Below are 61,765 nucleotides of genomic sequence, written 5' to 3' on the forward strand. Positions count from 1 at the left end.
GTGTGTCAACCAGTTACCAAATCGTTGGTGCCCCTTTCATAATCTTCACTCATTTATATAAATTCTCATATCATCTATTCAAAATATACTTGTATACTTATCAATTATCAATTATTAATCATTTGTAGCTAGTCTATAAAATCATTTATTACAAGAAATCTTAGCTTTCATTATAAGATTAGTAATACATTTTTATCCATCGATTATATATGTATATATATATAGTAATTAATATCAAATTTCTATTATAAAATTTCCTAATCCATTACATTACTATATTTTCTCATCCAACCATTAATAAAACAAATCCCGTGTCATATAAAATTGCTTATCTTCTTACTCTAATTTCAAATATCAATTTAACTCATCTCTGCACATTCCATAATTTTCAATAACTTCCTCCTGCATAGGTACTTTTTCATTCTTCCAATTCTTAAAAGTTACAGTTCTAACCACTATCAAAACATACTTAATTCTTCACTACATGTTTCAACAAAAATATCTCTAGTTTAAAATCTATATGTTACTATGTCCAACCATGTATGAATTTTAGTCTAATATCTTAAAACATTTACAATCAAGTACAATTCTTTACTGTATATCTCAGTTTTATACCTTATTCAAACGCTTGCATAGTTTTAAGTTCACCCTTTTCATTCAATATCCCAAAATATCTAACTGTTTATTCCTTTTTCTATATTATTGGATAAGAGAAAGCAATAATAAATGTCCTTTCAAACATTCTGCTTTTTGAAGCTTCTGTCAGTTCCATCATTGTTGTATTACCCTCGTTTTTCTTTAGGCATCTGGAGTAGTTTCTTTCAATATTGTTTTACTTCTTCTTTTTAAATATTCTCTTAGTACGATTTTCCATTATAATCTTGTATAATCTTTTTCTCACCCTCAGTACCAAGAACAAGTCTGTCCCTCTTCATTTATCAATTGATTAACCCTTTTTGGTTCTCAGTTTATAAGCCTCAAAATAGTTCTGTTTAGTGTTTCTGATTTCTTGTGCTATTTCTTCCTTTTCCATTGATCCCGTTTTATGTTTAATTAAGTCCATTTTAGCTTTGATATCTTTTTTTTTTTTCTTGCGGGAATTTCTGCAGCTCTTCTTCCAGATTTTTATAGTCATCCTCGATAGTTTAAAAATCTTTTTCTGCATTGTGTTTCTCGTATAGTCTATTATCAAACCCCTTGTATAGACCTTCATTAAGTCAAAGGATTCTTTATCTCTGTTCTTGCCAAGAGAAAGAAAAAAAAAAGAGCAAAAGAAAAAAAAAAAGAAGAGGAGGGGAAAGGCTAGGTCTCTTTAAAAGTCCAACTGGAGGGGGGATAGAGAGCAAAGCAAAGCTTCTACCAGAAAGAAGAGCTACTGCCACTAAACAAGGCTCTTGTGACTAACTCAAACTTTCCATCTTGAATATTTTCAAAATCACTTTCAACTCCGCTTTCTTATTTATAGTTATTTGATGGCACCTGTATAAACATGCACATCCCACTATCTTTTTAGAAAGCCCAAGGTCCTTGAGCATACGTCACAATGAAAAAAAAAAAACACTATATCAAGCCTCTAGATGGCAGTGCAACTTTCTTTCATTTACTTTCTCTTAACTCCACTTTCCCCATTTCCAAATCAAAAAGTATAAGTTTCTTATAACAATAAAAAAATCTTAATCAAAAAAGAAGCTTGAGATAAAAGATTATTGAGTATTGAAAAGAAAAAGCCAATCCAGTTAAAAATATATTTTTTAAAAGAAAAACATCTTGCCAATTCCACTAAAAAGGGAAAATTAAAAAACAAAGATTTTTTCCCCCTTTTTTTTTATAAGGCTCAATCTCGCCGCTTAATCCACTTTTCTTCACTTTTAAAAATCTCTTTAAGTTACTTAAGGTGTTCTCTAAGAATAGTTGAGTAGTAAAGGTCCATCTCACCCGGTTGACACCCCTCTCTTTCTTCTTCCTTTGGAGCTGTCCCGGCTTTCGCAGTCATTAAATGGCTGCCTCTCCTCCGCCGGCTTCAAGAGCTTCTCCTGGGATCAATCTGGGACTTGCGGTGTCCCTGAGATCCGCAGGACGCGCCCTTTGCAATCACCGTCTCTACAGGACGGCTTAGGTCCATCGGGACCATCCAGGGGGGGGAGATATCAGCTGCGATCCTGGGAGCCCAGGATCGCCCGCCGTATCGCCGCGACGCCAGCTCCGCCCTCCCTATTGACTCTGCTCTTGAATGCACCTATCAAGTGCTGTATCACATTCCTATCAGCAGTCATGGAAAGGGTTGGCCAAGAAGTTGGATAAGCACTCAACAGAATTGGTGTAGACATGACTAGTTTGACAGATGTTGTGTGAGAGTGCCACCTAGATACAGTATCAGCATGTGTCCTGCCCTATTCCTTTGTTTCTCCTGACTCCTAGCTCCAGAGAGTTTTCATATATTTTATCCCCAGGTCCATAGTGGCTGTTCATAGGTCCCTGGGTTCTGGTGGTAAAACATAACATCAATCTAAAGCTTCAAATATAATCACCTTTGTCTTAAACTACACTATGTGTAGATCTATGTATGAGTGGTTCCATTCTGTCCAACAAAATTATCAACATCTTCAGGCATACAGAAAGAATCCTCATTCTGGAAGTCAATTCTGCCAGGTTCTTGTCAGTTCCATGTTCTCCACTGGATACATGGATATCAAGGAGAGCTCAGTATGTTTTATGTCACCCCATTTCCCCCAGACCATCTTCCTAGACCTCCATCAAAATGGAGTCCCATCTCACCCTTTTCCACTGAAGTTTGATCTGTCATGGGTTGTCTTACCTATCTCTGTGAACTGCTGATCCACAAGCCCAGTTACTGGGGGAGGGGAGCCTCATGTAATATCCCTGATACTCATATCTCTGTGAATTGTTCACCCCCTTTCATTTCTGGAAAGATTAACACACTAAAAATAGATAAGAACAAAAGAAAAACAAAACCATGACAGAAACTAAAAGAAAAGCTAAATTATTTTTTTTTTAATCTATCCTGCCCGTTTATGTAACATAACCTCTGACCAACAGAAATAATAGGAAAATATATATATATGCCCCAGATGTCAAAACGTCCACTCCTGATTTACACTGTTACAAATCTCCCTGAATTTTAACATTAGATATGAAATCCGCCTCCTGTTCACATGAAAAAAATTATCTATGAAACTTTCTTGGTTGTGGCTTCTACCCTATGGAGTTATCTCCCAAGAGATCCATAACAGACTTCATCCATGGCTGCTTTTAAGAAAATTAGAAACAAACTCCTTCTGTCTGCTTTCATTTAAAAGGGTTTTGTGGTATTTGCTGTTGTTAGATATGTGAAATTTGTTTTAATATAACTGGCTTATTCTTTAAATTTAAAGTGACTTATAATTTGCTTCTCACCTATATGGTCTTGATACTGAAAACTAGTTTGAGTAGCTAAGAATATCTAAAATTACCAAATCTTGTTCACAATGGTTGGCAATGATTAATTAGAATGATTCTGAGAAGGTTGGACAAAACAAAGTAATATACTTATGTGCTCATTCATCCCCTTTGCCTTATACTGAAAGGAAATAGTAGAATTTGAGGGGAGGGGAGCTCAGATACAACGCTGGGTATTGCATAAACCTGGAGGTTAATCACTAGATATTTGCAACACGCTCTGCCCCAACTAGATTTCCTAATAAATTATGTACTAAATGTACACATTAGGATGGGGAAAATGTTTCTAGAATATAACCATAGGAATCTAGACTGAATTGTAGTGTAATCCCTTAAAGAAATCACCTTTTCCTGAATTGGTTTACCCACAGCATGATTTCTGTTCTGTGGCTACACTGCTAATTAAAGAATCAGTGGTAGAGAGAAAGGAGTACAGCCTGCCAATTCTTCAAGCCATACCCAAACTATCCTGGCTGCTAATACTTGTAGTTGTAGCCATGGGAAAAGTGATTAACATAATTAGTGCAGCATAAAAGGTAGAATTCAGTAAAATGGAATGCTGTGTTATTCAGAGTGCAGAACTAAGCTGAAGTCAAATTTGGGGTAAATGGGAAGGAATACTGACTTTCTGTAGTCCGTCACAATCTTCTGCAATGGTGTACAAAAACTGTGTGTTGCTGTAGGTGTCTGTCATGAGCCACGATTCAGGGTCTGACTCTGAATCTGATTCTGACAATGTTGCTCCAACTGAGCCTGTGGAATGTCAGCCTCAGGAATCATTAAGCCATGCTGCATCTGAGGCTGATCAGCCACAGCCATCTCCTAATCAGTTGGAGGAGTCAGATGACAAGGCATGACTCCCAAGCCCCCAGACCCAGATGCACACAGAGGCAAGCAGAGCAGCGCCAATAAAGGAGACTCCTCACAAGGCAAAGGGTGAGGCCTGCCAGCAGAGAGATTTACATAGCTTGCTTTGCCTTCACTCTCTGTTGGAAAGCAACCATTTGAAAACCTAGCTCGTCTCTTGTGTGCATCCTGTTCTTGAATTCCTGCCTTCTGGAGTGACTGACTACCCAGTTTGGCGTTGTGACTTTTGGCAATGTAACTAGGCTACTCTTTCGCTTCTCAGACTGCAAACAGTAATTTACTTGCTAAATCTTTGTTTGCAACTTGTCTGCTGTTATCTGCTTCTGCATCTTAGCAACTACCTTCAAGCTATCTTGAAATAGAACAGTGGCAGAGCTTTCTTACTGCAAAGCCAACATGATTTTGAAATATGTGTGGCGGGTATTTAAACTTATCTTTATCTCTGACTATGTGGAAACTTAAATCTATGGAGGTGTCTGAGTTATGGAAGAGCTACTATTACTGGAAACTCTGAAGACCTAAAAAATTAAGGTTTTCTGAGGCTAAGAAGGATTTTTCATTATTGTTGATTTAACTACTAAGAGTATCAGACAATCATTCTGAGACTAGTCATTGCTCTGCAAATTAACCTCTACTGGTTCTCTTTCCTGTGACTTCTAAAATTCTTAAGCAGTAGTTCTCTTCCCACTTCCAAGTTTTAAAAGAGAGAGAGAAATGTCTATCATTCAAACATATCATTAGTATTGTACAATGAATATTGTACAATGAGAAGGTAGCCCCCGCTCTTTGGAACATTCTGCCTCCGGAGGTGCGATTGGCCCCCTCACTCCTGGCCTTCCGAGGGGCCTTGAAGACCTGGTTCTGCCACTTGGCCTGGGGTGGGGAGGGAATACTCCAAACAGGAGGATGGCTAGCCCATAGTGCCCAGCTCTCCGCAGCCTGATTTCCCATCTTCTTGGATCTTCCTTTTTTTAGTATGGTTTTAAATTTTGGATGTTTTATGTGTTTTAGATATAGTTTTAATGTGTTTTGTAAGTCGCCCAGAGTGCCCTATTGTGGGGGAGATGGGCGGGGGAGAAATCCAATAAATAAATAAATAAATAACCGTTCTGTGATGAAATTCTGTGACATGGAAATAAAAATGGACATTTCTAAAATATTGTGAAACATGAACACATGAATATTTCATCCTATCAAATAAACAATCTTTCCCATTAAACAAAGACTATCAGAAAGAAGAGAAAACAATGTTTACTCATAACTCAGGGCCAAGGTGTGCATGTTCCTTTTCCAACATTTTGTAACCTGTGCTGGTGTAGGCTTTCATGGCCAGTATCTGTTGGGCAGACCAGAGACAACGGAGCAGGGACTGACTGCGCTGGATTGACAGGAGCAGACCATCTCTGAAAATACCAGCCACAGTTGCCAGAGAAATGGCAGGAAATCTGTTGGTGACTAAACCCTGAAGCCAACAGATTGGCTGTAACCTAACTCCTTGCCCATTGCAATAAGCTGTGTAGTCTGAATTTGGGAACATACTGCTTTATTTGTTATAAGTTGCTATAGGAGCTTGACACCATCTGGAGCTCTACATTTTCTGGTTGGTCTGTGCAGGGTACGTTTTCATTCCTGGCTAGTATTAATTGAATCTTTTTGCTGTTTTGCCTCTGTAGCTCGGTGGTTGCTTTCTGATGTTCCACTGGCCTGCATGATACTTTGTGAAGCTGCTTATTAGCAGTCTCCTTTTCTTCTCTGTTCCCTTGTTGGGGCAGAAGGGAAAAAATGGCAAATGGCACTGGGCATGCCTGGAAAATGAAATGAATCACCAGCTCATATGAGTAGGGAGAATTATTTCTCATATCACTTGGCCAATGTGGCCTAAGTAGTACTCTTTAAAATGAGATGTGAATGTGAAGTATCAAAAGTAGTAAAGCCTTGGAACTTTGTCATAACCCAAGTTTTGAGACTGCTTATTCAACCACTTATGTCAGGAGATTATAGGACTATGAATATCACCAAACTGTACATCCCAGGTAAGGAAGTTTGGAGTTCTCTGTGAAATGTTTTTTCTATATTTGCTGTAGAGTTTAGTTTGCTTCTGTTGCTTAATTCCATACAGAAAGGTTGCAATCCTGATACTGTTTTATCTGGAAATAAAGATCACTGAGGTCAGTTGGACTCATATCCGAATAGACATGTACAGCACAGGACCGAAATGTGCCGTATAACTCCATCTGCTGAAACAGACCTTTTCTCTATAAAATGTCTAATAATTTATCATTCTATAGGGAAACAAGTTTTTTATGGATAGTTTTGTGTTGGACAGGAAAAAAGAAGAGGGAGGGAGGTTTGAAGAATCTGCTGCTGTGTTATTTGTATACTGAATTTATTGTATAATTCTTTCCAGTAACAGTGCAATTTTAGACAATATTTTTGGCACTGAATCTAGTGAGACTCATTTCTAAGTAGGCTTGGAGAGAAAAGGATATGAAATCGGTGTTCTTGCTTCATTTTGCACCATCATCTTGCATTACATCTTTCTTCATTTCGAAGGGGTATTTAAGGGAAAGGTTCCTAGATGATCAGATTGAATGGAACAGAAACTATGGTTTGCAATCCCCATAATGGATGTGAAAAATTTATCCTTGCTTCACATCATAAGATACACCAAGGTGGTGAGGGTTGTAGTTAAACATGTTATAATTATATATTTATTATCTATCAAGCCCAACTCAATGGCTGAGTAATTAACTTTCAGGAGGGAGGGAAGCAAACAAGCCAAACAAGAAAAACTGGTTGCAGCTGGAGAAGATTGTTTGCCCTGAATTCTCCCAAGTACATCTTAGGCTAATGCACTCTTTGATTAAAAGAATTAAGAGGATTGCTGCATGCTATATATTTTTATATAATGCATGGTTTAACGTAAATGTGATTGTATTAATGATGTAGAAAACAGTGAAAGTAGAAATTATTCTTAATCTGTGCTACAACATAAATCAAGGACATACTTTTTTAAAAGGCATCTTAAAGTCTATAATAAAGAACAAACAAGAATTTTAACATACATCCTGTTTTATGTAAACATCCATGTATCTTTAGGTTCCAAATTGTTCCATCTATGGATCCTGGAGTATATCACTTTTCCCCTCTCTTTCCCCATTCCACCAACCCAACAGGCTAAAATGACAGTGGAAGCTTTATGGGACATGACAGAAAATTCTATGAAGCAAAGATCTGGAGCAACACTTTGTTCAAGCTATATTATCTTTGTGATGTATCTCAATCATCTATAGATATCTACAATTATCTTTATTAAGCAATTCTTATACTTTGTTTTAAATGCGCAATTTTCTTTTACATTTCCAGCATAGTCTCAGGAAGAGTTCTAGTTTATTCTCCCTCCAATAATAATTTCCCAATTTTGCAAAGTGTTTTATGACTTATTGTTAGCATTTTAATGTATACCCATATCTTGTTCCATAACTTTATTTCCATTGTTAAACCTAAAATGCTTGGGTCTGGCATGTTGTGTGAGTTCACTGAGTTGTCGTTTATGCAGCCAATCATGATTAAACACAATACTGTATCAATTATAAAAATATCCTAGCTTTCAAAATTTCCAGGTTCTTCCTGAGATTTAGATGAGTAAATAGAAGTCTGTGTCCTTTGATCTTATTCAAAGTTAATTCAAAGATGCATCATTGTTTATATTCCTATATATCATCAGACAGAATTGTTAATCATAATTTGTTGGCCAGGACAGAGTTGAATGATTCATGTACAATACCGAGCCCTAGTGGATGGGTATGGATATTACAGTTTCTGAAAACAGACAAACCATATTACACTTTCGTAGTGTCTGTGAATGGGAGCCCTCTGCATGACATGGAAATCAGAAATGTCTGTGTTGCAATATATCCTGATCTAGCAATGAGCAAAAGGGAAAGAAAAGTGCATGGCAGATAATACTTTAGTCATGAGATGGCTGTGTACAAGCTCTATTCAGCAAATTTAAGCCTGTCGATTCAAGCTGCTAATATAACTCATTCTAAGTCATAATGTGATTTGTTTGGTTTGAACTTTTTTTTGGTTATGTGAAGCAATCAAAATTAATTCAATAAACCATAGATAAGCACAATACCTGGCTAAAAAGAACTTAGTGCTTGGATTACTGCGATTACTGCATGGATGGATGGATGGAAAACTACAAGGAAATCCTATAGCTGTGGATTACAGAGAAGTCATTTTTTCTGAAAAAAGCCAGCAGCAAGTCACTCATTATTTCCAACATCCCATACATAGTCACCAGGAATTGAACAGGACTCAAGGGAGGATTTACCTTAACCAAATCACGGTTAGTGCAATGTGGACCCAGTCAAAACCACTTGTCCCAATATGATTTCAAACAGCATCTATTTTGTTCTCAGATAAAATAAATTACAGCATAATTTTCCTGTAGTATAAAGCTCTGCCACTTTGTTGAACAGTAAGCTGAGGGCATGAGGTGATATGGGAACTCACTTTTCTTACAGAAACGTAAGTAATTTTAACTATATACTTTGGAAGCTGTGAGGTTACTGAAGTACATGGTCTTACTCTTGGTTCTGGACACTTGCTCTTTTTTGCACAAAAGCATTGATTAATGAAGCCTACATTACACTGAGGCAAACTTACTAGCTTCACTAGAATAAAAGAACCCTAACTCCTGATGAAGTTTACTGAATCACTGATCCTGTCTATGAAAAGTGTTGTACAATTATTGAAACACTGGTCAGAGGATATAATTAGGATGCTGGGAAGTCTGGAAACTGAAATCCTACGTGGAATGGTTGTAAATATTTGATATATTTGCCTGTAACATAGAAAAAGGGGGCTTTCAAATATCTGAAAGATTATACAGAAGATGGAGCAGACTTTTTTTTTTCATTGTTTCAGAGCAGGGATAGGAATGTTTTAGAATTTTGAAAGTAAGTTGTCATTTGAAAATACGTTTTGCATTTTTGTGCAAAATAGACAAGGCCGGTCACAAAAACAATGATCATAACCCAAACTATTTCCCAACACCTCATATACTCCTCCATGATGTTTTGTGCCATCCCAATTTTATCTGTATTTACTGGGCAGATGGGCACATTTCCAAAGAGAGCACTGGGGTCTGAATGCTTATGGGGCTTGTGTGGGTCTCAGAACCATTCTTGTAAATTCAAGTGAGGAAACAAACTGGTGCTTTGCAGCAATGCCAACTTCCTGTTAATTAATTTTATTGAAAACAATCTAAAAACAAAAGTCATAGAGGGAAGGAAAGGGAAGCTACCGGATGCCCAGGGTACATTAATGTTCACAGACTCAACTTTGCCTATACCTGCTTCAGAAAGTACTAGAAAAGTAATGAATGGAAATAGCAGCGAAGCAGATTTCAGCTAAATATTAGCAATATTGTTTAATGTTACAAGAGACTGTTTAAAAAATGATAATATCAAAGGAGGTGTTTAAACAGCTGAAGAGCCATCCTTCAGGGTTGAACGTTCCAGTATTAAAGTGTGGTTCTAGGACCTTGGAGCCCCCCAAGGCCCTTGCAGGGTTTGCAAAATCAAAATTATTTGCCAGCCTATGTTGAAAAATAATACAATATTAAAATCCCATCAAATAATCGTGAGAAATGGTAGTAGCAAATGTATCGTTTTAATTTTTAATATGGTGCATATCAATAAATATAACCAATACAAACAAAAGCTCTTTTGGGGTCCTCCATCACTTTTAAAAGTGGGAAGGGGTCCTGAGAGAAAAAACTTTAAAAACACTGCTCTAAATGAATCTTGCATTGATTAGATGATCTTTTAACTTACTTTCAACTGTTACAATCCATCAAGTTAGAATAGCCTTATTCAGTTTGGTGTCCTCCAAATATGTTGGCCAGCAGTGACAGATGGACATGCTGACTAGAATTCATAGGATTTGAAATGCAGCGTATCCAGTGAGAAGCAGAGTGAGGAAGGCTGAGTTAAAACGTTGTCTAGAATCACTTAAGTGTGAAATTACAGTCTTCCTATGTCTACTAGATAGAGACCAAGCTTTTATGACTATATTTGTGAAAGGGTGTAGCAGCATATTTAAGACTTGGGGCATTTGACAGAATTTAGCAAGAACATGACTGGATATGTGAGTTATACTAATAGTTGAATTACTTTACTTCATCATGCATTCTATCATACATACATACAGCTTATAGGCTGACCTATAACCAGAATTGTCAGAATGATTTACAAGGACTCAAACCAACTAAATCACTATAAAAAACACAAAACACATTCCATACAAACCATTAAAATTTCAAAAAACATTTGTAGATAGAAAAAAATGGAAAATATTGCTGATACAAATTAATTTAAAGCTGAGAGAAAGGAATAAAATAGGCAGAGATAAAGCAATATAAAACAAGAAATGCAGTTTAAAATGCATGAGAAAATATAAAGGTTACAGGACAACATTTATTAAATGATGCAAATGCATCAAAAAGGTTGGTCATCACTGAAAGAGTTTACCTGAAGAAGTCCAAATCATCAAACCCACATCCCGTTTCTATATGCTAAATAAACACAAGTAGATCTACAAATCTAACCTTGCAAACAAGCATATATAATAATATTATATTATTATATATAATATATTAAAATTTAATCACTGAAGTGAACCATTTTTTCTAAAAAAGAAAAAAGAAAAATCACTAGCATAGTACATTTTGGGGGGAGGGGGAGGATATCTACATTTTCACAAGTAGTATACCATTATTTCTCAGGGTGTTTCTCAAACCGTTCCAGTAATGCTCTTTGTATGCTACCTGGTATTTCTTGGTGTTTATCTCTGAGATCTTTTATTGCACTTTTAGTCTGTAAAAGAGCAAAGAACAGAAAAGAATATTTTTACGTTATCTTATTTTCTTCCTCTAGAAAATATCTGAACTACATTCATATTATACTTTTTAAACACCACTGTTTAGTTATAACATGAGTTGAAGTGAACCATTATCATATTTGTAATTGTTCATTTGCAATTTTTTAAAAATCACCTTTAAATTATATTCTCCTTTCTTTTTTAGAAGGCATAATTTTACAAGCAATGAATATAAGCCAAGGTAAGGATTTTACTAAACATTAAGTATGTGTTGTATACTATGATATTGTTTGAACAGAAAGGTTAACAAAGATTAATTGTGATGGAATGTATCTACGAGGAGGAGAGTGATGTGGGAGATCAAGGCTATCAGGAGGGAGGGGGTGCCTTCCAGCAGGGGAAAGGAGACAGACAACACAGTCCACGGGGGAGTGTGGGAAGAGAAAGAGGTTCAGGATAGCCACTCCCTAGAATCTCCCAGGGTATATCCACTAGTTGCTGTAGTGTAGATTTAGTTTGACAAGATTCTGTCTATAAGGTGTAAGCCAATAAAGGAATTATACTCGACTGGACTATTTCATCATTGTTCTTGGGCTGGGCCTCACAGTAATCTTTTCAGAAGTTTGGATGCCTGCAATCATGAACTTTCTCTCTCCTGGACACAAAAAGACTCTCAAATAATAACAACTATTATAATAGATGTTTCTGCAGTTCACTTAAATTACCTTTTCAGCTAATTCTTCAGCTGATATATTTGGATCATAAGGAATGGGATCTCCTACATATGTGCAAAATTTCACAGGGAATCCACCATAAACAGGAACAATTGGCCATCGGGTACGTTCATACAGCCATTTGAATGGCCCTGTGTGTACAAATAAAAATATGCTCATGTTCTAACAACAATAACATGGTGTGGGCTGAACAACATCTGAAGTGCCCCAATAGGAAATTAACAAAGCATGTAGCATGTAGTTATTACATAATTGTATATAAATGCATGCCTCAATTGTCATGCAGAACAAATACAAGGTCCTAGTCCTGTGCATAATTATTCATTTTGTCTCATTAATTTCAATCAGTATAGATACACGAAAATGAACACTAGATTGTAGCTAAAGTAAAGCTGCATCAATTGGACAAGGACTGCACACTTGAATAAATTTAAAGATAACAAAAAGGAAGAATCACACATTAAAAAGAGAACCAAAAACATAGGAAAAAATACTAGGATAAGACAATGTGATAGAAGCTCAAGGCCAAGAAAGAGAAAGAGAGTAGATGGATATATGAAAACAAAAACTTTAGAACATTTTTTTAATTCAAGGTCAGCACTCTAAACACATTTAAATAGAAACCCAGTTGAAATCAGCATGATTTTCTTCCATATAATATGATCTAGCAGAATGAGTAAATGCAAGTTGAATCCATCTTACATATTTTCCCAAGTGTTCTGTATCCTTCCCGTAGATTTTTTGTAAACATAGGAATGACAGGCTAAGAAAGGCGAGAGAAAAGTAGCCAGAATTAGGGCAGCATTTCAGCCTTTACAATTTAAAGATCATGCATTAGCATCAAAGATTGAATAATTAATATCATAAATATTATATCCATACACATTATACCTTCCTTAATGCTAGATACCTCACTTTTCAAACCAGATTCTAGTAAAACACACAATATCCAATTCATGAAAAAAAAACTGAAATTGAGGGATTGATTGCATTCAAGTACAACAATATTCTGTGTATATGAATGAGCTTCAATCCCTTTCATTCCATCTTCTTTCCTGGAGATTCCTAATGGGGTAACTGGAAGCTTTCACTTGAACTGTCTATAGTTTAGCATTTAATCCAGAGTTTCTCAAGCTTAGCAACTTTTAAGATGTCTGGACTTCAACTCGCAGAATTCCTTAACCAGCCATGCTGGCTGGGGAATTATGGGAGTTGAAGTCCAGACATATTAAAATAGCTAAGTTTGAGAAACTCTGATTTAATCTAAATTTGAACGGGAAATTCCTAAATACAGTTTGTTGAAATGAGCCAACTTCATAATTCAAGATTTGATGCTGACTTGTTTCAATAAACCAAAATTACAGTTTAACACTGTTCAAAGATAAGGGTATGCTACAGTTTGTTAAACTGGAACTGAAAACTGCTAATCTTACCACGCTAAAGGAAAAAAGGACATGTAAGGGTTTGAGGATCATTCATGCAAGAATAAACTGTACTTTTTCAAAATTTAAATTTAAACACTTTTTTTGCTTAAAAAAAATATTTTTGCTTAGGCTGTGTCATAGATATGAAAATTGCAAACGTTTTTAAAGTAATATAGTAGCTATTTGATATGGACTTTTCATGCAAGATAAAGGCTCAATTCATATGGTGATAAATGTATGGAACAGAATCACCATGCACTTCTCTACAATTCTGGAAAAAGAGGATATTTCAGTTATTATGAAACATGAAACTTCCTAGTGACAAACTTTTGTAAATCTCACTGATTTTCAGTGGGAAAGAATTACTATTCCATAAAAATCAATAAGAGATAAAAGTTCCTTCCTTTCACTAAATTTTGACTAGTGAACACTAGTGTGTATGAAATGCAGAATGAGTCAAAGTGTTTTCTGTCTAACAAGTTTATTTATCAGAAAAGATGTCTTTTGGAGGCTTCCAGGGAAGAAATGGCTGATTGAACACGGCCCCATTCTTTGTGGAGCCGATGCCCACGGCAGTTAGAAGAGCTGACCTCAGTCTAGCTCTTCAGAATCATCTCCAGATAAAGGAGATTGACAGGATCACCTACAGGCACTCCCTACAGAGATTCCCTAGTGGGTGGAGTGCTCTGGGAGTCGAGGGAAATACCAAGCCCAAGCCGTGGTGCGAAGCCTTCAAAAGGACACTACATTTGCTTTACTTCCTCTTTTAACTAACATCATAAGCTACCTATTTGTGATTTATTTGGTAATTAAAAACCTCCTGAAATACAAGTTGCTGTATGCCAGGAGAATTTCCTACTATCCTGGGAGAAAGAAGATTAAAGTAAGTTTAAAGATCAAAAAGAAATATTTTAACGTTTGGAAACAGTGAAAATGAATTAAGAATGTTGACTGGGGACAGTTAAGAGGCTACATGGATTTGAAACAGCTTTTTTAAGGTTTGTTTTAAATGTTTAAGAAAATACAGTAAGTGAATTTGGATTTAATTGCAAGAAAATCTGCCCTTGGGAAGTTTTGCTTCTGAAAATAAATACAAAACTGAGCTTTCAAGGTCAGAGGGAACAGAGACTAGAGGAATATCTCTCTTTTAACATAATGGAGGAGTATCCTTCTTTCAAAGAAGAATTTTAGTTGTTTGGAATCAGTGTGTCAAGGAACTATTTTTAAAATTGGAACTAACAGAAGTTGTAGAAGAAAAGATTTTACTGGATAAAATAGCAGTGGAGAACGACTTGAATGAGGATTCTAATGCCAAATTATAAGAGAGACATGGAAGATATGGAAAGAGATGTTGTGGACCTAAAAATGGACTCAAAATTGCTTGATTATGAGAATGATATGGAGAAAGAAGCTGTAATGGACTGGAAGACTGACTGAGAATTATCCTATTTTGGATATACAGATGGGAAATACCAAATCTCTGAAACCTTTTCTGAAAATAGATAGGAAGAGAATGATAAGAGATTGTTATTTGGGGTTTTATTTGGAGAAGAGACTGAAGATTGAGCTTTTCAAAAACAGAAAGGAATTCAAAGTGGATTTATCAGATTAAGGTTAACTTGTCCATGTTTTGATTTTGGATTGTTAATATTGAACTTTCTTTTTTTGACCAGGACTGTAAGTCAATCATTTATACCTGTAAAAGTGATTTATTTGGTTTAGTTTAAAACACATATGTGATTATTATTGGTCTTTTGTATGCTTAAGGGGAGAGATTTTTTAGGTTTCATTTCTTAGAAAAAATTTAGAAGTTAAAATGCAAAACAGACCTATTTAAGCTTAAAATATATAGTTTATTATTACTGGCACTTTTAATGCTTTTGCTGATTAGATTGATTGTTGAATATTTTTTATAATTTGGTTATTGTTTAGGGATGAGAGAGGGGATGAAGAGGGCTTTTTTTTAGCAATATTAGAGAAGGTGTTAAATTACTGTTAATAAATATAATTGGAGGGAGGATGAAGTCATCTTTTATATTTCTTTCTCTTTTCTCTTTTTCTTTTTCTTTGTAGGTTTTATAGTTTTGTATTAGTTTTTCTACATTTAAATTTTAATAAAAATATATTTTTTTAAAAAAGGTATCTTTTGGTGTCCATTTATGTGACTATTTTTCCATTTTTTGTCCCCCCACTTTTTTACCATTTGTCCTTTTCCCTTGAAAGCAAAGGCATTCAGTAGATCTGCCCTGATGACTAGACTATCATCCTATTCATAGACTGCTCTTTAATTACTTATTTTTGCCCTTACCACTTCACAGTTGGACTATGGTAACATACTCTATGTGGGGTGCCTTGAAGATCATCCACAGGCTACAACTGGTCCAGAATGTAGCAGAAAGGGCAGTGATGGGCTGCCCACAAGCTGCACTGGTTGCTGATGGGTGGGCTTTCAGGTGCAATTCAAACTGCTTGTTATCACCTATGAAGCCCTTCTGGCACGGAGCCTGGTTATCTGTGGGACTATCTTCCATCATTTCTGCCCATCTAGTAAAATTGGCAGAGTGGGCTGGGCACACACAGGCCCCTTCAATTAAGCAATGTTATCTAGCAGGACCTAGAAATCATACCTTCTCTGTTGCAGCACCTTCCCTCTGGAATAGTATCTCTCCAGAGATCCAAATGGCTCCCACCATAATGATGTTCCATATGTCTTTGAAAACCTGGCTATTCTCCTAGACTTTGGAACAGGGTGCCTGCTGAGTCCTGATAGGTTGCTTTTGTTGTTTGGTTTGGTTTCTATTCTCTTCTGGAGATCTATTATCTGTTTATCCATTTTTAATTTTGTTTTTAAAGTATACACCACCCAGAGTCATGACTATCCAGAAGGTAAGAATTTCCTCCTATAAGTCATCCAAGCAACCCACATATACTTTTACAGCAAACTTAGATCAATGGCTGGAATGAAGTAGATGTTATGGAAGAGTGAATTAATAATCTAGAATAGATTTCTATTTGATCCAATGTCCATTGTAACATTTATTTTAATGTTGTTAAATGAATAGCAGAAAGCTACTTACCACTTTTGCATCTCTAGCCACATGAGCAAACCCTGTGCGGCTACCCCATAAAAAGTCATAGTTCTCATCACTAAAGAGTGCTTCTCGGGCTCCACCTGGTAAAACTCCTAACAAGTATCCCCTTTTCAGAATTTCAGTGCATTCTGTCCTTCCATTATGTGTAAGGCCTTCCACATTATAAAACAGTTTTATACCTGTACAAGATACCAGCAAAAGCATCTTTAGAATATATATTTTACATAAAAATATTCCGCTTAGAAAGTACATATTCCACACATTATAAGCACACAAATGAAAGATTTCGTCTCTTGGGTTCACTTTTGTATACCAAATGTAAAATTAAATCCTGTGAACCAACAGCCTAGAGAAAATGCATAAACCTAAAGAGACAAATATTATATTTTGAATTTGGTAACAGTTCTAACATAACCATTGAGGAATATAGCTGCCTTCTTGTGCTTCTAAATGATTATGCAAATGCCCCATAAGTATTGATATTGATTGTATTGATATACTTTAATTTTTGTCTGAAATACTAATTGACCTAGCTTTCTACTACAGAGACAGACTTTCATGCTGTATAGAGCCATGGAGGTGGCCTTGAAAGAAGTACTCAGAAACCGACAGAAATAAAGGCTGAAGCATCCCTTAAGTCCTGGGAAAGGAGATAGCATTAGGAAGAGGCTAAGTCTGGCTTGTCCCTGACTCAGTGGGATGTAAGAAGGAGGGAAGGTAAGACACAGACTCACAAAATTCTGTTACTATAGCCTATCTCAATAAAACACAGTTCTAGTCTTCCTATGGGGTTGGTTTCCTGATTTGATCTACTTCATTGGGCTGACAGATCCAAAAACATAATTTGAAAGAAAATTTTGATTAAACTCATGCAACCTGATACAGTGGTACCTCTAGTTACGAACGCCCCTCCTTACGAATTTTTCGAGATACGACCAGCTCCGGCCCCAAAAATTTACCTCAACATGCAAACTCTGCCTCTACTTATGAACCGGATCCGCGGCCATTTTCCCTGCTGCCACGCGGTCGCGGCTTCCTGTGGACGAGATCGCAGTAGCAAGGAGTCGTTCGGTGAGGCTTGTGGTGTGTTTTGTGGCATTTGGAAGGTTTTTGTGGTGTTTGGAAGGTTTTTGAGGTTGAAAAATAAAATGCATATGTTTCAGAACTGTTTAGCCGTATTTACATTGAACCTTATGGGGAAATTTGCCTCGTGGTGCGACCAAATTCGGAGGGCGGAACGGATTAACCGTATTTACATTGAACCTTATGGGAAACTTTACCTCGACTTGAGACCAACTCGAGTTGCAACCAGAGTCACGGAACGGATTAAGTTCGTAACTAGAGGTACCACTGTATTCTGCATGTATACTCAGCAACATATGCAACAGAATGTATTGCCCATTATATTCAGACAGGGTTGTAGGTGCAGATATTAAACAGATTTGGCAGGGCTTACATAACTTTGCTGAGTCTAAAATTTATTAAACTGGAATAGTAGAAGGCTGCACAGGCAGATATCCCTTCTTTCCTTGACTAATATATCTGTAATTAGTTACACATATTCAGATATAGCTAATAAAGAGAGTCACTTCCTCGTGAGATGGGTGGTTGACCAAATTTGAAATATAAATAAATAAAACAAATAATGTCCTGCTACACAAAGGGAAAAAAGGGCAGTGGAGATTTGCCCAGGCACCAGCATCATTCACTGTTCCTTTATTGTGGGTGGCATTTCCCCATCACTGCCACCCAGCCTTTAGTCTCCCTTACTGAACTGAGTTTTTAGTAAGTAAAAGGTGGTTACAATTACTGTCAGTAAAATTTAAGTGACAGACCAGGATGTTCATTTCTAGTAGTGACTAGCTCTTCAGCCAAAGTGTTGGTACAGTCTATCTAGACAAAACTGCAAAAAGATTTTTCCCCAATAGACGAGGAATGAAGATATCAGGACAAAACTGACAGGAGATCATCCTTTTATTTTCAGGAAGCATTTTGTTAACTGGTATTTGAATAAGCAGTGCAGTATAAAGTCTTTCTTAAGATTAAAGTTTCATATTATATATTGTTCTGATTCTCAGCAGCAAAAGACCTTATGTCATAAATAGTTTAGAAGGCTTGAAACATTTCCCTTCATCCTTATCCAAAAATTAATGCTTCCAAGAAAACTAGGGAAATTGGACATGCGCTGAAGATTTAATCACTTAAAACATATTTATTAAGATATATTTTTATCTTAAATTATTTAAGTTATATATTTATAAAGAGAGAGTAAAGATACAGAAGTCTTCTTTTGAACTGTGTGTTTGGGCATTTTTCATTCTGAACCCACCAAGAAACATTGTTCTGCCATTTTATCTAAGTTGTCCTAAAAATAAGATGCTTCTAACAAGTAGAACAGACCTAAACTGCTCTGGCTTAGGCTAGAAAGGTTGTATTTTTCAGCCACTATCAAAATATCAAAAGATGCAAGATTTGCTTGATAGTTCAAGAAACCAGATGAGCCTGCATTTCAGAGGAACCATGTAATGTATTAATACATTTTAATTATAGTATGAGCGTTACCCGTTTGCAATGCAGTGTTTGTGCATAGGCAATACATTTTACCTGGTATTTTGGAAAAATGATAATCAACCACTGAGCGACAAAATCTGCCTGTTCTTAAATATAATCTAGATACAAAGTAGTAATAGTCTAGAGGAAAGGCTCCATGGTAAAATACGATAAGCCCTGGTCCTTCTGGTACTTTATCCATCCCATGCACCTCGTAACCTGTTTAAAGGATAAGATATAAGAATTTTAGTATTGTTTTAATACAATCAAGATTAAGATTAGCATGGAGTCCAGAAGAAACTGCAGTCAATATAAGTACAGTTGTTGAGATCAAAAACTGATTCAAAATTAAATGCATTGCTTTAATCATTTTTAATCTTCAGCATTTATTCTGTCAAAATACCAAAAGTTATGGAACTTCTATAGGTAGTCTGCAACTTACCACCATTCATTTAGTGACTGTTCGAAGTTATGATGACGCTGAAAAAAGTGACTTACCATTGATCCTCATACTTATGACTGTCACAGAGTCCCTGTGGTCACATGATAAAAATTCAGGCACTTGGCAACCATCGCACATTTATGATGGTTGCAGCATCCTACAGTCATGTGATTGGCATTTGCAATCTTCCCAGCCGGCTTCTGACAAGCAAAATCAATGGGGAAGCCAGCAGGGAAGGTCTCAAGTCATGGTCATGTGATATCTCACTTAACAACCGCACCACTTAATGATGAATATTCTGGTCCCTATTGTGGTTGTAAGTCGAGGACTGCCTGTAGATCTCTGTTCACCATCTACTTCCAATTTGATGGACAAATATAGAAACAGATTAGAAGATGAAATTTCTGGATGCTCTTCAAGACCTTCTCAGGATTCATAGTTGAGATAGTAATGCCACCTCTAGAAACAATCCTCCCAGAGATACAGTCCAAAACGTGGATCTGTTATGTGGGCAACATATGTGTTATTGACAAAAGAGATCAACTACAGAATGCATACAAATACATCAACAACACCTTCCATGGAATCAGATTCACAATAGAAGAGAATAGCAACAGCAATAAACTACTCTTCCTGGACACAGTCATCAGAAAATAATGGCAACCTACACATCCAAGTGTATCATAAAACAACGCACAGCAATTATGTACTCAACTATCACAGCAAAACCCAACAACACACAAAAGAAGCTGTGTAAGAACTTCCTTCAGATGAGCAAATACACAGCACGATAACCCAGAAGTCCAAAAAGCAGAAATGGACTATCTACAGTATATACTGTTCTAATGCAATGAACAATTTCATCAAAAAGTATCTATGCAATCAACTACACAACTCATTCAAGGATAGTTCTACCTTATACCAAAAACATTTCCGAGATTGCCAAGACTACTATACTCCCTAGATATCATGGTAGCTCATAAACTGACAAAATCTACCTGGAGCATCCTAAGCAAACCCAAAGATCCTATAGCTAAAGAGGACAAAATAGAAGTCATTTGCAATATCAGATGCAAGGACTGTGAAAACCACTATGTGGGGCAAACACACAGAAAACTGAGAGAAGATATCCATGAACTGGCAGTCAGAAGACATGATGAAAACCCCTTAATTTCACAACACACTAACAAGATCAACCACAATTTCAGTGGGAAACTCTAGACATTTTAGACCAAGCAATATCCAAAAATGCAAGAGAATTCCTAGAGGCATAGCACTGTGATGACTCAGTCATTAGCAGACCCACTGAGATAGCTCCATCTACAAACCATTCAAGAAAGGAAGCAACTACAGGTAGGCCTAGACTTACAATGTCAAGTGGAAGCAATGTAGTCGTAAAGCGCAACCGCAATGCTTAGCAACAGCAATTCCTGCAGTCCCAGTTGCCATTGTTAACTGAATCCCACGGTTGTTAGGCAAGGGAACTTCCTGCCAGCTTCCCACAACCAAAGTCAGTCCCAGGCCAGCCGGCAGGTAAGTGGCTGTTGCTGGGTGGGGAGGGAGCAAGGGAGTGCATGGGGTGCAGGGAAAAGTCCAAGGGAGGGTCAGGGAGGGCGCGCAAGTGTGTAAGAGGCACAGTGCAGGTTGGTGAGGGTGCAAGGGTGTGCGTGAGAGGCACAGAGTAGGTTGGAGAGGGGGTACAAAGGGGTGTGCAAGAGGTGCAGGTCAGAGACGGTGCACGGGGCTGCAAGGGAGATGCTGTGAGGGTCAGGGAGGGTGCACAGGGGTGCACAAGTGGCCCGCACTGTGTGAGCGCAGAGAGGCTGGGGGAGGATGCAGAGGATACAGGTAGGGGAGACTTACCCCAGTGACTTGAGACCTTCCCTACCAGTTTCCCCATTGACTTTCTAGGGAAGCTGGCAGGGAACGTTGCAAATGGTGATCATGTTGCACTGGTCATAAGTGCAAACCGGTTGCCAAGTGCCCAGATTGCAATCATGTGACTTCGAGCAATCGCTGAACAAAATGGTCGTAGGTTGAGGACTACCTGTATAGTTGAAGGAAAGGGCAAACAGCTCTAACGTATCTTTCCTTATCACATACCAATTAATCAACACCCAGATAAGTAGAAATCAGCTCTAGGTAAACAAGAACATCAAACAATCAAAGAAACAATACCCACCCAAAAAGCAATCAAGGCTGGTAAGACAAGCTACCACGTATAAACACCCAGAAAACTCTATTCCCCCTCCACCCTGCACTGATGATATTACCTAGCCTGGTAACGAAGCTTCTGCAGAACAGAACTCAGAAGCTCTGAAGCCAACAGATCAACAACTCAACCCTGAGCTACATACATACTATATTATTACACTATTCAAAACCTTGTTATTCTGTTGAAGGCTCTTTATAGCTTTCATGGGCTTCACATAATAGTAGGTTTCTACCAGAGCTTAAACCATTTTGTTGCTGAAAGAAAAGTCAGCAGTCCTCCTCAGCCTATATACAGTATACCAAATAATGCATTAGTAATTGAATGTTATTTCTGCTCTGACAACAAGCATTCTCCACTTCAGCTGACAGCAATACATTAGATTGGAGTATACAAGACTATGGACTAGACATCTAATTCTATATCCCACAAGAAAGGAAATTTAAGTGGAGAGGGCTTAGAAATTATGCAATAAAGTAAGTCTCAGCTTTAACTCAACTTCTGATGAGTGCACATACATATATATGATTCTTTGGCAGTGGTTTGCCATTGCTTTTCTCTGAGCTTTTTTAAACTTTCTGGTCTATATCCCTGGAATTTCCTAGTGGTCTCTCACCTAGTAATAACCATGTGGTTGGCTAATCAGCCTTTTACTTCAGTGGATGTCAGAATATTGATCCATTTATCATGCTATCACTGAAATGTATCTAACTTCTCTATTTATATAACCAAGCAGTAAAACATTATAAAATATAATACACATTAGTCAGCTCGATTTATTTATTAATTGATTGATTGATTGATTGATTGCAAATTTCTATAGCAGCCACTTAAATTATTCTGGGCACTATACAGTATATTCTTAAATATCAATTCACCACACAGAGCCATGTCTCTGTGTTTGTCTCTAATTACTGTTAATGAATAACTAAATAACACATTTCAACTTCCCACAGAAATCAATGGCTGTCCGATGATCATTGAGTTATGTGCCAAATGCTTGTTTCAAAAGAAGTGTCTTCACTACTTTCTAGAACACCACAAGCAAAGAGGCCAAGTGCACCTCTGTGTGTTCCACCATGTTGAAGAAATGGTAGGAGCACTGTGTCAGGAAAATATGACTTTGAATTAGGGTGACACCAATCCCACAAAGCATCTTGTTATACCTTCCAGTGCAGTGTTTCTCAACCTTAGCTACTTTAAGATATGTGGACTTCAACTCCCAGAATTCCCCAGCCAGCATGGCGGGCTAGGGAATTCTGGGAGTTGAAGTCCACATATCTTAAAGTTGCTAAGGTTGAGAAACACTGTTCTAGTGTCTCCTTAAGTCAAATACATAGTTTCTTGGGGTTGTACAACTACCTGTGAGCCCAGGAAAAGATGCACCTTATTTAAGGAGGCTCCAACCATTATGTGCCTGTTCCAAAGCTTCTGGTTTCAGATCTGAAGCAATGCACATCCCTAGAACTCTTAGAAATGTGCACTAAATTGCAACCAAGAGGTCTTCAGTAAATCAGTATCTCTGAGTTCACTTTTTTTTTTTCCCAGGCCAAAGGCAGCACTAACCTTTGAAATTCCAAAAAGTAGGTGGATTTGGACAATAAAGAGGATATTATCTACATAACACATTTTAGAAAGATAAGAAAGCAGTTTCAGTTGTTGCTAGGCAGATGCAGCACTCCCCACTAATGATACGAGTACTAGTCATTTTTAGCAGCCAGTGGCCCATATGCTACAAGTCAACCAAAGCAATTTTACCCCAAGCATGTTCATGCTATCTTTCAAGGTAGGATCTCTAATCTGTTTCCTGTTGCCTGCATTCCTCTAATACATTACATGCAGTGTAGTTTTTATTATTTCTTACTGGCTTTCTGTGCTTTGCATATTTACTGCCAAAGGGGATAAACCAGTGGGTATGTATATATGCACCTCCATTACCTAGATCTTGTAATTTAAATGCAGTGATATGATTATTCCTCACGTGTCATAGTTAAAAAAAATGCAACTTTACGGCAATTTATGGAGGGCTCTAAAGGTCACATCAAAAGCTCTTGGTTTATGCATGTTGTGCTTCTGTCCCACGTAAGGATGATATTATAACCCACTGTGGTATTGTCAACAAAGCTATATCCACTTGCAGAACTAGCAGGAGATTTTACTTACCGTGCCACACAGTACCATACATGTCCCAAAGATGAGCCACAGCCCTCCGTCCATTGTCCCATGATTTACTGAGATAATCTTCCTTTAAGTTAACCTTTCTCTTGTAAATATGCAGGAGAAGATTAGAAAGATAAATAAAGCCAAGAATCATTAAAACAGGGGAAAAGAGAAGTACGAATGGTACTAACACCCAGAAAAGGTATACTGAGTAGTCTGTGAAACTGTTTAGATAATTATTGGGAGACATCCATTTGTTCAGTAGTTCCATTACCCAGGTCAGATCTTCTTCCCCAACAGAAAATGAATTCATGTTAGTTATCTTCTGCTTAAAACTAAAAAAGCAATGTGATGGAAAACAGCTTCTTAATGTTGGCCCTGGATGCAGAAAATGAACTTCGTTAAATACGTTGTCATTATTGCAATAGGCATCAACCTATTTCAATATCCTACAGATTGTCCACTTTCAACAATTTAGTCAAGGAAGACCACTAATAGCATATCCCAGGTATATTTACTCAGAAGCAAGAAATGCTGTATGCCTTTCAGATGTATTGGATATGAACTCCCGTAATCCCCAACCAGGATGACCTTTAATTCTGATTTAAAATATTTCTAGGCCGATGCTCTTTCAAGGCAACTTATACAGGTAAAATCATGTGCATAGAAAGCACAATAAAACATAAATAAAACCTGCAAGAATCAACCAATTCCCACCGACTGAAATAAGACACAGAGTTTCTGCCAGTAACTGGAAACAAAGCAACGAAAGAATTGAGAAAATAAAGAGGAGGAGGAGGGGGCTTTCTTAAAAACTGCAATGTTGGAGTCTTGCAGCCCTTTCCGTAGCTGTAGGGGCACGGGAGGAAAAAGCCCTTTTCCCCGGTGAAACTAATGCAACAGCCCTCAACGAGGGCAAGCGCGGGCGGGGCGCCTTCACGCGGCGTTTGCACCTATCAAGCGCTTCTTCTCCGCTCCGAGGGCGAGGGGTCATTTCCACCGGGTCTAACGGCGTAGCTTCGGCTCTTCATCCCTCCGCTCTGCCCGCTACCAACGGAGCTCCTGCCTGGCTGCTAAAGATGCCGGCCAAGCTCCCTTTGTGAACCGCGCCCTCGCTCGGGGTCACCTGAATCGCGGCGCCGCATCAAAGGACTGCTGCCACAGCATCAGGGGGCTCCTGGCACCATCCCGCGAGCGAACGAATCTGGGTGGCAGGGATGTCCGGGCCCGGCCCGGCCCGGCCCTTAAAGGCGTCCAATGGAAGAGCAAACGAGGAAATTGCGGAGAAGTATGCAACACCGAGAAGCCGCAATGCAGTAAGACGTTGCGCATCGTGTAGATGCAAAAGGAGGAGGAGACCTTCGGCACCGTCTTTTCCTTCAAAAATAGGAAGCGCGGCCGAGCGTGCGGAGAACGCCTTGGCTTTTTTTTTTTTTAATTTTAATTTTCCTTTTTCTGGGCTGCAGGCAGAGGGTTGAAATAAAATACATGCCTTGGAATTTAGAAATATGATGTTTCATGGCAGAGGAATCCTCATTCTATTTTTCTTTTGTTTTTTTAATACAAAAAATATTATCATTAGAGACATGGAGCTTTTCAGTGGAAAAGCAGTGAATAATAAAACTCCTACCTGCAGCCTGATGTGGTACGGTCCATCTGACGTCTGACCACCTCCCATGGAAAACTCTTGGTGTGGTCAAAGAACTTAAATAGTCTTAATGTGGAACTGACTTGCCAAGGCTGAGAAACACTGTTATAAGATGTTCCAACCCAAAAATGGGCTGTTTCAAGTTAACTGTGAATGGTTGGAATATTCCATGATAGGATGTATTACATCTGTATATTTGCACATTTATATTTTTTGGCATGCACTTAAAAATAGCTTGGGTTGTGCAACTAAATACTGTATATATTTTATACAAGAATTGACACAGAAATAACCACGCAGCATGCTTACTTAACCCCTCTTTAAACATCTCTCTTATATTTATGTAGTTGAAAAACAGACTTATTAGTTCCTGTGTTCAATGGGTAGTGAAAGGTATATTAAAAAGAGGTGGTAGTATAATGGATTTTACTGTGCTGTATTACAGGTAGAGTTACCCTTCTCTCTCTCTTTCTCTGTCTCTCTATCGAAACAGATAAATACTTAGGGGAGTTATGTACATATACAATAAAACTGTGTCTTAAATGTTGCAGAACACTTTCAAATTATTAGAGCCCAAAGCAACTTTTATTAATTTCTTGGAGAATATATTTCACAAGTAAAAGAATTAGAATTACTTCTTTCAAATATTTATATACTGTGTATCATGGAATGCATTCCCAGCCATGTTCAAAATATAAAATGCATTGAATAAAAAATACCCCCAGATAAAAACACATCAAATACATAAACAAACAAAGCTATAACACAATAGTCCTGGTAATTTCTAACCGGTGGCTCAGTTAGTTCTGAAATCTGAATTAGTCCATGAATTTGGGTTTTGTCTCAGCAACTCCTAGTGAACTTTGGGGATGGAGAAGAATCCTGGACAGCCAAGAAAACAAACAAATGGATCATCAAACAGTTATCACTGAAGGAACGACTGACCAGGCTTAAATTATCATATTTTAGACACATTATGAAAGGCCCAGCTCCCTTGAGAAACCCATAATGCTGGGAAAGGTGGAAGGAAAGAAAAGAGGAGGACCAGCAGCAAGGCTGACAAACTTCATTACAGCAGCAATGAAAGCACCATTGGAAGACCTGCAGGGTCAGACTGGGGAGAGATTGTCATGAGGAAAATCCATCTATGTGGTCACTAAGTGTTGATGGCACATCAACAAAGCCAAAAGAGTGGTTTCCCCCCTGCAGGAGGGACAGCAGGACACGCAACACTGTCATCATCAAGAACCTCTTAGCTGTTAGTTGGGGTGGGAGAGAATTAGGGCAAAAAGGACAACAGAGGTGGGAAACAGCAGTGGTGCAGCATCTCTGAGCAATGAACTTGGCCAGGAAGAGCATGCTTCCCAATGCAAAAGAGGGTGGCCACTTTACATGCACAACTGCTGTACAAAGTAGGTGAGCCTCAGGGGCTAATTGGCACATCCAGGTTGCCCCAACACAAGTACACGTCAGTAACCATTTTGTGAGGGCAAGAACACACAAGATCATCCTCTACACGTGCCTAGCCCTCTAAGGCGACATCTGCCTGTCTTTTCCTGCTTCACGTCAAAAGAAGTGTTTTCCAACCTGTGTGGATACAAGCAGTGCTGTCCAGTGCACTATGTTATAAGCAAATGCCTCCATGCAAGTTGGCTCCTGCCAGCACTAGCAGAACCTCCCCGTCCAGTTCCTCATTATTGTCCTTAATGGCCATTTTGTCCTGGGCTGCTGGGCCACCTGCCACTTCTGATGGGACCTTAATTAATGAACCTGTTTCTTTTTTCAGTGTGTGCTTGAGTACATGCCCCTTTTCCAAGCTCCCCACTTCCTTTTTCCCTGCTTTCTTTGCCCTTTCCCATCCCACCCTGCCTGATTTAACTAAGTGAAGGAGTTGCACTTCCCCATCAGGAAGGAAGGTTGACAGGAAGGAGAAAAAAGCCAAAAAGCCAGGCCTAATCCGTGGTTTGTAGTTCTTTGGGTAGAAAAGGAGCCCAGATGCTAGAGCGGTGTTTCTCACCTTGGCGACTTTAAGAAGCATGGACTTCAACTCCCAGACTCCTCCAGCCAGCATGGCTGGCTGGAGAATTCTGGGAGTTGAAGTCCACGCTTCTTAAAGTTGCCAAGTTGGAGAAACGCTGTTCTAAAGTATCAATTCATCTCTGTCTTTTTTCTTGCAGGGGATGTGGTAGGCTGCTCTCGAAAGAGATCTGCCCGAACGCTCCTTTTTCCATTGTTTCTATGAGAAGCCGTCTTCTATAGGCCAGAACAGAGGCGGAAACGGTCCCCAGCCAAAGTTGCAACTCCCGCCGAAAACTCAGCCCCGCACCGTTGCCCGCTTGGCTCCAGACTGCTTGCAGGCGCCTCCCCTTCCGGACTCCAAGCGGGTAACGGGCGCGGAGATCCGCTTCCGTCGTAAAGGTCGATCCCACGCTTGCTCTCCGGGGGGGATCCGAGTTGCCGCCTCGAGGCTCGGGGGAGCTTTCTTTGCAAGAGAAGCGCGGGCGCGGCGGCGGCGGGACGCTATGCTGCGCGAGGGCGAAAGGAGCCTGCTGGTGGCCGAGCTGCTGCTGGTGCTGAGAAGAGGAGAGGGCAGCGGCGGCGTCGGAGATATCTTCTGCCTGTGCACCCGGGCCTTCGTCGAGTGAGTTGGCGCCAGGCGGTCGATTCGTGGCTCTTCCCGATCGCTCACGTTCGTGTTCCCCAACCTCAGCATGTTTAAGATGTGTGGACTTCAACTCCCAGAATTCCCCAGCCAGCCGTGCTGGCTGGGGAATTCTGGGAGTTGAAGTCCACACATCTTAAACATGCTGAGGTTGGGGAACACTGGTTTACATGATTGTAGCTGGAAGGGATGTGGGAGGCGACGCTGAGTAGCCTGTTAGTCTTTTGGAACAAAAATCTGCGAACTCAGATGTGTAGCAGATGGTCATGTCACCTCTTAGCCCTTAGCAAATGATTCCTAGCCATAATTAAGCCTGGCGAGGAAGGGCTGGTGGCCAGTGCACACCCGCGCCGCAATTGATAGTTTCCTGGCATGCTTTTCTGGGCAGGGGTGGAGTGGAGCACAAGTGAGAGATGGTGCATTCGTCCCTCATTATTTTGTAAAAGTGCACTTTGTGGGGGGAAAGTCACTGTGCCCATTTTAACCAGGGCTTGTTGATACAATACAGTGCAACAATAAAATAAAACCACACTGTGTTTTAATGTGTTATATGAATTATGGAAACGTTAGTATAATGAACCATGAGCTTGGCTTATAACATATTACCGTAAAGTGTTATATACCAGTCTTACTGTATGTGTTATAATGTGTGTTTTAGTCAGTGACATATATATAGTTTCTCTGATATCATAACTAACAGGGCTTAAGATACAGAAGGTTAGGAACTACTGTTATAAGCATAGGAAGGTGGTTTATAAACTAGTATGAAATATGTCTGCTGAACTGCAAATAGGGACTAGTTTTTATTAACAATATTGTTCTTATTTGCTTCACCTGCTACATACGTTTTTTCTAACCCAACTGAAAATACTAATCTTCCCTTTTAAAACTCTTCAGGGCCTGAATTCAAGGCTATCTGAAGGATTAATTTTAGAACAAGCCTGCCAATATTTAGAGTTTTTCTCCAAATAGCCTCCCCATGTGAGGTAGCTACCACAAAGAGGTCCTTTTCTGTGGTGGATCCCTGATGTTGGAATGATCTCTTTGGCACCAAATTAGGGAAGACACTAAATGGAATACTTGATTATGTGTTTCCAACTATCGAGGAGATCCAAGTGTCTCTTCATTGCTTATTTTTGAATGTGAGGTGGATCTTTTTTCTGTCTAATAATAGTATTCATTCTTTTTTAAAGTTAAGCAGTTGTACCTGTTCCAGCTTAAATTCATTTGTGTGCAGTATGCTAATCTTTTGGCTGGATTGAAATTTTGGCACTGACATACCAAGTTAAATTTTGAAAGCAGAATCAGCACGTGAAATACATACTGCAGAAGGTCCCTTTTATTACCCAATTGAGTTGTTCCTTGATGCTTTAGTTCCATATTTTTTAGATGGCTCCACAATGATTGATATTCTGCTCTCTCCATGGGGTTTTTATATTTAAATTTTTTTTAAATTTTTGATAATGTTTTCATTTCAATAATCACTTTTTATCTTTTTATAATGTTATTTTAAAATTAAAATGTTATTTGTTATTTGTTATTTTATTTAACTGCTGTACACTGCCCAGAGTTGCTTTGTGTGAGATGGGCAGCTATATATATGTGACAAATAAATATTTCATTGATGTCTTTAATTTTTTTCTCCAGAGATCGAAAATTATATAAACTAGGCTTAAAAGGATTTTATGTTAAAGATACAGATAACAGTATAGGTGAGTTAAGCCTGAAAAGTTTATTGCTAATTTTGTGCTTTGTAAAATATAGTTTTTGCAACTATATCACCTTGTTAGCATTGTGCATATGATGCCTGCTTTCACATAGCTATTCTGAAAAAAACGCGTAAAGGTATAAAGGTTGTAACAAAGTGAAGAAAATAATTATATATTGAAGTTATACAGAATGTATTTCCTTGGTATTTTTTTCCAGACTGGTATGGGAATTAATATCTTCAGGTACGTTTAATGGACTAGTACATTTAAAGCTTTTATTGTTAGCCATTGCTATAGCTGGACTGGAAATGTTTGGTCAACCACTAGATTGCAGCAAGAAGTTGGGTTTTCTCTTTTTACTGGCAGATATTTTCCTATTTATTTTATGAATTCTATGTGAAATTAAATTGCACTGAGTTCCATTAGATTTTTATCTGATCCATAATTCATACCAGGACACCAAAGAATGGGAATGCTTCCTGTGAAGAATTCTTCATGAAGGAAAATGATTTAAAATCTGTAAAAGATTTTGTCTTACATCTATATCCTTTTAGGCTGAATGTCAGAGTACTATCATGCAAATTCTACCATAATCAATGTTAAGTTGTACCAAAAACTCTCCCACAGCTTATTGATACTAAAAAAAATTCTACTGAATATTTTTCTAAGTAGAAGAACTACCTAAGGATATGTGTTGTTTGATAAGGATGAAAGGTTTGACATAAGTGTTATTATTTATACACACACACAAACACACATGTAGTCCTTGCTTAACGACGGTAATTGGGACTGGAATTTCTGTTGTAAAGCAATGTGGTTCTAAAGTGCAATGTTACATGACTGCACCGCTTAGCAATGACAGTTCCAGCAGTCCCTAGTTACTGTCATTAAGCAAATCTCCATGGGTCGTTAAGCAAGAAACTCACGTGACTGTGACTTCTGACTTCCTGCTGGCTGTCCCATTGACTTTGCTTGTGGGAAGGAAAATCACAGATCACAATCATGTGACCATGGGATGCTGCGACAGTCAAAAATCCAGGCTGCTTTCTAAGCACCCAGATCATGATCACGTGACTGTGGGAACACTGCGATGGCTGAAACTTTGATGGCCAGTCATAAGTACTACTCATTCAGCACTGTTGTAAGTTTGAACAGTTGCTGAACAAGTGGTCATTAACTGAGAACCACCTGTATTTTTTAAAAAGATAGATGGCAGTAAAGTCATGAGCTTCTAGGAAAGGATTGGTTAAGGGAAATCTCAAAAACATGTGATAGAGGGGTTAGGAAATGCTGCAGGTGGGAGGAAGAAACATAGACACTAGAGAAAGTAGAGCCAGGAAGAAAAGAAAGAGAAAAAGTCAGAAGCTCTATGTGGGTGTGAAGGAGGGACAGAGAGACATCAAAACCCCAAAACTATACATAGGCCCAAAGCAAAGCCAGTTTTCTTCATCAGAAATCCAAAATTGATGGCTGTTTCCTTATCAACTTCTATTGTTATTAACAGGGGAAGGGGAAGTTACTGAAGATAATGAAAAAGAGGAGAAACAACATACCTTTGAGACTGCTGAAGAACTTAACAGTCTTGCTTTGGGAGTAGATGATGCTGAACCAGATTCAGAGACCGAACTCATGAAGAGTATGGGCTTACCTGTACAGTTTGGCAGTTTGTCAGCCAATAAAGCACTAGTGGTAAAACCCAGTTCAATTTTGATTTTTTAATTGTTTACATTATTGAACTAGAAAATAGATTAAGAAATATGCAGTGGAATTTCATTGCACATAAAGAGAATAATGATTTTTAATGCTTTTTACTTCCATGTTGGCATTTCAGGTCTACTGGACGACTGTAGGTGACATTTTGTTTGACTGATGGGGAATTCTATCTAAAGGGTTTCAAGTAATAGTAAAGTACTGGCAATAACTGAGGCAATAAATACACTGAAAATCCAGAAACTCATTATTTTAAAATACAGGTCATTTCTGCCTAAATTATATGGCTTCAGTGCATGAATCTTTGAAGAGATTATTCTCTTTACTGATGAAACAAAATAGCCCTCCTATGGCTGCAAAAAGGAGTTATTGCAGTCTTTTTGAAGCTTTTGCTCTTCTGATAATTGGGACTCTCAGAATCTGCACCACTGTTAGTTTTAATGGATGAGATATTAAGCCATTTCACTCTCAATCCATCAGAAGAGTGTCAAATTGGAAAAGATTGGTGTATGAAATAAGCTCAGGATGTTAGATATGAACTTGCAATCCAGATTTTTCTATTTGCTTGCTTTCATATTACATTTTAGGTTCCTGAGAAGACTGGCAAGAGAGTTAACAAAATGATGAAGAAGAAGAAAAGGAAGAAAAAGTTGCTGCAAAAAGATATCCATGAAATAATGCAGCAGTCTTTGGAAGAGGGTAAGGATGAAGATGACCACTCCCTTTCTGATGATCAAGCCTTGGTTAAAAAGGAGGACGATGATGATGAATGCTGTAAAAATGGAAGCAAGCCGCTCAATGAACTTCATATGAATGAAGAATGGGAGAAATATTGGCATGAGTTTGGAGAAGGACTTCTGTGGAAAAGCTGGCAAGAGAAACAGGAAGGGGCTAATCCTGAACCTTGGAATAATCCTGAAATGAAGGATAAGTGGGAAGAACACTATAATGAGCTCTACTGGTACTACTGGGAACAGTTTCATTACTGGGCAAGTCAAGGTTGGACTGTTGATGTTACACACAGTAGTGATTTAGAAATGAATGCAAGAAAGCTAGATACTAAGCAGTCAGGAAAATCATTGAACACAAGCAGCCATGGTGACCATGGAGAACTGCAGGACTCAGTCTTACATTCTTATCTCCCCTCCACAGACATTTGCAAAGAAAACCCTACTGTATATGATGATCCCAGTAATAATTATATTTTTACTAAAATCAGTGAAATAAATCTAAATTCAGAGGAAGCAGAGCCCAGCAAATTACAAAATGCGGTTGATACTAGAAGTCATAAGGGGCTGACTTCAACAAGCACTGGAAGGCATTGTCCTTACAATTATGGTCAGACTGAGAAATCAGATAAGGGAACAAGAGAAGGAAGTGTGTCTTCTAAAAATGGATGTTCAAACCAGCCAGGTTGGTATTTCAGTCTTAATCCAGTCTTTTTGCAGGAAATAAATGGGCTAATTGCCTATCAAGTTTTTAAACCACTTGGTCCAGACTCCTTAGCAGCATCAAAAACTGATGAATTACTATCAGCATTGACATTTATTTGGATGATTCTATATCTACCATATTTTTATAAACAAAACATTCTTAATATGAATATTAGTTATTCAGTTCATTGGAATTCCCATATTAGCAAATCAGTAATTGAAGTATATTAAGTAGGTTTATTATGATTTTAAAATTGAGATTTGTTTAGCAATTTTACTAGAGCATTTTTTGTTCATTTATTGGCTTGGAACTCATACTTGAAGCCTTAAGACTGTCTCCACTTAAAGGGGGGCTTATAAAGCTTTCAGATATTACATTAGCTACTGACCAGTAGACAGCACAACACAACCAGTTTAATCCTTTTTCAAGACTATTAGACACCCTAGAGAGTGTTTCTCAACCTCAGAGACTTTAAAATGTGTGGACTTCAACTCCCAGAGCTGGCTGGAGAATTCTGGGCACTGAAGTCCACACATCTTAAAAGTCCCTGAGGTTGAGAAACACTGCCCTAGAGAATGTTTTAAAAGGGTGGCTATGCGTTTCTATCCAACTGTAAGCTGCCTAGAGTTACTTTTGTGAGTTGGGTGGCCATATAAACCAAATAATTAAATAAACTTCATTATGCTGAAAATGTATAACGATAAAGGGGACACTATCATCCCATTTTGGTTTGATATCTGTAAGTTCATTGATACAGTTTTGAGAATAGTAATGTGGTTTCAAATTGTGAATGTTATTTTGTATCATCTACCAGCAATTAGGAATTTGTCATTATCTGAAGAACTCTGGATTTTGTTTAGGCGTAGGGGATAGCAAAAAATATTCTTTTTTGATGATATGACAGTGCTTCCATAGATTTACAGTCTTGGATTTAAAATGTGTTTGCTTTCTTTTTATAAACTGGCTCTTTTTGATGTAATGGAAGGGCTGATCAATATTACTTGGCATGGTCAAGTTTCAATGCTCTCTTAAAAATTGAGTGTTTTTTAATATGTATTATATACTTCGGTCTTTTTGTCATTTTTAATTTCTATAATAAAACAACCAAATTAAAAAAAAAACGTGTTTTCAAGTACAAAGTATTTGAGTGTTCCTGAGTCTGATGTTTAGAGTGCATTCCTGTGACACCTTTGTCTTTCAGGAATTTTAGTAACCAGATCAATATATTTATTAATTTAGTTAGAGCAAAAAACCTGTTACATGATTTCTTCCTCAAGGTGTTTAATTTGATATACATCATGGTATTTTGTTTTGTTTTTCTTTTTTCTACACTAGCCTCACATCAGGGACTTTTGGATACCACAGAAGAGGGAAGATCAGATAGTAACAATGATAATGGTGATGATGATCAGCCCCCTGAGCGTAAACATGTCAAAATAAAGAGGAGGCAGGTTATCAGCTCTGTCAACACATTGCTCTTCTCATGCTATTTAGCTTGGGGTGGGTACACTTGATAGTTACGGGGAAGGGCTGTAGCATGGGGCTTCATTATTTATATGATTGTTTTTGGTTGTGTTGAACTTCTCTTTTTTCTGTTAACATGTACATCTATTTTAATCTTACACTACTCTTTTTGTATGATTCCTACTTCAAGATGAGAGGAAGCCAAAATTCAGCAGTATAGTCATAAGTGTTTCCAAGAACAACAGGCTGCCCATCCCCTAGTTTAAGAAGGAATTCAGATATGCTGCAGAATGGAAGGCTATTCTCTTTCATGACACGTCTGTTGTCTCTTTTCTGTTGAAAATATGTATTCATTTATGAGATTTTAGGTGTTAGTTCTACTTTAACTAAATTATTCTCAGTTTTGATTCTGCTATAATGCACATACTGTGGAGGTAGGAGCATTTTACTATTTGCTTCTGCAATTTTTTTTAGTGTATTACAACTATTTAGCTAGTGTCCATTGATACTTTTACTGCATAATTAAGGAAAGCATGGCAAACATTTCAACTAATGTTAAAGACTTCTGACCCATGGGTTTATCTCACTGCTGATTAGGTGAAAGAAATTAATGTTTTGACTGAAATGGATACTAATTTCTATATAATATTTTTAATTATTTAAAAGACACTCTATCTAATTCAGAAGGCAATAAAGATTTACTTTTAACTATTCATCGTGCTTTGAATTGTTAAATGGATATTTTGGTTTCTTTCAAGCCATGAATTAGATGTTGAAGAATATCCTCAGGCTGATTCAGACGGAATTTGCTATCAATTGGGGCTCAAGCATGGCACCGGACAAAAGTAATGTATACTAAAGTTTTTTACATCTTTTAAACCAGTGTTTCTCAAACTTAACAACTTTAAGACATGTGGACTTCAACTCCTAGAATTCTCCAGCCAGCATGACTGGAGAATTTTGGAGTTGAAGTCCACATGTTTTAAAGTTGCCAAGTTTGAGAAACACTGTTTTAGATGTTTTAGACAGCAGTGTCTTTAAGTGAGTATTTCCCCCAATCCTCCAGTGCTGCCTAAATACAAATGAGTATGCAGAATTTTTCAATATGTAAAATATTGAAAGAATTCTACCATTGAAGGTAATTAGAAAAAAAATACTCTAAGACTTCAGAGAATAAAGCGAATGTAAATTGCACTGATGATTCCTGTATGTCTTTCAAATTCTTGAGTGAACATGAGAATTGCTGTGTTTTTAAAAGAAAAGATGCAGAGAATATTAAGGTTTTTCAGTATATTACAACGTATCAACAACATCTGAAAGCTTGTTGTATAGCTTATTTATATGGCAGCTTTAGCAAGTTTTGGAGGAGGTCCAAAAGCACAGATGGAAAGGCTACAGGCCACATACAGCCACCCAGCATATCCTATTCACACCTTTTTTTCCCTAGTTTAAGCATGTTTGCATGATAGGTATTAAGGGACAAAATTTGTGCTTAAATCCTTGAAAAGCCTTAAAGTACCGGTTCATCTTTCAAAACCTTGATTCCGCTACCCAAGCTGATTTTTTACTGTTTTGGAAGTGTTTTAAAGCCAAGACTTAAACCACCCATTATGCATTTTAACAATATTGGATTACACTCATTTTGGTTTCATCATGTGCCTAGCTATGTCTCCTGGGTGCCCAGATAGACTACAGAGATAAATTATGCTTACCCCATCTTAAAAAGTAAAAGACACTATTTTGCTTATATTTCTCCATCACACATCCACTCAAAAAAAATGTAGGCCATCTTTCTAAATGCTTAATCTTTAACCTCTTCTCTTCAGATACAGAGAAATTCCTAGCTTCAGTGAAAGAAAAGTGATTCGTCTTAATAAAGATATTAAATTTAAGTCAGAATTCTTGGACATGCGCAGAACAATCAAGACTAAAAACAAGCATACATATTTTACAGATGAACCTGAAACATTTATGTTGAAGAAGAGTAAAACTTTGAATAAGGTAGATATTCCTTGTGTATGGAATACTACATAGTACACAAAGTATCCTGTTATTTCTTCATTACAGAAACTACATTTTTTAATGTTAATGTTTTAATTGCACTACGCTGAATAATGGCAAATAATTGAATGCCACACAAAATAGTATACATTTTGTAGCATGTTAACTAACAACTGAAAAGATAGCTATAGTAAGGTTGTTACTTAAGAAACTGAAGAGGAAATATATACTGTCTGTTTAAAAGATTACAAGGCTGTGTTCTCAATAAAGGATGCTTGCAGACACTTAACCTGCAGCTTTTGTTATGCTAATCTACACTAGAGGCATTAAAGGTGAGAAGTGACATGAATTTATCAGAATTATATATCCTAAAAAGAGATTTCAGTGTTTGGAAGGGAAAACACAATAGTGATGTCCTGGGGAGATTGTTTCAAGTTGGAGCATAGATAACATTTCCTGTTTCTGATAACCAGGCTTAAGTACACAGTGGAGATTATCAGCAGGCTTGGGAGGGCCTCAATCTTCGTAAGTATCAAAACTCTTTAAGAAAAAAAAAAAACAACCTTGTCGTGATCTGACACACAACCATCTATCCTAAGATTTTAATCTGATTGCTCCATTATGTATGGAAAGAGCAGTTCATACAAACAAAAGGTTTGTTTCTGCCCACTTTTTCACGGGGCATTTTTTAAAAGCAAGTTTAAGATTGCAGCTAACTGAGCAAGATCAGGAAATAGAGGAAAAGATCCAAATGTGAACAGAAGACAGCAGCACATGAACATGAGAACTCCTAATTACCAAAATTCTCTGCTTCTTAAAGGTAGATTTTGTAGCACAGCGTCTGCTAAATATTAAGGTTGAATCTTTCTGTTTAAATTTGGCTTTTATAACGTGTTTTTAGGTACAGGAATTCTTGCAAAAAGTGGATGAAGGTGCGAAGATTGGAGCTGAAGATAGAGTTTATCATACTTCTGCTAGCAGTGATTCAGATGAACAGGAAAATGTTTGCCACTTACAAAAGAATTTGAGTCTCCAAAACCATGACTTACTAAATCCTAGTTCAGATACCCACAAACTCGAAAGTATTGAAGAAAAAGGCAAGGAAAAACTGATAGTAGAAAGAGAAGAAGCTCCTTTAGGAAGAGAACTCATTCCCCTGAATATTCCAGACTACCTACAAATGGAAACAGAAGGTATGTGATATTAAAAATAGTGTTGTGTTTATAGATCTGTATAGTTGCATAGTGCATCAATAGGAATGTTACAAGAAAAAAAAAATAATTGACCAATTAACATAAGGTAGTTTTGTATGCAGGTTTTGCTGAGTGGGATTTGCTCATGCTCATATACTATAATAGATGCAACGCTTAGCACATCACCATAACTTCTGTTATGTGTTTAGTTCCTGGAATATTGTATCTTGAAGTATGAAGTGAAATTAATTGAAGTTTCCTTGGTATTCTTAAACGTGTTTTTTTTTTTTCCAGTGCTAGTTTTAAAAAAGTTGATTTCTTTGGCACAGGTGAAGTACATGCTATGAAAAAGAAGCAAAACAAAAAGAAGCAGAAGAGGAAAAACAGAAACTTGAAGTGCATTCCTCATGAAATAGCTGATGATCCTGAGCTGGCGAAATACTGGGCGCAACGGTATAGGCTGTTCTCTCGTTTTGATGAAGGGATTCAGTTAGACAGAGGTAAGTTTCTAATGATATCGCATTCTGTAAGCTAAAAACTAGTTTCAAACAATGCCCATGTTCTTTGATGAATCGTTGATATACAGTACATAATCCCTGCTTGATTCTGTGGTCACTTTTCAGGTTTGCAGTTAATGCAAAGCTAGGATCCCTACCTTTTTTGTGGCTTACTCTGAACAAGCAGCAAACTGGTACATACAGCCTGTTCACTTCACATGAGAAGGAAAAATTAACCAAATACTGATGTCTTACTCTGATGCTTGACTGAGAATCCTAGTTTGTCAGTCACAAACATACCAGAAACATAAGCCACAAATAGCTTAGAATTGTTTTTGAGCTCCAAGACTACTCTGAGAGCAACATACCAAGGATTTGTATTCAGGCATTACAATAAACTACCATTCCATGGGAAGAAAAAAAAAGCCAATACGAGAGAAGTACAGGAGCTGTGTGGGTTTGTCAGGATAATCCAGGAATTCTGATTTCTTATTATATGCCAATGTGGCCATTAAGTATGGCACCTCCCTGGGAGCTAGAATGCTAAGCAAAGTAGGCCTTTGAGGTGATTCCACAGGGCAGTCGTGTTCTTGTGTTCTTAATTTATACAGTATGTGTGGCTGTTCCATTAAATGCATTGCACTAAGATACTTGATTACTTGATCTTGAGATTCTCCCTTTTGAGGTCATATCATAAATATGTTAACTGTTCTCTTTTATCAGAGGGATGGTTTTCTGTAACACCTGAGAAGATTGCTGAACACATTGCAGACCGTGTAAGGCTGTCCTTTGACTCAGACATAATAGTAGATGCCTTCTGTGGTGTTGGGGGAAATGCTATTCAATTTGCCTTGGCAGCAAAGAGAGGTAAATTCTTTCACTAGCTTTGAAGTGCATGAACTTTACTAGATATTTCACAAGAGACCAGGGAAAATGGATTGCTAGTTAAGACTAAGTATTATTCCCCTGTTTTAATTGAAGGGTGATCTGATTTTTTTTTTTTTACAAAGTTTTTAAGTTTATTAAACTATTCTTGCTAAATAACTACAGATGTGGGCAATATATCTTTTAGCTACAGCTAGGTTAGTTACTTTTCTAGAAAGAATCTGAAATTTTACTGTTTCCATAGGTTTTCTTTTTTAAGCTGGCTGATCTGATATATTTAAAATTGTTTGATCTTTTCAGTAATTGCAGTTGACATTGACCCTGTGAAGATCCACCTTGCTCACAATAATGCCATGGTCTATGGAGTGGCAGACCAGATAGAATTCATATGTGGTGATTTCATGAAGCTAGCATCCAGTCTGAAAGCGGATGTTGTGTTTTTGAGTCCTCCATGGGGTGGGCCTGAATATGCTACTGCAGAAATCTTTGATATTCAAACAATGATTTCTCCTGATGGATATCCTTTTTTAAAATAACCTTGCTGTAGACATCACTCTGTAGAGCTAAAACTAATGTTATTTTCCTTTGGGTGACAAAGTTCTGTATTTTAATATTAGGGGATCTTTGCTGCATCTTGTTTCTAACTGACAGTGATCTTCTTTAATGAAATTCAGGATATTAGATGGGGATCCTTGTAGCTTGAAGGAAAATTTCTGAAATTCTTGTTATTTGTGGCAAAGCAGCTGATAAAGTTGCAGATTGATACTTGTGCATCAATTGGAAAAGATTTCTAACTACTAAGAACTATTGTTCTAAGTGAACAATAAGGTGGTGAATAAAAAGCTATAGTTTCTTTTTGTTTGCTTACCACTATATTTGATATCAAAAGAAGTATAACATTTTCAGAGTGGAGCTTATTTCTTAAATTATTTCTCTGGAAGTTTTACATCATTATATGAAGTACAGTATTTGAAGCTGTCTGATTTCACACAATGTTTTGAAAAATGAATAACCCCAATATATAATGGTCCATAAGTCCCCATCATCAGTTAAAGGAAACATGTTCAAAAACTAGTTTCCCCATTCTGGCACCTCAATTTTCTGTTTCTGTTTTTATTTATTAAGCAGATAAAAAATGCAATAAATCCTCTCTAGAATTATTCAATAATCATTCTTATTTAGACTATGTCTCTGACTAGATAAAAACATCTGGTATTTAGTTTTTATATGTGGAAGGATGTGTATTTAAGAAAATTGTCCTACTGAAAGAACCACTGCAGTATAACATTTGTTTTTTCTTCCTTAACCAAATTTTACATTTGAAATTTTCAACCTGTCGCAAAAGATCACCAACAACATTGTTTATTTTCTTCCACGTAATGCTGACATAGATCAGGTGAGTAATAAATGATAGATAAAACTAATACTTACAGTTGGAAATTAAACATGTAAATTAGGGTCCCTGGTCTATATGTAAGTTTGTGTAATATATGTTTGTGTTCTTTTTCTTGCACTGTTTTTTAACACACTTTACAGAGGTTGGGATGTATGTCACTCAGAATCATTTGCAATTGGAATAGTCTATAAGCGCACTCAGATAAATAAAATACATATTCATCTCTTTTTTGGTGGCCATAGGTAAGCTTCTCTCTCCCCGCTACTTTTCACCCCCATCCCACAACTGCAGTAGAGAGATGTCTTTCTCTGCGGAACTATTATGAAATACCAAGAGAATGTAGTTTGCCTAACCCTGGTGTAAAATATATAATGGGTAACATATATATGTATTTTTGGTGAAAAACAAATGCTTATTTTTCACATGTGGCCTGGTCAGGGAACACAAGGACTACTGGAGCATTCCGTTATTGTTATAATCTTTCAAGATGGAGTTATTTTGAGTCTCTTTGATTCTCCCTCCTTTCTCGGGACCAGGTGGTTGTTTATTTTCTCTTAAAGGTTCTAATGACTCTTGCGTTCCTTTTACAAAACTATCTTTGCACTCCCCTACAATCAGTAATCTTAGACTTTAGAAAAAGACACAGGAAGAACAGTCAAAGCTGAATGGGTATGGATAGAGCTTTCCCAGAACCATATCTTGAGGTCTGTTCTGTGTCTGTCATCAATATCCCCTGTTTGTGACATAAGTTACGTTGACTTTCTGGTTTTATTACATCAAATCGTAGGCATGTAAATACCCTGTTGGGGGTTATCAAATACAAAGGAATAATCATCCAGCATTAAACATGGCTTAATATGTTTACATCTGTTGTTTTTGAAGTTGTTAAAACTTTAGTCGTTTATTTCTTTCCACTCCCTCTAGAGGGAGCAGCGGTTCCAAAAACATGTAATGTGAAGTTATGTTGTATTTTAAAAATGAGAAAAGAGATGGACTGTTCAGAGCATGCTGGGCACATTTGGAGCAAAACCAGTTGGGATTTAGTTAAATGCTAACTATCACCACATTCGCAGGCACTGTAGTCCATGTTTAACATAAATTGTTTTCAAAGCTCAGAGGTGTAGAAATTTAGTAAATTAGGAGCGAGAGACTCAGGTTCTGTCCTATCCTGAGCCACCAAAACTTACTAGATAACTTTGGACCAGTCACTCTCTCGGATTGTTGTTGTGGGTTAAAGTAGGAGAAAGCACTGTGTACACTGTTTTGAAGTCCTGAAATTGTTGGGGTAGCTGATAATGGAGACATAATAGCACTCCATGCTATACAATTGTTATTTAAATGGCTAAATTCACTATGATACAGCCTATCGTATGAAAGTAGTGTTGGTTCATTGCAATCCCAAAATAACATAGACAGTAATGGACTTTTATTTCCCTAGGATTTTGAGACCTTTTCCAAGTTTGTATAAAAATTAGTGAAGCCTGTTGAGATGTAATACCTCAACAGGCTTCAATTACCAAAGCTTCTGACACAAGATCAGTATTTTATTAAGGCTGACATAGCCAAAAACTCAGGAAAGACAACCAGAAGTTGTTCATTATCTATCTATTGTACTGTTGAGTAATTACTGTGTTTCCTCTGAGGCATCAATCTTTAGAGCAGAATTCATGCTCTAGCTGAATTTCTTGGATAGTGAGGACATGCCAGAACCATCTCAGGCTTGACGCAAGAACATGGGCTAAATTGGATGTATCCCATTACTTATGACATTATTGCACAGATACAAGCAGTAATTACAGCCAGTTCTCTTTTTGCAGAAGTGCAGCTGATTGTGAAAATGTTTTATGGGAAGCACCCATAAAAAAGTTTTACATAGTTCAAGACCTTGAAGTCAGCAACTATGGGCTTATTAAGAACAGAAAGGTCACTTTTACCTGTTAAATAATAAATTTGGTTTTATTTATTAAATTTCTGTAGCGCTGCTATCATAAAATTCTCAGGGTAGAAAAAGACAAGCATAAAATATCCACACTACAAAAATAATAATAATAATAAAAAATAAAAACCAATATGAAATCAAAAACAAGCAGCGCAGAAAAAGAATGGCATCATCTTTATTAACTTAATTAACTAGTTGGGGTTCGGCAACGGATATGTTGCGAGTGTCTGCACTCAGTTTGGTGTACTCAGTAGCAGAGTATAGTGCCCCAGTGTGGCTTAATAGTCTGCACACAAGCAGGATTGATGCACAACTGCATGAGTCAATGCACATCATCAGTGGGACAATACAATTTACTCCCACATACTGGCTGCCTGTTCTGAGTCATATACCACCCCCGGATGTAAGACGGAAAAATGCCCTCCTTCAAGAATACCGGAAGATTATTGATAATCCCCAACTACCAATATTGAGTGACGCAATCTGCCTGGAGTGAAATAGGCTGAGATCTAGACACCCAGCCATTTCAACTGCTAAATCACTTGTAGAAGATGACTTTAACATCCACAATATGTGGAAACAGTACTGGCTAGAAAATTGCCCCCCACAATGTCAGAACTTGCTCTGCATCTCAGAGAAACCATCTGGATTTGACCAGCCCCGTGCAATATGGACAATATTGAACAGAATACGTACAGGCTGTGGTAGATGTGCAGATGCCCTTTATAAGTGGGGCAAAATAAGATCACTGAATTGTGATTGTGGGGCTGAAAAACTAACTATCCAACATATAGTGACAGAGTGCCAAAACAGAGCCTATAATGGAAATCAATTTCATTGAGTTCCTGGCTGTGACAAATGAAGTAAAAAATTATATTTGTAATCTAGACGTATGCTTATAATTTTATATTTTATACTTCATATTTTGTATTTTATCTCTTGCATTTTTATTCTACTGAATTGCGATATGAATGTGCCATACGATAAATAATAAATATTAACTTAATAAAGATGAATGGCATCATCTTTATTAAGTTAAAAGGGAAGGCCTTCCAGAAGACCATCAGTGTCAAGGCAAGTTGAATCTCCATGGAAAAGATGTTCCATGGCATGGGGCCATATTGGAGAAACAGCTGATCTTGGCCTAGTGCCCCCCACCCCACCCCGCCAACTTCACAGAAGTGAGGAATCAAAAACAGTGTTCTCGGGATGTGTGCCTCAGACAGATGGATTGTAGTTGCAGGAGGCAGTCCTGAAGCCATATAATGGATTATAGGTCAAAAGAAGCACTTAAAATTGCATGTGGAAACCTGCAGCAGAACTAATATGTTGCCGGCACATAGTGCCAGTTAACAGGCATGATGTTGCATTTATGCTAATTACCTTTAAAGTCAGCTTGACAAAAAAATTCATTGCAGTAGTAACGGAACATGAGTTACTATTGTGAATTACTTCCCAGGTAGGATGCTGCTTTCCAGATGGTTGAGGAACTAAAATCCCTGTTGACTCTAGTTGGCATAGGCACCTGGTCAGTGATACAGTACAGTAATATCCTGAAGATACTAAAGTAGGAGAGATCTAGCCATATAGCACATGCAGGTATTGCCCATAAAACATACTCAAATTTGGGACTGAATCTTCTGGAACTTCCCAGTAGTTGTCTACTCTGTGACTGTAAGAAATGGATCACTAGTTAATATGTAAATGTGTACAGTTAATAACTACGGGTCAAACTGAACTCCTGTATGAGTTAAAGGAAGGAACAGAAATACATATCCTGCTGCAATTCTCATGAACTAAAAGTAAGAATCACATCATTTGAGTATAATCAAATTGCCTAAGACAGGGATGGGTAACCTGAGGGTCCTAAAAGCTTCTTTGCAGCCCCAATTCCTTTTTGGTGGTCCCCCAGAGTCCCCTCTGACCACACTCGTGGAAAATCAGCAGCATGTTTCCAATCATATTAGAAAGGAGATACATTAAAATGGTAACGTGAGCCCTGAAATAGCCTTAATGTAGTAAAACCAAAGCATATATACATATATGTGCACACATATTCTCTCTCTCTCTCTCTCTCTCTCTCTTTCTCTCTCTCTCTCTCTCCCAGCTGGATAGGGAGTTTTGAGACAGGTCAAGTTTATTTGGTGCAGAACGCTATTACATACAATGATTACAATGTTGTGGGCCAAATATGCAAGAAGAATTTAATATACTTATTAAAGAGACTTTTCTACCAAGAATTGAGTAATACTGTACACAATTTCCCCATCAAGAATTGTGCAATACAGAATTTCCCCTTACAGTGTTAAATGTCAAGGTTCAGTAACCTCTGAAGAATCCTGAATTATATAGATACAGCCATTCTCTGTATAGAAAACCTTGCAGCTCTCCTGGTGGTATTGTGTGGCCCATTTCTTACTGACACAAAGAACAGGAGAACAGGTGTTGAATGGCCAGCTGATGTCTGCAATCTATAATCAGGTGGTACAATTACGTGGCACAGTTGAGATTAACTATACGCTGCACTTTTTTCTTTTTTTTTCCCAGACGGATTGATGCCATTCATAATGGTCCAATAGTTAAAATGGCTAGGAAGGTCCTCCCTGGGAATGTCTGTAATTTTCATAGCTTAACCAGTTCCAGTAAGGAAGCTTTGCTGAATTTGATCGAAGGTAATGATGTAGAGGTCACTAAACTTTTATTGAAAGCAGCAGCAGCAACAAAATAATTGCATTGAAAAGGTTATGGATTCTACCAAACCCTTAGCTAAATTAACTGCTGCTGTTTGTTATCAACATTCCTGCAACCTTACTATCATCTATCAGCTTTTCTGCTTAGATTTTAAGGGACAGCAACTTTAAAGACAAGAAATTAGATTTAGTGTCCATCACGGGAGTGTTCCTAGGAGCATCCTTGATTTTCCTCCCTGTGAGTAATAGGTTTCATTTCACAGACCTGAAGGCTTCATGATTTGCTCAGTTTTGATATTCCACTGAAATGCCCTCAGGGGTAATTCAAGGGTATTCAAGGTAGTGTAGCATATTTTATGATCATTTGTGCCTCAAGTAAAAATTCTGGAATGGATGGATCATCCTAGAGAAGGTCAATGTGGATGCTAAGAGGGATGGCACATGAGAGAGTGAAAACGAGAATGTACATTCCCAGAACTTGGCAGTGTTACTTTGAATCTGAAATTTTGGGGGGTGGGGGGGATTTTTTGTTTTGTTTTGTTTTGTTTTGTTTAAATAAAATTATTTTAGATAGCTGACTACTTTTACTATTGCATCTTAGGGTAATTGTGTGAAAAGAATCACACGATTTCTTTAAAAAATGATTCATCTCTTCCTCATTCTTTACAGTAAGGTTTTATTTTTAATGGTAGATTAAAAAGAGGAAGTTCAGTGCATTAAACTAGTGTTTAAGTCTTGGAAGAACAAAAGTGAAAGTTTGTCATATAATAGTTAAGAATACATATTAAATGTAATGCTACAGCAAATTGCAAAAAATAAGATTTCTTCACTCTTTCAGACATATGACTAAAGAAAAGTTGAAAGAAACTCTTCTGAGTAACATTAATAGAAGTAGAAAATAATACAATGAACACAGGGAATATATTATTCATTGTGACTAGTTTTTGTGCTAAATAGAAATATTAATAGTAATCTTATGAAAATCAGTAAATTGTCATGGATAGTTCTCAACCTGAAAACAGTTCAATAAAGCTCTGATTGTGTTGATTAAGTGATCTTTTCCCTCCCTGACAGCAGTCTTTGATAAGCCTGTTTATTGGTCTCTTTTAAAGCATTCTAAGTATGCAACTACGGTATTGTGATATCTTGTACCAGATAACATCATAAATATTTGCATAATGTGTACAGAAAGTACAATGTGTAATTAATTTATGATATTCATATATTCATCCTATGTTTAGATTTGGTTTCTAAACCAATGTTTTAGCCTCTCTTTGGTACTGGAGCTTTAAAGTTTTAATGCTTTTGGTATTACATCTTTTCCAACTCTTTCTTTTTTATCCCTTGCCTCTGTCCAAAATACTTTTGTTGTTTTTAAATAGCCTTCATCGTTTTTGTATGTCCTACTTCAATACATTACTTCTTGTTTTTATGCTTCCTACTGTGGAACTGACTGGATGTTAAGAAGGCAAATGCTTTTTTTCTCTACAGAAAGACGGGGGTTGGGGAAAATATCTTTTGACCATATCCTTTTTTAAAGATTTTTTTTTATCCCGCTTTTATTGTTTTTAAAAATAACTCAAGGCGGTGAACATACCTAATACTCCTTCCTCCTCCTATTTTCCCCACAACAACAACCTGAGAGAGAGTGACTGGCCCAAAGTCTCCCAACCGTCTTTCATGCCGAAGGCAGGACTAGAACTCAACAGTCTCCTGCTTTCTAGCCTGGTGCCTTAACCACTAAGGATCTTTTGTGAGGCAGAGGGAGATTGATTCTATGACTGGGAATGGGGATGCCAGGTAGTACTGGAACAAAGTCATATGAACTGCTGAGCAGATGAGCACTCTAGATAACCCACTTCCTACTGATAACAGCTTCTGCAGCCATTCAAGGTTGAGCTTAGATACCTGTAGAAGGAAAGCCTACATATGTAGGCCTCTCTGCAAAGTGTTTGAGTATTGATAGGAACAAAAATTAACCAGAATACTTTATCGGCTGGGCCTTTGATGTGATCCAGAAGAGCTGCTTTTATATTTTTACAGGAGGTCTGGAAAAAACTGAAATAAGGATTAGGAGTGAACAGAACAAAGTGGATGGGGACATCATTTTCTCTTTGGCTTACCTTTATCTCTTTTGACTTTTTTTTCCTCTTGCTATTCCAGTCAGGTTTGGGGAAGAGAAAGATAACTTTTACCAGAGACCAGTGTTATTTCTTGCATAGGATTTTGAAATTAGACACTGCCCACCCATTTATTATGAGTTTGGGATAAGTCAGTGCTGAAAGAGATGGAGAAAGGCATGGAAAGAAACCATTTCTAACCCTAATGCTATAATTAAATTGCTGGAAAAGTACATGATGGGAATATGTTCCACTTGGTAAATAGTGAAGTATTACTGAATATTACTTTAACAAGGGTTTTCCCATTATAAATGCAATTATATCTCAAACATGGGGATAAATGTCTAATCTTGTGATATTCCATGTTTTCATTTTTACAGGTAGCTTCCTTAGCTGGACCAGGAGGAAAAGTTGAAATAGAACAAAATTTTCTGAATAACAGATTGAAGACTATAACTGCTTATTTTGGAGATTTAATCAGACAAGATGTATCCTGATTTTCCTATGAGTAAGCTGTTTATTGGTGCAAAATAGATAATCAGATTTCAGTTTAACATTCCTTTTATTTACTTTTACTGTAGTGGTTTATTGCAAAATGTTCCATGTTCTATTGAACTTGAGAAATTAATGGTTTAGAATGCTTGTTGCAAACACCAATAAAATATTTTATAAAAACACTTAAAATATCTTTTTGATAGTAAAAAGTAAGATGAGAAAGGACTGAAGCTTATTAAACAGCAGGATTCCATATTTCTAATCTTGTATTACCTAAGTTGATCTATTTGTTTCTATCCTAATGAACAATTCTAGATTTGGCTGTGAAAAGGTTAAAAAAGAGAGGAACCTGCTAGGAACTAGGAATAGTTTAAGGAACTATTTCATTTCAAACTCCTTTGAAATACTGCATCAGTTGCTTTTCATCACTGATGGCTGAGATCAATATGGAGTAGTTTTATCTGTATTCTGAAAGAAAGTTGCCTGCGAGAGAAGGATTTAAGTATGTACATTTTACCAACATGAAAAAGATTAATGAAGGATTCATTTGCAAATGCATTGATAATACAGGTAGTCCTCAGTTAACAACCATAATTGGGGCCAGCAACTCTGTCGCTAAGCGTCATGGTCATAAAGTGAAAAATCACGTGACCACACCAACTTATGACAGCAGTTCTGGTTGTGATCATTAAGCAAATCACACAATCATTAAGCGCAACATCACATGACCATGACTTCTGACTTCCTGCTGGCTTTCCCATTGACTTTGCTTGACAGATGCCAGCAGTGAAGGTTGCAGATGGCAATCATGTGACCATGGGACACTGTGACTGTCATAATTGTGTGCTGGTTGCCAAGTGCCTGAATCACGAACATGTGACCACTGGGACATTGCAACAGCCTCAACTTCAAGGACGGGTCATAAGTCTCTTTGTTTAGTGCCGTCGTAACTTCAAACAGTTGCTGAATGAACAGTTGCTAAGCGAGGACCACTTGTCATTGTAACAGTAAACTATGAGAAGTGCCAACAGCATTATGGATCACAAAGAATAGAAGAAATCAGTGTTCTAAGGGTGGTCACAAAGTGTGGAGAAGTAAAGCATATCATTTCAAAGCAAAGGAAAAATATTTAAGCAATCAAATAAGTACTGAGCATGTGCAGTAGTTATGGAATACAGAGTGAGTTGAAAAAGAGAAATGGAATACAAAAAAGGAAGAAAACACTTTGCTTAAGGAGAATTCCTGGCCAGAACAGGAACATTCCTAGAGAAAGGATATTTAACATTTTGAGACAGTTCCTAACTATATGGAAGTGACCCAGTTACAGCCATGTATACAATTTTGTGGAGCTTATTTCCTTTAATGCAGGTCAAATGAACAAAACTGCATCCAGGTTTTATTAGTAGCATTGTTAAGAAAGGAGAAACAACTTTGTGTGACATAACAGCACAGACCCTTGTAAGAACAAACCAGTGTTATGGTGGCTAATTCTCTTCTTATAACTGGAGGGACACTTTAGTGGTGACCTGATAATAGTTGTCATTCTAAGTTAATGAGTATTACATTCCTTGGTTTTATTAAACACTGGGTATGATTTGAATGCTCTCTGCTTTATTCCAGTGCTCTTTTGAATTAACTATACCTGTATATAGTATTTATGCTCCAGTGATCTCTTGTCTTACGATCAGCAGCAGTAAAATTGTGTGTGTGTGTGTGTGTGTATTTTAATGGACAAAATGATTAAATCCATAAGAAATAATATTTGTATTTAAACTCATTCGAGTTTAGTTTTTATCCTTGCCCTGTCCATTTGTCAGAGTTTTCCATTAGCGTATCACAAGAGCCTTTTGCATTTCCCCCGTCCCCACCCAGCGGAGCCTGAAGGTGGAGAATATCTTATTTTCATGGGTATTATATAACAGTTTTGGAGATTTTTTTTCACTGAAGACCAGCGTGAAATTCTTTAAAGAAATACTCATGCATTTAAAATGCACATATTCAGTTACATATATATGTACATTTCATCAAGAAAAAAAGTGGGGGTGAATTACCAGGGTCTGGTTATTAAACAATTTGGTGAGTCATATATCTGACAGTACTTGATAAATACCACAGGATATCCTAGTGCTGCTGTCTGTTCTCTAGTTTATTCTTAGCTTTGTTCTCACATCTGATAAACATGGATATAAGTGGAGAGAAAGTAAAGGTTTTCAGCTTAAGGTTGTAGCACATTTTTGGAAAATAGGATATGCTTTTTTTTTTAAAGTGGAAATTAAAAATTAGCTGTAGCAGTAGTAATTTTGATTAACAAGTGCTCGAGATTTGTGGTAGAACAAGAAATAAGTGATCCAAAATATTAGTGATTTAAATATTTTAATAAATGGCATGCATTAGCATAATGATCTTTCTCAGGATTTTCCAGAAATACTATGTAGATATTTTGAGCATCTTTTTATTTTGACTGTGAACAAGACAGCTGGAGATCCTTTGATAGATTATACTACCCCACCTAAATCTAATTCTTCTACATGAAAAGTATTGCAGGTTTATATGTTGGGAGTTTAATTTTGCAGTTACACAGTTACCTTTAAACCCTTTGCAAAAAAAAAAAGTTTTTTTCTTCAATTCTACATCATGGTTCTTGACTAAAAATGTTTCTGGTATCTCAATCCTTAACTGAATGGATTAGTGTTATAGAAATATTATTGCTACAGCAGATCATGACCCAGCAACATTAATTACTTCAAGAAACAATAAGACCATTTCTTCTAGATATTAAAATATATCTTTATTAAAGAGTCCACTTTTTATAAAGATACAGGTTTGAAGAATTTTTATCTTAAAAGCAGTCATTTTGCTATGGTTGCATTGTGTATACTTCATGGCAAATGAAAAATCAAACAAAAAATAGGAAGAAAAGGTTAGGGTCAGTACGTATGCAAGACAAATTATATCAGAATTACATAAAGCTTTTATGAGTGCTAAACAGGAACTTCATTCTTGCCATGCACTTGAAACAGAATATTAATTGGATCCTACAATACAAAGATACAGCTATGAGGTGAAGGACCTGGCATATTGCTAACAGCTAAAGCAACTTTTAATGGTGTAAATATGATCACTATTGTTGAATAAAACGTATGATTCTGCCTCAATAAATCATTTTTTTCTCAACTGTATAATACTGAGTCAAAATTAAAGAAGAAATCAGTTTGTATGTAATACAGCCATTATTAAGATCATACATGATCAAGCTGACTGCACCTGTATTTCACCAAGAAATGAGAGATACAATTATTCTATGAAAAGAAGAAAAACTCTAGTCTGAATGATTATCCCACTGTATGGTATAAGACATAGGGAGTTCTTTCCCCCTTCAGTTGGGCTTATATAACTGATTTTGGAGGCTGATAAAAATGCTGCTGACTATATAAGCTATTAACCTATTTCCTTATACAGGGATGTAAAAATACTAACTCTACCTATTCTACAGACAATAACTATCCTGCACATAATCTAGTTTTATCAAATTTTCCAGAATAGTTTATGGCCCTTTTAATTCTGTCCTTGTGAGATGGGCTGTGTCCAAATTTGAAATATAAATCAATCAGTAAATCAGTCCTGGTGATCTTCCATCCAAGTACTAACTAGGCCCTACCCTGCTTAACATCTAAGACCAAACACTGTTCAGCTTCAGCTGTCTTGTTAACTGCCAATCTGTCCAGATGTAGTGCATCAGTGGCCTCACACCAAGGGCTAGAGGAGATAGTACGCTGAAGCAAAGGAAAATAACTTCAACATTAAACTCTTGCGCTAATGGATCTTTGATTTTCAACTAGAAAGTCTAAATAGCCATAGTAAAAGAAGGTGGGTTTTGACAATTGTTAAAAGAAACAGTAAGTTTCTAAGTTGTATTTAAGTTTTAAGACAAAATCATTAGAATGGGGATAAAGATGTGGCTTCTCTTGCCTTTTTTTTAGGTCCTTAGTGATTGTGCCCATGTTTTTTGTTGTTGGGGGAAGATATGTAAAGTTTTAAATGGCAAAATGGTTGCTTTAGAAGCATGTGGTCCATCATACTCCTCCCAAATATTGAGCACACCCACCCACACCCCAGATGCTGAGTCTGTTGCATTTAATTGAGAAAGACGAATGAGGAAAGGAAGTCTAGTCCAGCAGGAGTGACTAAATCAAGTTCCTAGGCCAAGCTACTTTGAAGCAGTAACTTCTGAAGGAGCTGATCTTTCTTTGCTGTGACTGACTTCACTTCCCATTTTCAGCAGGGCACAGAGGAAAGCACTAGAAGGAGAGCTGGCTTCTATGTGGCTTCCTGTAAGCCTTTCTGGAGGTAACTTGGTGCTTGGATCAAAAGAAAGTTCTCCCATTTCTGCTTTAGCCATTTCATGCCTGTCTATTCCTATTTTCCTAAACTTATTCTTGGGTGTAGCTTTTCACAATGATTCTAGTGCTAAGAATGCTTTACACTAGATTGCCAGTTGGAAAATCTGGTGTCCTTTCTATGTAGACCACTGTGTTTTGCTTTCAGTTTGACACTATAAAAATTGTGCATAGATATGATGGGGTGATTTATTTTTGCACTGAGTCTGTTTCTGAAAAGGATTTGCCCATTGCCCAACGTGTGTTTCTGCTGTTGGTGTGTGTCCAGGTCTATGAAACAGTAATGTAGTTTTAAATATGGCTGTTGAAAGGTTGTTGTTGCTGTTGTTACAGTCAGATGAACACTCTGCAGGGTATATTTAAAACAGTATTTGTGTATGCTACCTATGAGGAAAGGGTTCTGTAGGTGCTTTATAAGGCTATTTTTCCTGCTTCTAGAGAACGTACTTTTTACCTGATTCTTCTCTCATCTTAGGCACGTCTATTGTTGACTATTTCCTTTGTCCGTCACTAATGAAGCTAAAGTTGTTTAAAAACTCATTGCCATGTATTGTGTTTGGGAGGGTGGTTTTTGTACATGTGAAGTAGCAAGTCTGAGCCCACAGGATGAAAAGTGAGAGATTTTACATCTCCTCTCACAGAAACCTACCACTTGGCTCCACTTTCCTACCTTGAGATAGTTGCTTGGGGAATCTGTCTTCCAGTGGAATAGCTTTACCTGGCACAATCCTCAATAACCTGAGCGTAAAATAGGCATATCAGAGCCTGTGCATCTTAATGGCAAGGAAAATAAAGGGGAAAAAAGATAAAAATGGCTCTGGAGCATTAAAGTATATGACTAGGAAAATAAGCCCTCTCTTTCTGCAAGCAATCACATTTTATATATTTATTTTACCAGTTTTTGTAGCCTGTGCCATTGTTTCAGGCAAAGTAATGAAAACAAAAATAGAAAACTGTAAAACACACAGATACCAACTCTAGAGAATATCCAGTAGAAAAAAGAGGGATGCTTGAGGTAGCATCTTACCTCAGAAAGACCCTGCATGTGTGATACAAAGGTGATGGTCTAGAGTACTGTGAAGGCAGCTTTGCTTTACAATATGAGAGTAATAAAATTGGCAAATGGTATTTTATGTGGGTATTTCACATAATAAAGAGTATTTCTTCCTGGACTAAACAGGTCAGGGAATGGTGACTTTTAAAGCAAAAAAAATGGGATGATGTGGATTAAATAGAGTAAGAAAATCTGTACTTGACCATTAAAACGTTCAGTGCAATTAAACATTGCAAAAGTTCCAGCCTAACTCAACTAACTCACCCTGTCAATTACCAGTACACCAGTTCAGAATAGTGTGGCAGAACAAAACAAATTTTCCTTCAAAATATTGTAATCAAACAAAGGTTATCTTTCATTAAATGCCTGAAAGCTTTTCGGTTTACTTAGTGAGCTGGCTTCAAATGTTCCTGTTCCAGTAATACTTATTATGTTTTCATCTCTTAACACTACCTAATAAGCTGATATTATTCTTTTACTTATTTCCTTATGAAAAAAATTCACCTCAGGTAACCACTCTGGAATGTTTGTTTCCAAGAAGACGCTCGTTACTTGGTAGAAATACACAAGTGACAAAAATAAGCATACTTCCTTATTTGAGGGGAAAAATCAGTCTGATTTAAAACACAATGGGTTACAGCATATCAGTTAACATACAGTCAGGTCCAGAAATATTTGGACATCGACACAATTCTAACATCTTTGGCTCTATACACCACCACAATGGATTTGGAATGAAACACAATGTGCGTTAACTGCAGACTGTCAGCTTTAATTTGGGGGAATATACATCCAACTCAGGTGAACGGTGTAGGAATTACAACAGTTTGCATATGTGCCTCCCACTTGTTAAGGGACCAAAAGTAATGGGACAATTGGCTTCTCAGCTGTTCCATGGCCAGGTGTGTGATATTCCCTCAGTACCCCAATTACAATGTGCAGATAAAAGGCCCAGAGTTCATTTCAAGTGTGCTATTTGCATTTGGAATCTGTTGCTGTCAACTCTCAAGATGAGATCCAAAGAGCTGTCACTATCAGTGAAGCAAGCCATCATTAGGCTGAAGAAACAAAACAAACCCATCAGAGAGAGAGCAAGAACATTAGGCGTGGCCAAAAGAACTGTTTGGAACATTCTCAAAAAGAAGGAACGCACCGGTGAGCTCAGCAACACCAAAAGACCCGGGAGACAACGGAAAACAACTCTGGTGGATGACTGAAGAATCCTTTCCCTGGTGAAGAAAACACCCTTCACAACAGTTGGCCAGATCAAGAACACTCTGCAGGAGGTAGGTGTATGTGTGTCAAAGTCAACAATCAAAAGACTTCACCAGAGTGAAGTTGAGGGTTCACCACAAGATGTAAACCATTGGTGAGCCTCAAAAACAGGAAGGCCAGATTAGAGTTTCCCAAAGGACATCTAAAAAAGCCTTCACAGTTCTGGAATAACATCCTATGGACAGATGAGACCAAGATCAACTTGTACCAGAGTGATGGGAAGAGAAGAGTATGGAGAAGGAAAGGAACTGCTCATGATCCTAAGCATACCACCTCATCAGTGAAGCATGGTGGTGGTAGTGTCATGGTGTGGGCATGTATGGCTGCCAATGGAACTGGTTCTCTTGTATTTATTGATGATGTGACTGCTGACAAAAGCAGCAGGATGAATTCTGCAGTGTTTCGGGCAATATTATCTGCTCACATTCAGCCAAATGCTGCAGAACTCATTGGACGGCGCTTCACAGTACAGATGGACAATGACCCAAAGCATACTGCAAAAGCAACCAAAGAGTTTTTGAAGGGACAGAAGTGGAATGTTATGCAATGGCCAAGTCAATCACCTGACCTGAATCCCATTGAGCATGCATTTCACTTGCTGAAGACAAAACTGAAGGGAAAATGCCCCAAGAACAAGCAGGAACTGAAGACAGTTGCAGTAGAGGCCTGGCAGAGCATCACCAGGGATGAAACCCAGCGTCTGGTGATGTCTATGCGTTCCAGGCTTCAGGCTGTGATTGACTGCAACGGATTTGCAACCAAGTATTAAAAAGGGAAAGTTTTATTTATGATTATTATTCTGTCCCATTACTTTTGGTCCCTTAACAAGTGGGAGGCACATATGCAAACTCTTGTAATTCCTATACCGTTCACCTGAGTTGGATGTACATACCCTCAAATTAAAGCTGACAGTCTGCAGTTAAAGCACATTGTGTTTGTTTCATTCCAAATCCATTGTGGTGGTGTATAGAGCCAAAGATGTTAGAATTGTGTCGATGTCCCAATATTTCTGGACCTGACTGTACATTTGTGATGCAAGAGCTAAACATCTACTTTTAAAAAATGGTTTGCACATGCAGTACTTTTCCCTGTTTAGAGAAATGGTGAAATATGAAATATGCTGAAAATGCCTAGAAGAATGTTGTATCCTGGCCAACATTCCTGATCCTTGTCAGTGAGGGATGGTCTCTCTCGCTTTAACCAACTATTTTCAACAGACTTTTTTATCCTTTTCAAATAATGGATTTAATATATGAGTGGGCATACCCCACGGGCATACCCCACAGGAATCATTTTGTGGTTGCATCCCAAGCAGTTTTTCAAAAATGCAAGTTATGTCCATGGCCCAGAAAGTTGGTAGTGATAAGCGATGCAGCAATTAAGATATAAGTAGAAGCTTTTTAAGACTGAGAGGCTGCAGAGCAGATGGAATATTTCAGGATCCTCCTCACTTTCTTCTCATTGCATCCTGTATTAGTGCCTCTGATGTACCACTGACATCAATAGTCTTGAGTGAAAAATATTGACCATTTCAAACAAAGAACCATTGTTTGGATAGTGCTTCCATGGAGGAATTGTCTTCATTCCACCCTCCAGCCACACACTCATATAATGTAGGGCTTTGAATATGAGATATGAACTAGAAGTATCAGTTCATTTTCAAATCAATTAGAAACTTATGTGATACTTTGTCATACGAATACAGTCCTTCAATGCTATTGGTTCCCCAGGATTTGAGAAAGGAATTTCTCCCAATTCTAAATGGAGACATGAATGGGTCATCTTAGAGTCACATGTCTAAGACGTGTCTCCATTTTCTCTCCCTGATTTGATTGTTCAACATGATTATTTATAGCAGCAGACGGTGGGCCCAATTCAATTTATTATATGCTAGTTTAAATACATTCTCTCTGTAATTAATTTATCAGTTTTGTAAGTAAGGTGAGGGCCATTCGGGAGAAAAATTATTTAAATTAGTTTTCTGTGAATGTAAATAAAGGATAGATAACCAGACTTGCCAATTTTAGCCTTGTTGTGGAGTTGATTTCAATTCACTGATTGAATTGTGGTTGCTAAATGAGGACTACCTGTAAACAACATTAACCCAATACAAATACAGCAACCACTATTGGAACCGACAACTCAGTCATTAAGTGAAGCAGTTGCTAAGTGAAACCATGACTGTGCTTATGATCTTACCACAGCTTTCCTTTGCTTAGCAGACCTGCAAAGGTCATAATTGGGAAGATTGGTCATAAAGTTACTCTTTCATCACTGTCATAGCTGTGAAGGGCCACTAAACAAGGCAATCACTAAATGAGGACTACCTGTAGGCAGAAAATAGAATTTATCTTCCTAGGCTCAAAACTTCAGGGATAGTGACTATAGCTATGAAATACAGAGACATATTCTATATGTAGGGAAGTCTGATAAAGTTCGACAAAATATTACAGTGCAAGGATTTTGCATTGACAACAAATTGCCCGTGATCTTCCCAGTTGTAATGTATGGCTATAAAACTCAAAAAGGCTGAATGAAGAAAAATTGACGCTTTTGAATTGTGGAGAAAACAGAATACCTTAGATTGCAAGAACAAGCCATTTCATACAAATGAAACATAATTAGATTGCTCACTATAAATACCAACATGAAGCTAAAACTTAAATACTTTGGACACATAATGCAAAGACCATGGAGAAGACCATGATGCTTGGAAAAATGGAAGAAGAGGTCAACAATAGACAAGGTGGCTAGATAGTATCACTGATGAATGACATAAGCATGGGTTTACCAGGCCTCAAAGAAACAGTTACTGATCAACAATTCTGGCAAAAATTATGTTCATTCAAAGAGTTGGCAAATAACGTCTAATACCTGTATTTTCTAGTGCATTCAATCTGCAACTTCCATCTTGAGACAACTCTAAACTGAAAAGTGGATGACTAAAGCACCTGGTTTAATTTTGGGTCTTTTGCTTCTTCACCACACCCAACCTTTTGTACCATTTCTTCTGATGAAAGTTCCAAAGAACTTGAAAGCTTTCACACTCTTGTGTGTCATTTTATCTTGTTTCTCAGCTATGAATAGGGCTACCAGAACTGGAAATGCAAAAATCCTGACAATTAGATAGCCCTAGACTTTGCTGCTATCTAATGGTCATCCGGTGTTTTGCCGGTCCAGTTTTGGTAGACCTAGCTATGACTTATGAATGTACATTACACTAAGAAGTACAGAATAAAAACATCATTTCTAGTAAGTGGAATTGGGAAAGGAGACTTTCATTGTCTTAATCAATTAGCTATATCTTCATCTACTGGTCATTTTCATGAAGATAAGGCATAGAATTAGTCTGTGTGGCTCTGGGGAGGCCCAATACTACACTGACATTAGTTTTTGGATCCCAACTGCACAATCCAATGTGTACAATGGCTCGGCTCATACTTCATGTTAAGCTTTGATGTGGTGGTTCAGTTTAGTTTAATGCAATATCTGAACTCAATAGATAATTGGGTTAACAGATAATAGAACCTAACCATGGCTACAGCCCAGGCCTGGCAAGGGTGTATAAATTTTGCTGTTGGTGACCTAATCTCTGACCAGTAACCTCCAATGTAGACTTCAACATTAGCACACACTACCATGGCTAACAATCCCTTTACAGGACCAGTGGTCCCCAATTTCTGGAGGGCATAGGCTGGTAAAGGCGATTGAACTGGTTTTCTGGTTGCTAATGGTAGACTTACAAAGCTATAAGAGTTCAGAACATCATCATTTTGGGGCAGTGGTGACTTCTTTTATACAACTTAGGGCAGTGTTGTCCAAACTTGGCTACTTTAAGATGGGTGGACTTCAACTCCCAGAATTCCCCAGCCAGCCATGCTGGCTGGGGAATTCTGGGAGTTGAAGTCCACTCATCTTAAAGTGGCCAAGTTTGGACAACACTGACTTAGGGTATTCGTGTGAAACCAAATCTGATCTGTGAGTTTCCGTAGCTATCTGTGTTAATGCTGGAATTTAGCCAAGTCTTTTTATATCACTTCAACTGGCACTGCATGAATGAAATACAGTGACTTCAACAAAGAAATACAAATATATAACATAAATGCTAATAAAGTTTACTCTGCTTTACAATATATGCAAGGCAACAATGGAATGGTGAATAGCTAGTAGGATCTTTATATCATTTGTTGGCCCAGTTGTGCTCCATGACTCTACTTTAGGCCCAAAGTCCCACAGTGAAGTCACTTAAGATGGCAAATAAGTCCTTTTATTCACAGGAAGATAGCAAAATGCACATAGCAACCAGTACACATCAAACAACAATAAGCAACCCACAGAAATAGAGTCAATATACTGTATATAATATAAATTAGGCTTCCTAGGGGCAGTTGCCTAACGGTACCTCCTAACAACCAACTCTCCTTAAAGGCATAATATCTTTATGATACGCTCAGTTTTCAATCCAGGTGAAGATCTCTACTTGTAAAGACTTAGAACACCTATTGCAAGATATGGTACAACTACGTAACATAAGATCAATGTGCCCTAATTGTTGTTTAGATTACATATCCAAGCTCTCATAACTGGAACAGGCTTTGAGCAGTTGAGGGGGGAGATATCTTATACCTTTTTTTACCATAAAGCCTTCATACTGTCACTGAAAGTGCAGTATTATGCAAATTATCTGGGAATCTGAAATGGAGATTGATGGGAATTACTTTAGAGTAAGCATGCATAAAATGATTTGCATAAAATACAAGCCTGCAATTCTATTTCAACTTTTCAATTTAATGGTGCATACGCAGAGTAAATACAACTAGGACTGTAGAGTAAGTTTATTTTCCTTGGCACGACAAGTTTAATAATGGTTTTAATAATGCACAGGACAACAGATGTTCCTTTCACCTATACTTGATTTGTAACATATTTTTAAACTAGCCAGCTCACCATGAATCCTATAATATTTATATTATATTATATTATATTATATTATATTTATTATATATTATATTATATTATATTATATTTATATTATATTATATTATATTTATATTATATTATATTATATATTTATTATATATTTATTATATTATATTATATTATATTATATTATATTATATTATATTATATTATATTATATTATATTATACACACACAATTAAGAACAATCTCAGATATGGAACTTCAAGTAGTTCATTTTCTGTTTTGTTTTAAAATTATCTCCAATCATGTAGATAGTATATAAGCAATGTGCACTAAAAACAAAAGTCAGACTTAATATATTACATGGAATAATGTTCTGCATTATATAAAATGTATATACATGTAATCAATTTGATATAGGCGCCTAAAGTAGATTGAAAATTACATTTTGCATCTATATGACACATTTCATTTGGAATACCTTGTCTCAGTGATACTGAAAACAGCCGTTCTATTCAAAAGTTTATTGCTCCATTTTTGAGATAGTTTATGCCAAGGTTGAGAGCCCATTTGGTGTAGTGGTTAAGGCATCAGGCTAGAAACCAGGAGACGGGGAGTTCTAGTCCTGGCTAGGCACAAAGTCTGGGTTGGGCCAGTCACTTTCTCCTAGCCCTTAGCAATGGCAAACCACTTTTAAAAATCTTGCCAAGAAAACTGCAAGGATTGTCCAGGCAGTCTCTGAGAATCAGACACGAATGAACAGATTAAAAAAAAAAAAAACAAGGTTAGGTACATTTCTACCCTCGGTAGTGGGGAATGGAGCAACCAACTTTGATCTAAAGTAGTATATATAATAACCATTATGCCAAGATTCAGCTTCAGAGCTTCCAAAGTTAGACAACATAGCAGTTTGACAGTTTATTGGGTTTAAGATCTAAACCCAACTGGGAATTCTGGGTGTTAGAATCTCAAAATAATTGGAGGAAACCAAGTTTAAGAAAGCTGATTCAGTATTACTTAATAAGCAAAGTGAAGAAAACAATTAAAATTGTCAAGTTGGATCAGATAAAAGTTCCAATTCATGCAGATTGTATTCACACATTTTGCTAACCTCTAGTTGGCTCAATAAGCTACACCTGTTGGGGATCAAACACTGTATTAAGCTACAAAGAAGAACTTACAAACCAGAGTTAGATTCACACAAGACGTAATGATGTAAACAAACCATATTATGGCTTTGAGAGCAGTGTCCTTGAGATGCTTCCAAGCAGTGCATAACTGAGAGCTATTCTCTTAATATCCTGTCTCTGAAAATATACATACACAAATTAATTATCATGGTTAATAAGTAATTATAGCCCCAAATGATAGGGCAGTAAGGCAGCTAGCAGTTGCTGCTGCTGCTGCACAGTAAGCAGGAAAAAAAAGTTTCTGGCAGATGCGCAGTAAAGAAAAAACACCAGCTTTAGGTACCAGTATACAAGAAAAGTATGTGGATGTAGCTTGTATTTTTAGCTTAGGTAACAAGTGCATAGTAGGGCAGTGTGCAGAAGAATTAACAATGCACATGAGCAAGGATCAGGGAGTAAATGTAAGGCAACTGAAAGTGATAAGGATGGCACGTGCAAGTATCTCTTTAGTATCCGTACAAAGCATAGGTATAGAGTAGAGGGCACACAAGCGTACCGGTGGACTGAGAATTCCACACTCTGCGTATCTTATCGCTTTGTGGCTGAAGGATTACAAATTAAGACTTTGTTTTTCACTTGTTGCAAGAAGTGAAAAACAGTGTATAAAAATCTTGACTTGAGAGCTTTTGTGCCTGCTCTGGAAATTATTCCCAGGCACCCTACTCTGCACAGAATACTTTATTATCTCCACCCTGGTGTGTTTATTGGGCAAAATTGCATGCCAGGCTAGAACCCCCCAGAGTTCCTGGAACAACAGAAATACTACAAAGCTCTCTAACCCATGTTAACCACCACCAATCATGGCCTTTCATAGCAATGTCTGGTTTGTTTGTTTTTGTCCTGAAATGATGACCATACAACCTCATCTGCAAAATTTAATACCATCAAATAAGATCGGCAAGAGGTCCATTAACACAAGTTGTCTTGATTCATTCTCAGACTGAATACTGTACTTTTTTGCTCCCTATATTACAGAATCCTAACTGCATTTGTCTTCCTTGTAAGACAAATTTCAGTTTTTTCCCATTTAAGAGATAACTGGCAAGAAGAGGCAAGAGTACATAAAGAACAAAACAGCCTCTCCAGACTTGGTTGACCAACTCCCATGTTCCCCTGCCAGCACCGCTGATTAAGGAAGCATACAGTCAGGTGTGTACAAAATAAGCACAGACACATTGTAACCAAGGTGCATTTATGACTTAATTACAAACATGGTTCAGTTTCCTTCACACTATTTGAAAACAGAAACAAACCC

General features: G+C 37.4%; 2 protein-coding genes across 3 annotated transcripts; one reads left to right on the plus strand and one right to left on the minus strand.

Moving 5' to 3' along the window:
• Positions 1-10,114: 10,114 nt before the first annotated feature.
• Positions 10,115-24,153, minus strand: LOC103051077 (DGAT1/2-independent enzyme synthesizing storage lipids-like). Its single transcript, XM_088130572.1, has 6 exons — positions 23,832-24,153; positions 19,069-19,233; positions 16,450-16,643; positions 12,651-12,711; positions 11,940-12,079; positions 10,115-11,210 (listed from the first exon to the last, which is right to left on the minus strand). The coding sequence occupies exons 1-6, from the start codon at positions 24,139-24,141 to the stop codon at positions 11,109-11,111; spliced, it is 972 nt and encodes a 323-aa protein (XP_087986698.1). The 5' UTR covers positions 24,142-24,153; the 3' UTR covers positions 10,115-11,108.
• Positions 24,154-27,870: 3,717 nt separating this feature from the next.
• On the plus strand, positions 27,871-50,954 carry TGS1 (trimethylguanosine synthase 1). Of its 2 annotated transcripts, XR_015793918.1 has the most exons (14): positions 27,871-28,117; positions 29,786-29,850; positions 31,352-31,536; positions 32,145-32,970; positions 34,327-34,438; positions 35,214-35,300; positions 36,282-36,456; positions 37,358-37,649; positions 37,979-38,149; positions 38,870-39,013; positions 39,332-39,548; positions 40,349-40,427; positions 44,914-45,038; positions 47,557-50,954. XR_015793918.1 is itself a non-coding variant. In XM_007443184.4 (13 exons), the coding sequence occupies exons 1-13, from the start codon at positions 27,999-28,001 to the stop codon at positions 47,671-47,673; spliced, it is 2,589 nt and encodes an 862-aa protein (XP_007443246.2). In that variant the 5' UTR covers positions 27,871-27,998; the 3' UTR covers positions 47,674-50,951. The 2 variants fall into 2 exon arrangements, 1 of the variants encoding a protein (XP_007443246.2); XM_007443184.4 differs by lacking the exon at positions 44,914-45,038 and having other exon boundaries at positions 47,557-50,951.
• Positions 50,955-61,765: the final 10,811 nt, after the last annotated feature.

Source organism: Python bivittatus, unplaced genomic scaffold (assembly GCF_059951505.1).
Source record: "Python bivittatus isolate LINGU-HERP-01145 unplaced genomic scaffold, Pbiv_v1 ctg000840_np1212, whole genome shotgun sequence".
Classification (NCBI taxonomy): Eukaryota; Metazoa; Chordata; class Lepidosauria; order Squamata; family Pythonidae; genus Python; species Python bivittatus.

What these genes read in the sequence shown, in the direction of transcription:
- LOC103051077 (XM_088130572.1), bottom strand. Translation starts at nt 24,141, where the DNA reads ATGAATTCATTTTCTGTTGGGGAAGAAGATCTGACCTGGGTAATGGAA. An exon ending in TCATTTTTCCAAAATACCAG is followed by an intron (nt 16,644 to 19,068) that starts GTAAAATGTATT and finishes TATCTTGTACAG; the next exon opens with GTATAAAACTGTTTTATAAT. An exon ending in TGGCTAGAGATGCAAAAGTG is followed by an intron (nt 12,712 to 16,449) that starts GTAAGTAGCTTT and finishes CGCCTTTCTTAG; the next exon opens with CCTGTCATTCCTATGTTTAC.
- TGS1 (XM_007443184.4), top strand. Translation starts at nt 27,999, where the DNA reads ATGCTGCGCGAGGGCGAAAGGAGCCTGCTGGTGGCCGAGCTGCTGCTG. An exon ending in AGAGTAAAACTTTGAATAAG is followed by an intron (nt 36,457 to 37,357) that starts GTAGATATTCCT and finishes ACGTGTTTTTAG; the next exon opens with GTACAGGAATTCTTGCAAAA. An exon ending in ACAATGATTTCTCCTGATGG is followed by an intron (nt 39,549 to 40,348) that starts ATATCCTTTTTT and finishes ACCAAATTTTAC; the next exon opens with ATTTGAAATTTTCAACCTGT.